Source organism: Macaca mulatta, chromosome 9 (genome assembly GCF_049350105.2).
Source record: "Macaca mulatta isolate MMU2019108-1 chromosome 9, T2T-MMU8v2.0, whole genome shotgun sequence".
Taxonomy (NCBI): Eukaryota; Metazoa; Chordata; class Mammalia; order Primates; family Cercopithecidae; genus Macaca; species Macaca mulatta.
This window is the reverse complement of record NC_133414.1, coordinates 4857814-4929902: the sequence shown is the minus strand read 5'-3', so window position 1 is coordinate 4929902 and position 72089 is coordinate 4857814. Positions and strand designations below refer to the sequence as shown.

Genomic DNA, 72089 nt, shown 5'->3' with positions numbered 1-72089 from the left:
AACAAGGTGATAGTTCCTCCTAATGCCATGCAACTATCCTGTGATTGTGATTTGGGGGGTTTTAGTTGTTCAGGATTTTAGACTTCACGGATTTTGATCTCTTGGGATTGTCTTCAGGGGTTATGATTCAAGCCTGGGCATGTGCTCCATCTGTCCATTCCTTCAGAGTGGTTTTACATGAAATTACGGGAGATGGTGAGGACCATGCCATGCCTGTCCCTCCCTGTGAGGCCCACAGAGGAGCGCCACCCATCGGAGTGGGTGGGGTTCTGCAGTAGAAGGCACCGAAGCCCACGCGCTCAGAGTCACTTTGCTCTCTCCCCTGCGTCACTGAAGAAACGCCCCCAGGCAGCATTAGGTGTCAGGTGCAGTGACACAGCTGTGAGGGCCTGAGTTCCTGCGAGGCGTTCCTAATACAGTTCGCTAAGGAAAATCACAGGGAAGCAGACAGCGCAGAGCTTATCAAGGAGGGTGGTAATAGGGGCAGTGTTGGTGGCTAAACACCAGAATATCAGCCAGTCTGGAAGGTCCGGGGAGCAATTCCTAAAGGACTAGAGAAAGAGGGGCAGAGAGAAGGAGAGAGAGGCAGGGACTAAGAGAGAAGGAGTCAGAGAGAGAAGGAGAGAGAGAGAACAGCAGCAGGACAGGCAGGTCTGCGCTTCTGCTAGGAGCTGTCCTCCAGGAGACAGAGCCTCTACACAACTGTGTGTGGATGCCCAGGCAGGGGAGCAGTGAGTGAGGTCAGCAGTGACCTACGGTAGTGGTCCCCATTTGTCATCTGAAGTTTTTAGGGATGTCTTTTCATCATCATGCTTGCAAGTGGGGAAAGTTTGTACCAAGCAGGAAACTTTCCTAGTTTCATGGTAAAAGTTTGATATATAAAAAGAATGATATTTATCCTACATATAAGCAGGAATTCTTTTCCTCCACTTCCCTCCTGATCAGGCTCTGCTGCACAGATCTCTCTGTGGGCCCTTGAATGCCCTTCTCTCTTACTGGGCTTCTCAGAAAATCTCACGCCTCCGTCCTGCCTGAGCAGACGCACGTCCAGTTTCTGCCCTCTCGCTCCAGCACCCACTGGGTTCCGCTGAGTGCAAGTCCAGTGTTTTGGCAGCAGTCAAAGCCTTTAGTTTCATCCCTCTTTTTGGCCTCATTAAGGAAATAATTTGCCTCACAAGGGAATGTAGTTTAAGAGTCCTAAGGCTGAAATTGCTCCTATCTGGTGAGGATGCAATGTAAAGAACAGCCTGCAGGCCCGTACCCAGTTGTATGTGACTTATTAACCATGAATCCCTCTGTGTTAAAATTCTGGTTTTATCCAGCGGAAGACGTTGGTACTCACTTGAATAATGACATCTTCAGTAAAAAGTCAGCCATGCTAATTTTATGAAATATCTACTGGTAGCTTACGCTGGTTTCACAAACAGTTTTTCGCCTCTTCTACTGAAGAATGGGAGATGATCAACACACTGAATGATTTTCTCTTTAACATGGAGTAATCTATCTGCTTCTGTATAAACTGCGTTCCATTTTTCTTGGCATAATGGCTTCCTCTTTTGATGAAACGAGCCTTTTGCATTTATGAAAAATACGTGTAATGTTGGCTTCTGGCTGAGATAACTTAACAACTTCCTGAATTCAGATATTGGTAGAGTGCATGTAACAGCAACTAGTAATTAAGGCGGTATTGATTGGTTCAGCCTGGTCTAATCATAGACTGTATAATAAATCATAAGGCGTTTTGCAATTAGGAAAATCCATACTAAATAACAAAGTACTGTTATCTTAGTAGCCTTAATAAGTATGGAGTCATGCATTATGGAATAATTGCTACAACACAGTGTACCTGTTTCGAATCACTCTCCATTCATCACACGCAACAAACCTCTTGTTTTCGTGGAAACTGCTGTTCTGGGTAAAAGGCACTGGTGAAATACTCCACTAATATCCCCTGAACGCTTGTTTCTCCTCCAGGAATTTTCCATATCTTCAAATGCTAGGAGAGCCTTCTCCCTCCATCCCCACCCAGGGAGTGATTAAGGGCTCCATTATTTCAGTGGTAGCCACTAGGACCGCAACATTTATAGTGCTTTCAGCATTTCCATTACAGACCCCTAATAAATGACCAGCTATAAAGCAAAATTGAACCAGCTGGGAACAAAGTTGGCATAAAGAGATTTCAGCCTGAGAGTAGGTATTCTTTTTTATGAAGATTTTTCCATTTAGTTTTAAAATATATAGAAGACTTTTATTTACATTTGCCATCTATTTCGCAGAAAAAAGTACAAAAGAGAATTGTATTACTTTAAAAATTCGAGCTTATATTGCTTCTAAAAAAAGACACTGTAAACAACTTTTATCTGGATTCCTGTGTAGTTAATAGAGTCCTTTTTTATTCCATGACATGGTTCAATTTATAGCTATGAAAAGTTAAAAGGCTATGAACTCTGTGGTTATCATCATTTGACTGAACCGTGTTTCGAAAAGACTCTACGTGTTTTAGAGCTGCAAGGGATCATGAGATTATTTAATGCAGTAGTCATTTGTGAGAGGAAGGAGCTGAGGACACACGGAACTTCCCAAGGCTATATAGGCCATGTGAATTACAGAGTTGAGGTTCTAACGCAAGGCCCAGGAGCTAAACCTCCACACCCAGATCTGCATCCAAAGGGCAGCTGCCATCCAGTGTCATCCCCAGTTCCAGGCACCAGGGCCCACGGCTGAACTGAGATCGCCCAGTTCTAATCTCTCATGACCCTTCACTGCTCTGCACTTAGCAGAGCCTTCGCGCTCACTCAGTTGTGATGAGACCTAAAGTCAGACATGTTCTATGGGACTTCCAAAGGCACATGGCAGCCCCAACAATGGGTCAACCCTGCCATCCCCGTCGCCCTCATTACTAATACTGATGGAGCAATGCCACTGCTGAGGACCCCTGGAGACACTGTGCGTGTATCATTTACGCTCACGCCATCAGGAGGGTGCTCTGATTGATGCAAACCACAGACCAGAGAAGGAACCTGGGTGACTGTCCAGATGGCAGTTGATCAAGCGGTGGGCCTTGTCTGGGAATCCAGCCTGGGGCTCAAACCCTAGACACACTAGACCAACTGGGATGAAAGCATTTTGCTTTGAAAATTATGCATTTTGAAAATGGTAAAGTGTTTGTTTACATTAAATTATACAGTTCTCTTAGTGATCTATGGGCTCCAATTTTTTTTTTTTTTTTTTTTTTGAAAATGTGTTCCTTTTGTGATTCTGATTTGTTACAAATGAAGCCACTTTTGCAAGATGATGACAGTGAGAGATGTCTGGCCTGGCCAGCTCCCTCTTGATTCTAGCCTAACAGGCTGGTTGTCTTCCCTCATTCCTGGGCATAGGCCAAGCTAACTGTGGGAGAAATTTAGTTCATAGTTTAATTGTGAAGCAAGAATGATTATAAGTTCCTCCCTAAAACTGGTTCCTTCCTTGTCTGGGGCTGAAACTGACTTTGTAAGACTAATGCAAGGGTACAAGATTAGGATTTTGTGATGGGCCTGGATTCTGCTATAATGTAGGAATAGTTTGTATAATCTCTCCCTGCTCAGGAGTCAAGTGGCCAGAGATCACAAGATTTGTGACTTCCTCAGTTGCTCTTATAGGTAACAAGACTATTGTAGAACCTAAAATTGGTCTTTTGAGATGTTTTTCAAACTTTTTTTTAATTATTATTATACCTTAAGTTCTGAGATACATGTGCAGGACATGCAGGTTTGTTACATAGGTATACACATGCCATGGTGGTTTGCTGCACCCATTAACCCATCACCTACATTAGGTATTTCTCCTAATGCTCTCCCTTCCCTAGGCCTCCACCCCCCAACATGTCCTGGTGTGTGATGTTCCCCTCCCTGTGTCCATGAATTCTCATTGTTCAACTCCCACCTATGAGTGAGAACATGTGGTGTTTGGTTTTCTGTTCCTATGTCAGTTTGCTGAGAATGATGGTTTCCAACTTCATCCATGTCCCTGCAAAGGACATGAACTCATCCTTTTTTATGGCTGCATAGTATTCCATGGTGTATATGCACCACATTTTCTTTATCCAGTCTATCATTGATGGACATTTGGGTTGGTTCCAAACTTTTGCATTCTAGCAACTGACTGAGCCCACCCGGGTTCATGACTGGTGACTCAACCGGTTCCCTGGACCTCACCAAGAGGTGGACTCAGAGCATGAGGACTGCACTCAATGCTCCTGTGATTACATCCCCAACCAACCAGCAGCACCCATTCCCTCGCCCCCTGCCCACCAAACTGTCCTTAAAAAGCCCCAACCTTCAAGCCTTTGAGGAGACTGATTTGAGTAATAACTGTCTTCCATGTGGCCAGCCCCATCTTAGTTAAACTCTTTCTTTACTGCAATCCCACAGTCTCAGTGAACCAGTTTTATCTGTGCAGTGGACAGAGAGAACCCATCTGGCGATGACATGTAGACCCAGTCGTTGACACTGAGGCCGATGGAAGAGCAGGAAGCCCCACATTGTTCATTTATTCACAACACACGTGTATTTTTCCAACTACGACATACAATATAGTAATTGATTTAAGCTCATCTATTAAAAATGCTATACAACATGGTGACTGTAGTTAATAATAATGTATCGTATACTTGAAAATCACTGAGTAGATTTTCAGTGTTCTCACCACACACACAAAAATAAGTATATGAGGTAATGCACGTGTTAATTAGATCAAGTTAGCCGTCTTACAATGTATACATATTTCAGAATACCATGTTGCATGCCATAAATATATAGAATTTTTGTTTGCCAATTAAAAATAAATTAAAAGAGCATGGAAAGTAAGAAAATGCTATGCCCAAGAGGAATCTGAGGAAATTAGACAACTGAGTATAACAGGATCTCCTGGATGGGTTCCTGAAACAGAAAAAGGGCATTATGTAAACACTAAGGAAATGTGAAGAAAGTATGGCAACAGCAATGTACAATATTGGTTAATCAATTGTGAGAAATGTACTTTACTAATAGAAGGTATTAATAATTGGGGAATTGACCATAGGTTGCAGAGGAACTCTTAGTATTATCATTCCAACTTTTCTACGAATCTAAAACTAAAGTAAAAAGTTTGTTAAAAAACAAAAACATTATGCTAAATAAAAGAAGTCAAGCACAAAAGACCACGTCATATGATTCCATTTCTTTGAAATGTCCATAACAGGGAAATCTAAGAGACACAGAAGAGACCAGTGCTTCCTGAGGACTGGCAGTGGGGTGGAGTGGGGGCGGGGTGGTGGAGGGGAGTGTGGTGACAGGTAACAGACATCAGCTTTCTTAGATAATGAGAATACTCATGTTCTACAAGTTGATTGGTGATGGTTGCACATATCTGTGAATATATTTAAAACCATTACATTGTACACTTTCATTGGGCAAATTGTATGGTATGAGAATTATATGTCGATAAAGCTTACTAATTTAAAACATGCTATAAACTAAGAAGTCATAGAGAGCTGTTGAAATTTACAGGGTCAGTAATGAGCTCTTTTCAGACGAGTGCTTTCAAAGGGCCAATAAAATAAACACTAAATATCAGTCTTCATTAGACATCAATACTCAAAGACATAAATTTTATTAAAAATATGGTCATTCAGATCTGTTGAATTAAACTCTGTGTAAATTTAGAAACCTCATAAAAAGGAAATCTATCTTTCTATATATGTATACAGATATATCTTTTAAGTGTAAACGGCTGAATTAAAACACTTTTATTGTGAGGGTTTACAGAAAAATACAGTGCACATAAAAAACATGTATTATTTATTAAACTAAAGAATAGACCCGCTGACTGTTAATATGAAAGGCTTAGCAATAATTGTATTCACAAAGCACAAAGGTTTAACAGTCAGCAGATTCGATCTGTGAATCACGGCTATTGAGCCAACCACTTCTTTTTGTTTTTTAATTTAATTTTATTTTATTGATACAGAGTTTTGCTCTTGTTGCCCAGGCTGGAGTGCAGTGGTGCGATCTCAGCTCACTGCAACCTCCGCCTCCCGGGTTGTCCTGCCTCAGCCTCCTGAGTAGATGGGATTACAGGTGCCTGCCACCAAGCCCGGCTAACTTTTTTGTATTTTTAGTAGAGACGGGCTTTCACCATGTTGGGCAGGCTAGTCTCAAACTGCTGACCTCAGGCAATTCACCTGCCTTGGCCTCCCAAAGTGCTGGGATTACAGGCGTGACCCACTGTGCCCGGCCTGAGCCAACCATTTCTAAAGGCAGGAGATGTGAGAAGGGACAAAGGCTCTCTGGGTGATTCCCCATGAACAAGCTTCCGACTTTGCACCTCGGCTAATCCCAAAGCTCGTGTTTCGCGTTTCCCTAACATTCCAGAGGTTTTCTTGGTTTGCATCCTGGCTTTTCCTTTCTCCACTTAGAGAGGCTTCCTCACCTCCCTGGCCTCTCCAGGCACCCTTGTCTTCATCCCTTCCTTGGCTCTATTCACTTCCTTTTCCAACCTCCCAAATGTCTGCTTTCGTTTTTTTTGTTTTTTTGAGATGGAGTCTTGCTCTGTCGCCCAGGCTGGAGTGTGGTGGCACCATCTCGGCTCACTGCAAGCTCCGCCTCCCGGCTTCACACCATTCTCCTGCCTCAGCCTCCTGAGTAGCTGGGACTACAGGCACCACCATGCCCGGTTAATTTTTTGTATTTTAGTAGAGACGGGGTTTCACCATGTCAGCCAGGATGGTCTCAATCTCCCAACCTCGCAATCCGCCCGCCTCGGCCTCCCGAAGTGCTGGGATTACAGGCTATGGGACATTATTTAGCACCTATCATGTTTATTGGTTAAAATGTGTTCCCCCACCCTGGTTAAAAACAGCTGGGTTGAGTTTCCTGTTTATTTCTACAAGACAGTGCTTCTGAATGTGGGGCCGGGGCTGGCATCACAGGAGAACTCGCGAGAACTGCAAATTCTCAAGCCCCTCAATCCCCCCAGGCCTACGCCTCTGGAAGCTCTGAGATGGGACCCAGAAGCTGGGCCTTAACAAGCCCTCCCAGTGTTTCTGAGGCATGTTCAGGTTTGGGAACCACAGGTCTAAAAGAAACAAAACCCATTCGAGGACATTTGGGTTCTCTCGTTCCCGACCCTCACCGTCTGCTTTGTGTACACTAAAGGACAAACGGCACTGCATTGTGAAATGCATGCTAAGGCGGTGGAGGGAAGGAGGCCCGATGATTCCACTACCTCAAAAGAGCATTCAAACTTGATGTTGCATCAGAATCACCTGGAGAACTTGTTCAAAAACTCCTATTTGGTGGATCTGAAATGGGCCCAGGATCTGCATTTTTGCCAAGCTCCCATGAAAGCTGATGTGACTAATCCAGGAACCACACGGGTGTCAAAGAACACACTGATTTACTCCTTGGTTGATCTGGTTAATTGCTGTAAGGGGAAAGAGTCCCAAATAACACACGGTGGTGCCACTGTGACGATAAATAAAGACAAAGAATAACGTTCCCAGCAAGCTCGTGCTGGAGTCATTCCACTGTGCTTATCTCTAATAACCAGAAGGGAGAAGACATCAGGCCTGAGAGATGCTCTTCCTCTCCAGCCAGCTGACCACGGCTGCTGTCCCCGCCACTTCCCCAGGCTTCCCTTGCCTCTTCGGATTTAACGGAAGTATTGATAAGGCCAACACTCAAATTACCTGTAGTCAGTTCTACATTCTTCCCACCTTGCAGCACTTTTAGAACTTTTCGGAAAGTCACTTCTTATGTGTGTAGCAAGACGGAAAAATAAGCCAGTCCTGTCAACTAGGAAGGCTGATTGATCAAGAAGCTTTCAGATAACATTATTAGCTTGTCACTATTGTGCTAATGAGAATGAACAATGTAACTCCCAATGACATCTTGCCTGATTCAGTGTTGTTTTCATGGTTGAGTGAGATGATACCTGTAAAGACATTTAATAATGTGCTGGATATGTCTTCCCATATGACTCCTGTAAGTTACCCTGTATCGTTTCACAATGGTCTTCATTATCTTTGTGGTAGAGATTGATTTGCTTTGTTTCCTGTATTGCTGTGCTGGTGTGGCCTGTTATTATTTAGTGAACTAATATTTGCAAAGTTTGTTTGTTTATGAAAAGAAATCTAGGAAAACTATTTGACTGTCACTTCCAACCTCTGGATAAGATTTGCAATGTCAGATTTATTCCCTGTAATACAATCAGCAATATAATAGTAACTCTTTATAAAAATAATGATTTTTCGGCTGGGTGCAGTGGCTCACGTCTAAAATTCCAGCACTTTGGCAGGCTGAGGCAGGTGGATCACCTGAGGTCGGGGTTTTGAGAACAGCCTGGCCAACAGAGTGAAACCCATCTCTACTAAAAATACAAAAAAGTAGTCAGGTGTGGTAGCAGATGCCTGTAACCCCAGCTACTCCAGAGGCTGAGGCAGGGTGAGACGCTATCTCAAACTAATAATAATAATAATCATCATCATCATCATCATCATCTTTACAAAAAACATGTGGTCTACATTTAATTTTTGAAAACAGTTTCACTCCTCTTATTTCATCTTCAGGATACCTCCTGAGATAAGTATGTTCCCCTCAATAATAATAATAACTATTATTATTGGGTACTAGAGAATGAGAGAGGAGATAACAGTAGATCCCAATAATAATAAGCATATTAAATGATATAAATATATAATGTAGATATATTATATAATAAATATTATTACTGGGTTTTACTGTGTCCTCCAATAGAACTAATAATAAATTATGATTTATTTATTAAATAAATTAATAAATTATGTATTATTTATAATTATCTGTAATACATAATTTATTACAATAATAAATTATGATCAAGAGAATTTGAGATAACACAAATATTTGTTGTGGGAACTAGAACTAAAACCTGCCTTCCCGGCTCACTGTTTCTTATTCTTCAGTAAGATCATCATCGTTTCTTTTTCCTCCTGAGACCAGAGACCCACTCAACGCCACCATTCGGAAACTCATATATGGATTACTTGCATTTTTTCTAATTAAGAACTTTAGCAAACTTAGTAGATTCTAACCTTTTAAATCTGCTACTCAGAAATGAAATAGTCACCAGGCGCGGTGGCTCACGCCCATAATCCCAGCAGTTTGGGAGGCCGAGATGGGCGGATCACGAGGTCGGGAGATCGAGACCATCCTGGCTAACACAGTGAAACCCCATCTCTACTAAAAATACAAAAAACTAGCCGGGCGAGGTGGCGGCGCCTGTAGTCCCAGCTACTCGGGAGGCTGAGGCAGGAGAATGGCGTGAACTCGGGAGGCGGAGCTTGCAGTGAGCCGAGATCACGCCACTGCACTCCAGCCTGGGCAACTGAGCAAGACTCCGTCTCAAAAAAAAAGAAGGGGGAAAAAAAAAAGAAATGAAATAGTCAATCTGTAAATAGAATTAAACAAAAACCAAGTAGTTATTTTCCCACCACTCATTTTTGTAAGCATGTATCTTGCTAAATTTTGCAATCTGTTTCTTACTATGCTAGACACTGTTGAGGACACAAAAGTGACCACAGAAGGGTTTCTCACTGGAAATGATTGTGATCCGGGTGGATGAGATGAGGACAGGAAAGAGGGGACCAAGCTTACCGTCAAGCTGTGAATCTACGCGCGTTAATGAACGTATCTACAAGCTGCATTATTCATTTAATTAAGAACAAGGTTTACTCTTTTCTCACAGGTTAAAAAGCTTGAAGTTAAATAATATTGCTGATGTGCTATAGGGAGTTGGTATTACAGTTTTATCTCTCTACTCCGGGGTCCATTATACCCTCACACGGTACACATGGCTCCATTTAATGGTAATGGAAGTCACACTTGGGTATTGGAAAGATAATTTTCCCCTCTAGAATTTGCACAAGACAATCCTTGAGGGAATCATATTTTTTACAGCCCAGTCATTGCCCTATCTGGACCCAACAAGTAACTCTGCACAGTAATTAAATAAGCACAACAGGCAAATTCAAATTTCAAGAGTCTGAGTTTTATGGTTACAGATGTTCTTCCCAACATAGTCTATTCAGCAGTTCCTTGGGTCATAAATGTTTAATTTTTAATCTATTTTTTATCGGTTTTGTGCAATGCAGGCTGCTAGTATACCAAAAGAATTTTCACTAGTGCATTTTACTTGCAGGAAGTTTGCAGTAATAAAAGTTTTAACAAAATAAAATCAGGTATGTTCCCTTAAAGGAGTGAACATTGCTTTAGCTGAAAACACAGGTCAATGTCCTTATTCTAGAACAGGGACTCTACAGATCTCACTTACAATATTGTTTGTGAGTAGCAGTCTATTTGCAGACTTAATATCATCCAGGGAATCACACGACTTAACTTGCAGATGTGTTATTGAAAACACATAGAGTTACATCATCTATTTGCATGGCAAATGTCCTTTGAAATGATTCACAGACTTGAAACAATAGTCATTTCAGGATATATTTATCTTTTATGACTCAAACACCTGCCCCACTTTTCAGGGGACCTTATGGTATAGACAATACGTGCAGATGAAAGGTAAATTGTTGTTAAAATACCACAAAAAGGAACTGACAAAAATCATAGCTGACATCGCATGTTTGCATATTTATCGGCAGCTATCAACTTGATTTTTAGTTGCCCTGAACACATATTAATTATTACATTATACTGTGGGTGCAGAAGTGAAATCTTCCGTTGAGTTTGTTTGTTTTTGTAACATACAACACAGCACAGGGCCTGACAATTTACAAATGATCACTGAACCTCCCACTGACTTTGACATACCCAGAACCTTATCTCAATCCCTCCTTCGGGTAGACCTGCCCAATACACCACAAGACAGGGTGAGTTAATCAGCACATTTCGGCAAAGAGACTTACTGAAAGTGAAAGGGGGCAGGCTCTTCAGTCAAAAGGGGCACTGGCAAAGGAACTAATGGGTACCACTGAGACCAAGACATAAAGGCCAAGATGGAAAGGAGACGGGAGCCGAGCTCGTGCTCTCCCACTGCACCTAATTCCATTGTCCTTCCAGCTCAGAACCTCCCTGAACAGCAAACACGCTGCCTGGCTGCCTTCTCTCCTGCACTGGGTCTCCCTGTCAATTCCAGAGTTGCTGTTGTTATAACACACAGAATAATCTTGCTTCATACCAACAACACCCTACTTCCCCCAGTGTTCCTAACACCAAAACATCATCTGTCCTTCCATGACGAATGTTCCTAACACCAAAACATTGTCTGTTCTTCCATGATGAATGTGAATTTTCGACTGCACTTTGCCCTTTCTGATGACAAGGTTACAGCCCCTGGCTCATTTAAGGGAAGGCAAAGCTCCCATGGCTGTAGGACTCTCTGAGAAGCTCACATGCCTAACACCGTGATCTGTTCTCTGCAGAGTCCTTCCAGGGCTGGCTTTTCCTCCTGCCCAGTGGTTCCCAGAGGAGGCTGCTTTTTCAAACCGAGTAGCCTATGGAAATATTAAAGACGCTCTGAATAATGACGCTTGTTCTTCATTATTGTGTTTATTTTCATTTCTAGCACTTCGGTTAGTTTATAACTTTAGTTTACAGTACTTGATCAACTTAAAATTCACAAATAACCCTTTCGACTCTGGAGGGAGGACTGAGGTTCCAAAGATCTCCACCTGAATTCCAGCGATCTATTTGTTGGACAAGAGCAGGTTATTTGCTGGGTCTCTGTTTTTTCCTTTCTTCTCCCACAGTAAAGTGTATATTAATAAAAGTACCTAGAACATAGGCTGGGCACAGTGGCTCATGCCTATAATCCCAGCACTTTGGGAGGCCAAGGTGGGCAGATCACCTGAGGTCAGGAGTTTGAGTCCAGCCTGACCAATATGATGATACCCCATCTCTACTAAAAATAAAAAAATTAGCCGGGTGTGGTGGGTGCCTGTAATCCCATCTACTCGGGAGGCTGAGACAGGAGAATTGCTTGAACCTGGGAGGCAGAGGTTGCAGTGAGCCGTGATTGTGCCATTGCACTCCAGCCTGGGCAACAAGAGCATAACTCCATCTCAAAAAAATAATAATAATAATACCTAGAACAGAGGTCAGTCTCAGAACAAGTGGAATCTGGGGTTTCATCTACTGCCCCCGCTAAGGAATGGTGGTGGTCAGGTAAACCCAAACAGCACCGATAATCTCACCAGTGGCTCTGGGAGGGGGAAAAAATGAAGGTTTATCAACTACAGGAGAGAAAGGTATGAGAGTTGGAGAAGATAAAGATATTGAATTCAAATTACCTTCACTTTACGAACCAGGACGTTAAGTGTTCAATACCCACAGGTTTCCATGGTAGCTGTCGGTCCTGACTCAGATTTCACAGTAACAGAGGTGAGGAATTCGTCTGAGAATCCCCATTGTCACAGAGAAAGAGCGTGTGGGCTCATCAATCTTGTGAGAGTGTACATCAGCCTCTCCAAACAAACACAATTAAAAAATAAAGGGAGGAAAGCTGTCACTTGAGGGCCTTGAGTGTACTTGGTGGATAAAATACTTTGTTCCTCATGGAATAAATCTCTCCACTGACAGATTCAGAGTATCATTCCCTATTATTGCTAACGAGAGTTAAATGCCTATTTCCTGCGCTCTGATTGGAATATTTCCTCTGTGTGCTTCTAGAAAGACTTGTTCTAATCGGATATGTATTTGGGAAAAGGGATACAATTGGAGTTAACTAACTCTTTCACTGACTTGAGTTTTGTAGAGCAACGGCACATTGATCAACTGGAACAAGACATTCGTCAACACCAGCCCCATACACAGTGTTCTTTGTTGTGAATATGTTTTCGATTTGCCTTGCAATGCAGAAGTTCAATGCTAAATTCAGGGTACACCCCTCTATTAGTTTGTTCTTACACTGCTAATAAAGACATACCCAAGACTGGGTAATTTATTTAAAAAAATAAGTTTAATGCACTCACAGTTCCACATGGCTGGTGAGGCCTCACATTCATGGTGGAAGGTGAAGGAGGAGCAAAGGCAGCTCAGACTGTGCCATGGCTCCTATTAGCCACAGCTGGAGTGGTTGGAAGGCAGGGCACCAAGTCCTTTGACTGCATACAGCAAGGGGCCCCTGAGCCTGGCCCAGGAAACCATTTTTTCCTCCTAGGCCTCTGTGCCTGTGATATCAGAGTGCTGCCACAAAGGTCTCTGACATGCCCTGGAGACGTTTTCCCCATTGTCTTGGTGACTAACATTTGGCTCTTTGTTACGTATGCAAATTTCTGCAGCAGGCTGGAATTTCTCCCAAGAAAATGGGTTTTTCTTTTCTGTCACATTGTCAGGCTGAAAATTTTCCAAACTTTTATGCTCTGCTTTCTCTTGAACACTTTGCTGCTTAGAAATGTCTTCTGCCAGATACCCTAAATCATCTCTCTCAAGTTCAAAGTTCTATAGATCTCTAGGGCAAGGGCAAAATGCTGCCAGTCTCTTTGCATAGCAACAGTGACCTTTACTCCAGCTCACAACAAGCTCCTCATCTCCATCTGTGACCACTTCAGCCTGGACTTCATTGTCCATATCACTAGAATTTTGGTCAAACCTATTCAACAAGTTTTTAGGAAGTTTCAAACTTTCTTACATCTTTCTGTCTTCTGAGTTCTCCAAGTCTCTAGGAAGTTCCAAACTTTCCCATATTTTCCTGTCATCTTCTGAGCCCTCCAAACTGTTTCAACCTCTGCTTGTTACCTAGGGTCAAAGTTGCTTCCACATTTTCAGGTATCTTTACAGCATACCCCACTACCTGGTACCAATTTACTGTATGAGTCTATTCTCATACTGCTAATAAATACTTACTCAAAACTGGGTAATTTATAAAGAGAAGGAGGTTTAATGGACACACAGTTTGACATGGCTGGGGAGGCCTCACAATCATGGCGGAAGGTGAATGAGGAGCAAAGTCATGTCTTACATGGTGGCAGGCAAGAGAGAGCTTGTGCAGGGGAACTGTCCTTTATAAAACCATCAGATCCGTGAGACTTATTCACTATCACGAGAACAGCATGGGGAAGACCCACTCCCATGATTCCATTACCTCCCACTGGGCTCCTCCCACAACATATGGAGATTTGGGGAGTTTATGGAGATTTGTGTGGGGACACAACCAAACCATATCAACCCCTAAAACAAACCTGTGAAATAGAAATGTGCATTTCTGTGTGGCCAGCAAAATCAAACTCACTCATTTTAAAATCTTTAGTCGCATTTCAGTATAAAATTTTCTGAAAGCATTTTGTAAAGGTAAAGGAAAGAAGCTAATTTAAGCAGCAACCTTTGAAATAATTCATATTCATTAAACCACAAGTAGAAAGAGGGACCGTGAGCTTGGGAGGCATTCTCATATTAAACTCCTCATCCCCAAAAGGAACTGTCTCTCAGGTAAGAAAAGATAAGGAGTCTAAGCTCTTTCTGAATAGATCCATAGGTAAAAAGTAGAAAATATTAAAACACTGGGAACCCAGAGAAGTCCATACAAGAATCAGGGCTTTAGGAGTAGGACTCTAGCTGAAGCCTGAATTTGGAAAAGCTTTTGGAAACAAGCTCTCCTAGCACAACTTTCTGGGTCAGGGACCTCACCAAAGCAGTTTTCATGACCCGGCCATCAGCCCCCGAGTCCAGTCTGCTACACTGCAGAACATCGGGGCTGCTGCTCTAGGATTAAACCCCTTAGCACGTCTGCTGCACTGCAGCATGTCAGGACTGCTACCCCTTAGCAAGTGCCTGTTTTCCTCAAGTAACTCACACAATTGGCAGCCTGTAGTGTGCCCTGTTGTTTAAAGGATGACTGGGATTTTTTTAATTAGACCATCAAAGCCCTGGACTAATAGACTATTGCCAATCCCATCTCTATTCCTTCTCATCTCTTCTCCTTCCTTTTCCATCCTCTTTTTTTATTGGTCTGGTAATTATTTGATTAAAAAAATGTACCCTGATCAGTCTATCTCCAGCAGTCTGTCACCATCTAAATAGTTTTTGAGGTCCCAATAATTATCCCAACTAATGGCTTCCTTGATCACCTTCATCCCTAAAATCAGGCAGCATTTAGATAAAAATTACACATAATTTAGTACTTCATCATATTTTGGTATTATTTCTGTAATTTCATGTGTTTTAGCGTTGTCTTTCTAACCTGGGTATAAGATCCATGAAACTTTGATCATTCTCCTGCATTCCCCCAAAGAACCTAGAACAGAACACAGCACAGGATCCATTGACTGATGGGCTTATTTACTGATGTGACCCAGAGGTGCTCATAACAAACTATAAATATGAAATCAAGACATTCACAAAATAAAGAGATCGGCCAGGCGTGACGGCTCATGCCTATAATCCCAGCATTTTGTGAGGCCAAAGTGAGACGATTGTTTGACCCCAGGAGTTTCAGACCAGCCTGGGCAACATGAAAAAAACCGTCTCTACAAACAAATAAAATAAAATAAAAATAACTGAGTGTCATGGCACATGCCTGTAGTCCCAACTACTCAGGAGACTGAGGCAGGAGGATCGCTTGAGCCCAGGAGTTCCAGGCTGCAGTGAGCAATGATTACTCCACTGCACTCCAGCCTGGGTGACAGGGTGAGACCCTGCCACTCAAATAAAATAAAAAATGAAAAGATCAACATTACAAGGAGAATAAAGTATTTGGCCCAGCACTGAGGAGATTTTACTTAGGCAGATTTATTTCTTTTAATCAGTAAATATTGCAATCCTTAACAAGGAAGTAGGAGACCCAAAGAGAACCCCAGTTTTATAGACTGGTTAGAAAGAAAGAGTGGACCTAAAGCTTATGGCCAGTAAATATAAATAAATAGCAAAAATTCCAACTGCAATTTTATGATTAGCACAAGATTCAGACAATAGAATGAATGGTATTTGACGTCTACATTAAGAAATTTCTACAAAATCAAATAATTGGATCTGTTATGAGTGAACTAAGGTGAAACTGTGTAAAAAGATAACTCAAGAATGTGACATTTCCAAAAAGATAGTACATTTAGAATGTCTGCCGGAATAAAGAGACATAGCTGTTTTACAACTTAGGGTATTAATAGAAAACTTGAGTTGTGGCGAGGCCAGCCACCTGGGAGTCAGCTACCATGGGAAAGGTGGTTTGCTACTCACAGATCCCAAGAGGAAGAGGTGGGCACAGCCCCAGGGCCATGCAAGGAAGCCCAAGGCCAGAGGCAGAGGGAAGGGAAAGCTGGCAAGAGCCTTTATTATGGCTTCCATAGCAAGGCAGGCTTAGCAGGCTTAGGTCTGGCTAGTTTGAATAAATTCTGGGGGCTCTGGGGCATACGGACTGGCCTCAGTTGTCTCGGATCTGGTTGTGAGGTGATTAGGGCAGATGAATAGGGTAGAGGTCTTGAGTGTGAGAGTATGATAAAAAGGGGGTTGAGATGTGGCCCCCAGATGCATCCTAGTGGAAAGCATGCCTCACAGAACTACTTCCAAGAAGAGGAGGTAGGGAGAAGGAGACCGGAACCATTGCAAGGTGATTCAGGCACATGACAGGGTGGTCCAGAAGATTATGTGTCCAGCATATCCATGTAGAGCAGATGTCAAAGCATCACATTTGCAGAGCTGGAAATGTGATTACTACAGTCGCATGGACACAGCAACTGTTAGGGATATGTAAAAAGTAACAAGGGCACATAACCTATGAATTTAACTATTTCACCTTGAACAGGGTGCTATGGTTTCTGTGTCTCCACCCAAATCTCATGTCAAATTGTAATCCTCGGTGTTGGAGGAGGGGCCTGGTGGGAGGTAATTGGCTCATGGGGGCGGATTTCTCTCTTGTTGTTCTCATGATAGTGAGTTCTCACAAGATCTGGTTGTTGAAGATCTTGTGAGATCTTCAAATCTCACTGTCTTCAAATCTTCAAATCTACTTCCCCCTTCACTCTATTCCTCCTGCTCTAGCCATGCGGGACATGCCGGCTTCTCCTTCGCCTTCCGTCATCACCGTAAGTTTCCTGAGGCCTCCCCAGCCATGCTTCCTGCACAGCCTGCAGAACCACGAGCCAGTTAAACCTTCTTGCCTTATAAATTACCAAGTCTCAGGTAGTTTTTTATAACAATGCTAGAGTGGACTAATACGACGGGTCTGAGAATCAGGTCACTATTCAGATGGCAGAAAGCTACCTACTATTGAAACATGAAATCAAGCCTACTGCCTGTGCCCTGGCCTCTTCTACCTTTGCAGCAGAAAAGGAAGCCAATTTACAAACAAGATAGAGAAAGCTAACAAGTGACCAAAATAGATTTCGATTGTAAGTGAAATAAACTTAACTACAACATTGAGCCCATAACCTTGGTAGTAAAATAAAATGAAGTGAAAGAAGCGATGCTGTAATAACAATTTAATATTCACCAGATTGTAAAGCGAATCTAGGAGGAATCATTGTTCATGCAAGAAGAAAATTACCACCCAATATAATCTGTGGTGAGACATATTCATGGCCACCCAGAGAGCCCCAAAATCTAAATGGTGATTTTCTTTAAAATGATGGCTGGGCGCTGCTGGTGCTTAATTAATTTCTTCATGTCCTCCAGAGTAGGATGAGCTGTACCTGCTTCAAACACGCCTGAGGATGAGGCTATACCACAGGAACTACCTGGATTGCAGGAGAGAGGGGAGTGGGTGGCCTTCACCAATGGCCACTGAGTGATTGCATACTGGAAAGGCATTGGTCTAAAACTCAGAAGGCCTCAGTTCTCACCAGAGCCCTGCCCATAGGCAGCTGTTTGATCCTGAGCAAGGAATGTAGCTCTTTTCATGTGTTGAAATACTGAGGTTTTTCCATATCTCAGAGAAGTGGGTAGGATTAAAGGATTTTTAAATTTTCTTCCAAGGCAGCCATTACACTGACCCACAGCCATCATGCCTGAGCATAAGAATATGCTGCCATTGCCTAGACCATTACCCCTTCTCTTGTGTTGTTGGCCAGAAATGCCCCAGACACTTCATGGTACCTTAAAACTTATTTAGAACATCCACAAGCAACTCTTTAGGGACACCCTTACCATCTCGGAAGGTATATAAATGCAGGCTGTTACCAATAGGAAAGTCTTAGTATTGGATCACCATGAACACACAATGGCATTCAAGGTATTGTGCAAAATTGTTTTTTATTTTACTTGTTAGCCCATTCAGAACTAACCTCATGTGCACCTCCAGGAGTCCCTCTTCTCTCCCGTTACAATCACTCAAAGTTATTCCCTGGATCTCGGACCTTCCTCCAGCATCCTGGCTTCAAATTGGAAAAGCAACACTAAATATTGCATAATACCAGTCTTGTACACTTCTGAAGACTTCAGGTTCTTTAGAATTCCATTCTATTAAAGGTTCCCACCCTGAAAGGGGCTAGAGAACAGGAAGGAAGGAAGGAAGGAAGGAGGGAAGGAAGGAAGGGAGGGAGGGAGGGAGGGAGGGACGGAGGGAGGGACGAAGGGAGGGAGGGAGGGAGAGGAGGGGAGAGGAGGGGAGAGGAGGGGAGGGAAGGAAGGAGGGAAGGAAGGAGAGGAAGGGAGAAAGAAGAGGAAGGGAGAAGGGGTCGCTCTCTAGGTTATTAAGGCAACTTTGTTGAGAAACTATGCTTGCATTTAAATATGAGATTGTCCTAATATTTGGGTTTTCATAACTCAGAGCTTCAGTCAGGTACATCACTGGGCTCAGCCAGATATACGAATCATCTGCTCCTGGGTCTAGTAGGTAATGTACTTGGCCACAATCTTAGTTTTCTCATAAAGAAACTTCATCTTCTAGGCTTCCCCAGTAGGATTCTGTAAAATCTGTTTATCCCTGCCCCTAGTAAACGTGTGAGCATATTATTCCTTCCCCTTCTCATGTCTGCATTAGCACAGCTCATTTCAGTAAGGCCATTCTTTAAATACAGCAAATAAAAGACCACTTGTTCTTCAGCTTTAAAACTCTTTTCTATTATAAGCACATATTGCAGAATTCTATACCTTTTGTGTCCTTGACAAACTACTAGAGAACTTCTGAACATTGGTTCCCACAGAAAGACGGGGCCTCTTCTCCACATAGCAACACCACCCTCCGCCTCCGGCCAGGCCTTCAGCTATACTGACACCCAGGTCCCTCCACCCTGGGCCTCCAGCAATACACACACCCAGGTCCCCCAACCCTGGGCTTTCAGCTATACCCCTCCCAGCTCCCCAAAACCCTGGGCCTTCAGCTATGCCCACACCGGGGTCCCCCCCACCCCACGTGGGCCTTCAGCTATGCCCATACCCGGGTCCCCCCCACCCCACCTGGGCCTTCAGCTATGCCCACACCCAGGTACCCCCACCCCACCTGGACCTTCAGCTATGCCCACACCCAGGTACCCCCACCCCACCTGGACCTTCAGCTATGCCCACACCCAGGTACCCCCACCCCACCTGGACCTTCAGCTATGCTCACACCCGGGTCCCCCCCCACCCCACCTGGGCCTTCAGCTATGCCCATACCTGTGTCCCAGTAAACACCTCTTGGCTCATGTCCTTCAATTTTCGATTCTCATTCTGACGTTGCTGTTACCAAATGATCCTCTTCCTCTGTCCAAAGTAAGCTTAATTATTTTGAATGGTTTGCTGTTTTTCTCCCAGACCACCCCCGTCACTCCCAATGCCACATGCACCAGGGTTCCCCTGAGCCCACGCTCCAATCATGAGACAGCAGCTCTGCCCTCTTCCTACTCCCAAGCGTTTGCAAGCGTCTATGGTTTCATTTCTGTGACTGTGAATATCTATGAGATGAGATCTTTGTTTATTAATATCTATATACTCCGACATACCTGACTCTTGGATGTTTCCAGATAAACGTTTATCGAATTGATGCAAATTACTCCTGAGACTGTGGCAGCATCCCCGGTTGTGAACCTTCTGTGTGCTCAGCGCAGTGTCCTCCTTTCCACTCTGACTCTTAGCACTCCCTGCCTGACTCCATCTCTGACGGCAGTGGGGGTGGCTGGCGTGGAAAACAAAAAAGCTCTGAAGACCTGAGCTGTAGTCCTCGCTCTGTCACTCGCGGGCCATAGTGCCTCAGACACATATTGTGCCTATCTGTAAAATCAGGGCTTGGCCTTGCTGGGTAGTTTCCAGCAGCATTCTCTGAAGGAGACCTGGAGCCCACCCTGGAGGCAGAGGGAGCCAGAGGAAGGTGCAGCCAGTCTCCCCTAGCCCCAGGCCCAGCAGATCACCCACCACTGTGCTGCTTCTACAAAAATCTCACAAGGCTGTAGAAGGCTGTGTATTAGTCTGTTCTCATGCTGCTATGAAGAAATACCCAAGACTGGGTAATTTATAAAGGAAAGAGGTTTAACTGACTCACTGTTCTGCAGGGCTGGGGAGATCTCAGGAAACTCGCAATCATGGCGGAAGGGGAAGCAAATATGTCCTTCTTCACATGACGGCAGCAAGAAGAAGTGCAGGGAGAAGGGGGAAAGCCCCTTATAAAACCATCAGATCTCGTGAGAACTCACTCACTACCAAGAGAACAGCATGGAGGTAACTGCCACCCGGCCCCATGATTCAATTACTTACCACTGGGTCCCTCCCACAACACGTGGGGATTATAGGAGCTACAATTCAAGATGAGATTTGAGTGGGTACACAATCAAACCATATCAGCTGGTCTAGGTGATCCCTCAAGTTTCCCTCAGCTTCCCGGCATGAATATTCCTACTCATGACCACACTTCCTGCTGCAGCAACCGCCATCCAAACCAAAGCAGACACAGAGTTAAAAGCCCAGATGCATGAAAACATGCTGAATCCCACTAGTCATTATGAAAATGCAAATCAAAACCACAATGAGATACCACTTCACAGCCACTAGGCTGACGGCTATAAAGACCAAAAGCAAAAGATAAAGTTTTGTAGGCTGTAGGGAAATTGGAATTCTTGTGCTGGTGGGAATGTGAAATGCTACAGCCACTGAATAAAAATAGCATAGCCATTTCTCAACAAAGTAAACATGGAATTAGCTTACGATCCAGCAATTCCACTTCTGGGTATATGCCCAAAAAAATTGAAAGCAGGAACTCAGATGTCCTAACAGGCATGCTCACGGCAACATTATTCACAATAGTCAAAATGTGGGAACCTCCCCAGTGTCCATCAACAGACAAATAAGCAAAACATCGTGTATCCATTTACAGTGGAATATTATTCTGCTTGAAAAGGAAGCATAGACACGTGCCAGAACATGGATGAAGCTTGCAGATAGCATGCTAAGTGAAACAAGCCAGACACAAAAGGACAAATACTGTATGATTCCACTCCTAGGATGTCCCTCAAGTCATCCCATTTCATGGAGACAGAAAGTGGAAGCGGGGTGGCCAGGGGTTGAGGAAGGGATAATGGGGAGTCAGTGTTTGATGGGGACAGAGTTTCAATTAGGGAAAGATGTACACTTTCCAGAGATGGATGGTGTTGATTTTGTTGCACAACAATGTGAATGTACTTAATGCCCCTGAAGCGCACACCTAACAATGGCTGAAATGGTAAACTTTATGTTATGTTTTCTAGTTACCACACTAGAAAACCCTCTGGATCCCGGTTCCGGGAAGGATAACCTGTCAGATAGGAATGAGAAAACGCATCCTGGAACAACAGCTGGGACTGTCTAGCTGGTGATATTTACTGACCAGACTTGTGCATGTTTCCTCTTTGGCAGCAGAGCCCCCGGCACCGTGGTGGCCAGGCTGTGGAGAATAAAAATAGAGCCTCTGCTTTTAGCAGTGTCTTTCATAAGTTGCAAGCACTGACACTTTCATGCAAAAAGCAACACTTTCTTTTTGTGCCCTCGGAAGGGGAGTCACTCCATATAAAATTGCTCTTGACACGTCGGACTACATGCCTAGTTAGTAGCACTGGGTTCCTGCCACTTCCCTAGAACCTCTGAACATTTCTTTTCCAAAATGCATTTTAACCACAAACCTGCCCCAGGAGCAAACTCCGTGAGTCTGATGCTGCCAGTGCACCTACCTGCGCGCACACAGCTTCAGTGACTTTTCTGACACTGGCTGGAGCTTCGCCTTTCCAGCTGGATTGAGGATTCAACAGGGTTACCTGAATGTCAACCAACTTTTGCTTTTTAGGGGCAAACATGGTTTGCTGGTGTTCTAGAAGTATACCCTATTCATTGCAAAAACCGTGCGTGTATGTGATGTTTTACGAGTCTTCTCAGTCAAACGCACAACCTAGCTACACACCTTTAGATAGAAGTTCCCTGAGGACAGGCCCCTTGTCAGTGTTTTTCAACTCTGTGCCACCAGCACATGGTTCACAAGAGAAGCTCAAGCAGTCAGCACAGTGACATGAAGTCCGTGGCCCCAGGCATGTTTTCTTTGGGACAGAGGGGGGTGGTTCCTCTATATAAATACTAAGAGATATATTTTTAAATGAGTTGATACAAACATGAATATGATCCAAGAGGAATTCATTATTACTATAATCATTTCTCTCTTCTGATTTTCAAAGAAATGAGACCTAGGTGGGCGGATCACAAGGTCAGGTGTTTGAGACCAGCCTGGCCAACATCATGAAACCCTGTCTCTACTAAAAATACAAAAATTAGCAGGGCGTGGTGGCGGGCACCTGTAGTCCCAGCTACTAGTGAGGCTGAGGCAGGAGAAGTGCTTGAACCCGGGAGGTGGAGGTTGCAGTGAGCCGAGATCGCACCACTGCACTCCAGCCTGGGTGACAGAGCGAGACTCCATCTCAAAAACAAAAACAAACAAAAAAAAGAAATGAGAGTTGAATGATTTCCAGGGGTTCCTGGCAGCATCTTGGCCTAGGCCCTGTGCCTCCAGTAGCCCAGGGAGGAGCTGCTCTGCACACAGCTGGATGAGCATGAAGCAGGGGAGAGAGCAACGCCCCCACCCTGCCACCCCCTCCTTGGTGGTTTTGAACCTCAAAGAGACAGTTAGCAGCAGATGGTGACCTGCAGAACCTCGCAGGCGCATGACCGGCCCATCCACCCATTTCCATGCATTTTTTACAGGTAAGAAACCTTAAGGCTGCAGTGGCCAAACTTCTCCAAGGTCACACAACAGGTGAGTGGAAGAACAAGGACCAGAACCAGCAAGTCAGCCCTTCCCACCCCCAGAATCATGTCTTGTGTTCCTGAGGTGAGCCTCAGGGTCTTCTGCCTTCAGCCTAATCTTTAAAACTATTTCCTACCTCTCTAAAATCCTGTACTAGCCAAATTTCCCACCTTTTCAAAACATACCCCTGCACATAGCACCAAATCCTCACACAGTTACTGCTGCAGTCAGGCATCGAGATGAGGAGGAAGAGATGAAAACGCGCAAGACATAGACTCCGGTTTTAAGGAGCTCACAGCCTTCCATGTCTTTGCTCCTGTCCTGCATTTATAACCTCTCAGAAGTTTCTGGAATGTTCCTCAAGACTGTTTCCACCTTTTAAATCCTAGTCTTTCAAAAGTGACTCAAATTATGTCTTCTTTATGAAGCCTTTTCTGAAGCAGACATAATTAGTCTTTCTCTTCTGTCGGCTCCCAGATTATTTATGATAGGGTGGCCATTCTGTTTTGTATAAGAGAAAATTGCAAAGAGTTTATCTTCTCTTTTATATTGCAAATTCCTTGAGACAAAGGCTGAATTTAATTAATTAATTAGAGTACCTCAACATGGGCCTTGCATTCATTCACTTATCCATTTATCCATTCATTCATTTTTTTTTCTCTAATGACATATTTATTAAAGGTCTACAATATTTTCGGTGTACAAAAAACAGAAAAAAAAATAATTAAATTTTCAACTTCCACATCTGACTGCGGTTCACAGAGCAGTAGCTGAAACTAGGGAGGAGAAGCTGCTTTCTGGTGTCTTTCTTTAGAGTCACTGATTCCTTCAGATTTTTCATATGCGGCACTAAACTGTACATAACGTAAATACAAACCATGTAGAAGAGATGAGAGGCAGTGTTTGGACTGGAGTTATCTAAGATGTCAAGAAGACATGATGATTTGCCCAGGCTGAATGGGGAGGATTGAGGAGAGTGTTCACTTCACGGGGTGGGGGTGTGGAGGAGGGGGGTGGAACGGCTGATCAAATGCACCAGCTCGTGGTTGTGAGGAGAGGAACAGGAAACCAGGAAGACAGGAGGATGGGTCCCCGTTGGCAAGATGCCTAAAATGAATTTGTGTAGGAAGAACCGGGACTAGACTGAGAACTTGGAAAGAGGCGGACATGCTGCATTTTCACAGGGAGAAACCCTAAGCTGAGGTATGGACTCTCCAAGGTGGACACTCAGAGAAACCCTAAGCTGAGGCGTTGACTCTCTCAAAGTGGACACTCAGGCCCTGGCTTGGTCATCTCACTCTCTGCACTGGGAGCTGAGACTTGGCGCCAGAGAATTCAATGGCCCCATCTCAGTTCTTTTTATTTTTAAGCCTCCTTCCAGAGCATTGCAAGAAAAAGGGCAAAAGGGAAGCACACGGCTTCGCAAGGGGTATCCCTGCTGCCCCTCAGACCCTTGCACACTCCTGAGCTCAGCATGGGGGTTCAATGTGGAGACACTGGTTTGACGGATCAAACAAGCAAAGAGAAGGAAACCTCAGTCATTTAGTGGTTCTGTCTTCATCCTCCCTTCTTATCCCGTCTCTTTCCCTCTTTCGAGAGCCACACAGCCACCAGGAGGCACCTCAACCCGCCTGGCCTCCCCTGGGAGGAGTGAGTTCCATCCCACACAGGAGGCGGGTGGGGAGCCGAAAGGCAAATGAACCGCAGTGCCCAGGCTCACCCACTGGAGGTGCAAGTCAAGTCCAAGGGGCTTGGCAGCTCCAGCTCTCCGAAACCACGCACCCTGCACGCCCCTCTCCCCATCGCCTATGCAAAGCCCCCTTGCTTTCGCAGCTGCACTTTCTTTTGGAGCCTGTTGAGAGTGTTGGAATCGATGATCTCTAAAGTCACCACCAGCCACATACTTCCTTTTTTTCTTTCTTCTTCTTTGTTATTCCAAAGTACCAGGGCATGTTAGTACAAGGAGGGATCCGTGTGGAACCCTTTTTTTTTTTGAGACAGTCTCTCTCTGTCATCCAGACTGGAGTGCTGTGGCATGATCTCAGCTCACTGAAGCCTCCACCTCCCAGGTTCAAACAATTCTCCTGTCTCAGCCTCCAGAGTAGCTGGGACTGCAGGCTCACACCCCTGTGCCCGGCTGAGTTTTTTGTATTTTTAGTAGAGACAGGGTTTTGCCATGTTGACCAGGCTGGTCTCAAACTCCTCAGCTCAGGCAATCCGCCCGCCTCAGCCTCCCAAAGTGCTGGGATTACAGGTGTGAGCCACCGTGCATGGCCCAGCGTGTGGATTTGGAACAAAAAACAGTTATGACCAATGAAGGTTGGCAGAAGGAAAGATTTTGTGGATTTTTTTTTCTCACATCACTGAAGATAATAAAAGCAGGTAAGAGTTGTGGAATTAAAGGAGCATTGCTTTCCTTTTTTTTTTTTTTTTCCAAACAGTTGACTTATAATGAAAATTCTGAGCTTCAGCCCTAAGAGGAATAAAGTTACAAGACATAAGGTTTAAAATGCCGGTTCCTTACAGTATGACATAGATATTTTTAAAATAATCATAACATTTTCTTTCTGATTAAAAAAACCCACTAATTTATTCTAGTAATCCAGAATCCTTGTGGGTGGTGATATGAAATTCTATTATTGTTCAGTTAATGTACTACTGTTGTTTCCATAATTTAGAAAATTAAATTTCCGTGAAACTTGTTCTAAAGAATTTTCATAAAGTAACAGTGTGATTCTTTTACCATAGCTATAAGGAATATATTTATATATTTTTTCACTTAGATTATTTTTTGGCTTGGTTTTCTGTGACAATTTTCTTGCCTGGCACTGTCTTGAGAAAGCAATTCTCTTCTATTGCTTAAGAAAAAAAAAAAAACTGTTACAGGCAGTGCACAATTATATTTATTTAGATTCTTTACCTAAATCCTATTTTAAAATTTGTATTACTAAAGCAGAACCTACCAGCAAAATGGAAAGCAAAGAGTATAATACTACATTTATAGAATATATTTCTAATTTAGGAAGCATTCTTCTGTGTTCTGAAATCTTAATGTGGATGATTTTATATTTAACTGGGTTCAACTATTAAGAGTAGACTTCCAATATCATATGAAGCTGGGTTCCCCAACTTTAAATCGCAAACAGTCTCCTTTAGAATAGGCATCAATTGGGACCCTCTGAAGCAGTGGTGCCACAGAAGGAGTATGTCACTGTGAGTATAATATGATGAAAAGGTAAACCCAGTTATGGAGTGAAATGCAGGGGGAGATTCGAGTCATCGATGCATGTACTGCTGTGGCTCTGACTCTGCTTGTTTTTATCTTACAGCTTCGTTTGTCTGATGATTACCACTGTTGCCTGTGAATTGCAGGGTTCCCACTTAATGAGACTGAACATCCATCGCAGGCCTCCATTCATATACCTCCAGGAACGTGTTACATCATAAAATGAGCATCCAGCTACATTAGTCGGGATCATGTATCCTTGTTAATATTCATTCACAGGAACGTAAATGTATGTTCTCAATATATAAAATGGACAGTTTTTTTTTCCCCATTGCTGAATTCACATTTGAACCTCCCAGTGGAAAGATTTGAAGACAGGTAGTCTTAGACAGGCGGGGATACTCACTGCTATACTAACTACGGAGACAGGTAAACTTAGAAGCCCATAAACAATCATGCAACTTTAAGAATTAGTAAAAATCAAAACCGTCTAGGGGAAGGGAAGGGTTGCAGACACATCTGAAGATTGTAAATGAATATTTTGTTATGGGCTCGGGGAATTCTTAAGATACATTAGTCGGCTAACATCAGGTACAAGGTTGGCCCCAGACTGAATGAACTTTGCTTATGTTGAATATACCAAAATCCATGGAATTAGCCAAATATCTGCTAATTTGAAGCACCTGGGATCTCTCCTGTTTGTGTGTTTTCACTTAAGGGCCAATTTGCTCTAGAAGAGCTCAAATAAAAGTTCTAAAACATATTGCTACAATGTCACGCTTAACCAATTGGCATGCACTTAAGCTGTACGCAGACATTTCCAGTAATATGTGTACATCCGGTATGAACAGTGTCAGCTGTTAACAAATAAGGCGATTGAGTTCGGGCGGAAAGCAGGCGAACATGCCGCATTGGCTGTGTCTGGGTTAGTGGAGAGGGAAAATGCACAGCGCTCAGGGCTCAGAGCAACAAGAGCTGCACGAAAGCGCCTTGTTTAAATGGCAATCGTGTTCTGGGCACCAAAGCTTCTCAGATTTGATTCCTCTTCTGTAAAGAAGTCATCATACCGATGGAGGATGGCTCCTAGTTGCTTGTAACTTTATCCCTCCTGTCTCTTAGGTGCCCAGATGAGAGGAGGTACTTTGCAGTGTCGTTGCTGGCATTCTACCAGCGGCTCGAGGCCCCTTCAGTCTAAAGAACGCTGGCGACAATAGCTGCATTGTGGCAGTTCCATGCTTACCGTGCAGGGCGGCCTTCACACTTCAAATGAGGGATCAACATGAGCATAACTAATGGAGCCATCAAAGACATGGGTTTAAAGTCCCCATCTGAAAACACCCACAGATTGCACATTCCTCCTCAGGGCTTTTCCCAGGGGAAAAAAATGGCCTGGAAAGGCAAATGGGACACAGCCAAGAAGGTGGTGGGCTTCTCTGTGCCAGGTCGCCCTCTCCGAACTCACATCTCGCTGTGTTGTCCCAGCGGGTCCTGGAGATTCCCGGGACAGGGAAGGAGGCTGCAGAGTTGGGGTTTCTCACATGTCCCACTGCGCACGGTGACAGGGAGCATCCCAGGGCACTGTGCCCGATGAGAGTGGGCCACGAGACTCAGGTTGGCATCCCCGTGGTGCCAAGACAGGGCCGTGGCGTAGAATGGGCCATACAGTGGGAGAATGTGGTCAAGATGAAAAGCAGCTTGCATTCAAAGAGGCAATCGCGTGCACTGTGGGCTTGGGTGCCGGGTTCCCACCCCATGCAAATGTGCGGAATCGGCTCCGGAAGAAAGGAGCAGTAACCATGGTGTTTGCAGGAACTTTAAAAATCTGGGCCAAGAAGCCCAACCCTGGAGAGAGTTCTAGAAAGCGTGCAGGCACATTTATCCAGCAGCATTCACAGAGTCCCTTGTGAGTCCAAGCAAGGGGTAAGAATGGTAAAATCCAATTTTAACAAGAACCCACTGGGTCAGAATGGATCAAGAGACATCTGTCACTTATAGACAAATTGAAATGACATCAAAAGACAGACATGATGCTTTTATGACATTTTTGCAGCTTCTTAAAAAAATAACCCGAGAATTTTGGTAACAGATCAAATCATTAACAAACTGGAGAATTCCTTAGGGATATCCCGCTTGACTGCAAACCTCCTCCAGTGAATTAAATTAAATGAATTTAGCAGAGTTTTCTGCATGAGCTGCAAGTCAGGGATGTCATGTGTTTTGCTAGATGGAAATTCCAGATAACTTAACTCCACTGTGCTATGATGTCTTATCTGTGGTTTCTCTACATAGGTGCCTGCATTTTTTTTTTTTTTTTTTTTTTTTTTTTTTTTTTTTTTTTTTTTTAGACAGAGTTTCTCTCTTCTTGCCCAGGTTGGAGTGCAACGGTGCAACCTCAGCTCACCGCAATCTCTGCCTCCTAGGTACAAGTGATTCTCCTGCCTCAGCCTTCCGAGTAGCTGGGATTACCAGCGCCTGCCACCACACCTGGCTAATTTTTTTGTATTTTTAGTAGAGAAGGGGTTTCACCATATTGGCCAGACTTGTCTCAAACTCCTGACTTCAAGTGATCCGCCCACCTCAGCCTCCCAAAGTGCTGGAATTACAGGTGTGAGCCACTGTGCTTGGCCGCGTGCATTTTTTAAATGCAAAGTGAGAAGAGTCGATGTCGTATTCTCTGGTTTTCCTCCTATTTTCATTTTTTTTGCCATTCGCTGAACAGCTGGGTCATAAGGGAGGGTGCAGTGCTCAAGATACTCTCTCCTTCCACCAGAGAGAGAGAAGCAGCCATGACCTCCAGGACCTAGACTGGACCATCAGGTGAGCCCTGATACTGTCCCCATGGATACAAAGAGTTTCATACACCATCAACCTCAGGCAAGACCATTCTGAGACAAGGATAGATCAAGACAAAGACAAGGCCTTTCTGTAATGATTTCTGAACACAAACAAAATATGCACACGGTGGTGCACACCTGTCATCCCAGCTACTCAGGAGGCAGAGGCAGGAACATTTCTTAAGCCCGGGAGTTTCAGGCTGCAGTGAGCTGTGATCACACCACTGCACTCCAGCGTGGGTGATGGAGTGAGACTCTGTCCCTAAACATATAAAAATGGATTGCTTTATTTAGTCTTTAACTTTTCATATGAAAACTAATATTTTATTTTAATATTTGAAGAAGTAATAAGGTAGAATGTATTGTATTGACACAATGACAATTTCCAGGCCTTAAGTAATTTTGGTTAATAAGTGATTTCCGGGTCTTGCTGATCCTCAACACCCCCGGGAGGAGCTTTCTGTTTCGTTCTGTGTTTTTCATAGGCGGATCCTGCTCCTCACGCCCCAGATCCTCTGAAGAAAAATCATGGGGCTGGAGCACACCATGGTCACAGAGGAGCTGGAAACAGAAACCAAGGGGGAAAAAATAAAATGAAAGAGAAGGAAACTCCGTAAGGGAGTCTGCTGAAAATCGTTTCAGAAGCTATTGGTTTGGATCACAAGGCCATCAGCACATGTGGCTGTTCCCTGGTTGTTAGCCACGGACAGTGTGGGAGGAGAGACCCTCTCCAACGCCAGTGCACAGACTCCGGGAGGCAGAGGACCCTGGGAGGCGGAAATGACCCACCATCCATTAACCGGGCTAATAAGAGGGAGGGACTGCTATTTCTTTACCAATTGTAGCCTGGTCTTGCTATAGTCTGCTCAACTTTGAGATAAAACAGATTAAGACCCCCCAGTCCGGAAGTGAGCCCAGCTTCCCAGCAGCACCCTGTCCACAGAGTCCCCACTTTCTTCATCACCCCCAAACCACCTAACACAAGCCCAATTTCCACCGTCCTTCCTGACAACCCTCTTGCTGTGACGCTTCACACTCCCCAGGGCGTGCGTTCTCCCGGGCTGCGACTTCTTCCACCCCAGGATGTCCTGTAGTCACTGGTGACATGGACACCCACCCTCCCCACAGGCATGCTGGATCATGGCTGGAGCTTCAGTTCTTGTCCTTGGGAAGACAGGTTGCCAATCTGTACCTCTAGCACTAGTCTCTCATTTGGATTAGAAGCCAATTTTCAAATGCCTGCTGAATATTCCTGGATGCTATGCTGCTGGAAACTCAAATTCAATTTGCCCCAAATGAAACTCATCATCTTTCTACTTCCCTGCAGCTCCCATCCACATAATGGCACGGACGAATGTTTAATCTTTCAGGCTTTCAACAGGAAAGAGAACCTATAGAAAGTTAAAAGTTGCTAGGTAAGGTATTAGGAACTCTTTTGATTCTTGACTGGGTGTGAAATGGTACTTGAGTAATGTCAAAGAAAAAATTACTCTGACCCTTGTTAAAGACAGAAAGGAAGGCATTTTGTGAAAGGACTTCCCAATGGGGTTTTGCAGTAGGGAGAGAGAGCTGGGGATCAACAACAGGTAAAACAAGGACAGGTGGCGATTTACAGCCACTGAGCGGGGTGGGGTCAGTGGATGGTGCCTCATGGGGAGGGGAATTTTGGCGAGACCCTCTCAGCAGGATTCATGCTGCAGGCAGCCCAGGGTGGTAAGATATCCAGGACGAGTGATGAGAAATCTGATCAGCTATCAAGAGTCAAGAATTTTTGCTAAACGGACCCAGAAGGATTCTTACTAAAACTGGACCAAGCCGGTCAAGGACAGAGCCCAAGGTCAGGGCCTAGTCCAGGAGAAAGTGCAGAGACCGCCTTGGGTTTGGTCAAGAAGAGGATCTCTGTCCATATCTGTCACTTTATTTACGCTTGACTTTATTTTCTTAAGACTTTCAACAAGAAAAACAAAACAGCCGATGTTAAAAGTTTAAAAATATAACATGGTAAAATGATGATGTTCCTTATATGTGAAGATTGGATTTGGGGGAAAAAGTTGCCCAAAATAGCTATTTTCTTTCAATCTAGCTCTTTTTAAAATCCCGAGATAGCCTAGCTTTGTATAATTTATGCTAGTCTCTCCCCACTACTGGCATTACCCTTACACCAACGTAAATGGAAGAAAGTTGCAATTTACTAAAACGTGAGTCAAAATGCCAGCATGAAAGTTTCCTGCCTACAGCCAGGGTCCTCTGCCTCCGGGTCCTCTGCCTCCCGGGTCCTCTGCCTCCCGGGTCCTCTGCCTCCCGGGGTCCTCTGTCTCCCGGAGTCTGTGCACTGGCATTGGTCTCTCCTCCCACACTGTCCGTGGCTAACAACCAGGGAACAGCCACATGTGCTGGTGGCCTTGTGATCCAAACCAATAGCTTCTGAAACGATTTTCAGCAGACTCCCTTACAGAGTTTCCTTCTCTTTCATTTTATTTTTTCCCCCTTGGTTTCTGTTTCCAGCTCCTCTGTGACCATGGTGTGCTCCAGCCCCATGATTGTTCTTCAGAGGATCTGGGGCGTGAGGAGCAGGATCCGTCTATGAAAAACACAGAACGAAACAGAAAGCTCCTCCCGGGGGTGTTGAGGATCAGCAAGACCCGGAAATCACTTATTAACCAAAATTACTTAAGGCCTGGAAATTGTCATTGTGTCAATACAATACATTCTACCTTATTACTTCTTCAAATATTAAAATAAAATATTAGTTTTTATATAAAAAGTTAAAGACTAAATAAAGCAATCCATTTTTATATGTTTAGGGACAGAGTCTCACTCCATTACCCACGCTGGAGTGCAGTGGTGTGATCACAGCTCACTGCAGCCTGAAACTCCCGGGCTTAAGAAATGTTCCTGCCTCTGCCTCCTGAGTAGCTGGGATGACAGGTGTGCACCACCACGCCTGGCTAATTTTTTATTTTTATTTTTTTGTACAGACGAGGTGTTGCTGTATTGTCTGGGCTAGTCTTGAACTCCTGACTTCAAGCAATCCTCCTACTTTGGCCTCCCAACCTGCTGAGATGACAGGACAGGAGCAACTGCATTTGTCCTAAAGCCAACAGTTTTCAAGCGCTCCCCATAAGTGTTATAAAATAAAGTAAAATTAGTAATATTGAACAAAATTTCTTTTAAATATATTTTTTTTCTTAATGAATCCTTAAAAAACCCTTTCCAAATCCTGTTTCTGTTCCTGGGTGTCATGGCAGCCCTTACGAGCAGTATTTGGGGTTTGGGATTGTGTGTGTGTGTGATTTTGGTTTTTATAAATGGATTAACTCTCTCTGGGCACATCTGTTCTGATTTCCTGACAGCAGCTGGCTTGCTTCCTCTTCCAATTCCTATGTTCAAGTAGCCAGTTAGAAAGGTAGAATTTACTTTTACCAGATTATAAGGTTCTTAAGGGCAAAATTACGCCCATCCCTTTCATTCCTACATCCCAGCCGCATTTAATAGTCAACAGCGTATGTGTTGACTGCTTGTTAAATGGATGCGTAATGAACGAATGGGCAGATCTACATTCCAGTAAGTGAGTCTGAACTTTATGTCAGGAGCCCAGACCTTGCCTGTCTTTTCTAACCAGCATGAAGTCCTTTGCCCTTACAGAAATAAGAAAATGTGCCAAACCCCCTAATAAAAAGCAGGTCTTAATGACATAACTATAATTTGAAAAGCTCATTGATAGCGCTCCGTAAATATGAGATCACATATCAATAAGTACTGGGTCACTGGGAACAGGTGTCTGGCCAGCTTGGAAAAAGCCCTGTAATATAAGGAAACTGTCAGTTTCTGAAAACCTGGATTCTAGACACATGTCTGTCGCTAATTTAATCGTATGAACATTTACTCTGCCTTTCGACTTTATGGGCCTCAGTTTCCCCATGTGCAAAACACTGTAAGGAGTAGGTTACACCACCTTTAGTATCCTTAGCAATCTAGGGAACCTTTTTATTAGAAAATGTAAATCAAATGGCAGAAGCGATAACATAAATCCAGTTATTTTTTGTAACAGGAAAATAATGGGATGTCTATGGTCACCTATTGATTTTACATAAAATGTTTTTCTCTTTCTTCTGTCACTTTTTCTATTCTCATCCCTTTGTTTCTCTATTTTTACCTTTTCAGTATCTTACAAACGCTCCCTCTGTGAACGGCACTGGCTGTGTGATCCTGCGCTAATCTATTCCTGGGATTATTTTCATTTCTAGACTCTAGATTGGGGAGATCAGACCCTGCACTATGTTTATTTCTGGACCTCACGTCTACTGTAGTATCTGCCGCATGACGGGAGCTCAGGACAGTCTTTATGAATGAATGAATTAACGTGTGAATGAAGAGGGAGGCTGCCACTGAGAAAACTCAAAAGAAGCTTCCCACTGCTCAGTACTCTGAAACTGAATGAAACTATAATGAGAAAACTTCATTATACTTTGCGTCATTGTTAAATTGTGGCAAAATATACACAACATAAAAGGTACAAGCTTAACCACCATTAGATGTACAGTTAAGTGGCATTAAGCATATTCACACTGTTGTGCAAACACGAACACCATCTGGCTCCAGAATTTTGTATCATCCCAAATTAGAACTCTGTCCCCATTAAACACTAACTCCCCATTTCCACCACCACAGTCCCGGGCAACCACGGGATCTTGAGTTGGTTCCAGCTCTTGGCTGTTGTGAATAATGCTACTATGAACATAGGTGCGCAAAAGTCTGTTCCTGACCCTGCTTTCTGTGCTGTTGGGTGCATACCCAGAAGTGAGACGACTGGACCATCCAGTAATTCTACATTTAGTTTTTTAACTGCCCTTTGACATGGAGGCTGCACCATTTTACATTCCCACCAATAACACACCTATTTCTCAACATGATTCCAATTTCTCTGCATCCTCACCACCACCTGTTGTTTTGGTGTTTTGTTTTTTTTTTTTTTTTAATAGTAGCCAACCTAGTTCTATAGCCTAATACATGAGAAGTAGTATCTATCTCCCGGTAGTTTCGATATGTATGTTTCTAATGATTAGTGACGTTGAACATATCTTCATGTGCTCGCTGAATATTTGTTATAAGTAATATTTTCCATGAGGCCATTATGGTAGTCAGCCTACAGGCACTCGAACTTCTTGCTCATACAACTCAGGTTCTGCATTGCTGCTCACCATGGTTTGCAGCTGGCATGCATTTGCATGGTTGACCAGTTGTCAGCCTGGTGCTGGTGGTTTGCATCTATCTCACTGGATTCTTGCCAAGTGGAGAGTGGCCATGCTGGTGTTCCCATTTTAGAGATGACACCGAGACACACTCACGGACTTCGGCTAGATAGCACCACTGGTTACTGGCCCAACTGTAGTTCAACCCTGGGTGTCTAACGCTCACATCACCTCTCAGTGTGAATGTGTGTTCACAACGTTGATAAGCCCCACGGACACTGACCATGAAGAAAAAGCAAAACCCCTAAATAATTGCAATATTCTTTAATATTTAGACTCAACTTAAGTAAGAAGGAATCCTGAAAAAGAAATACAGATTGCAGGTAAGCCTTTCATCTCAGGGCAATGTGAATGCTGTTTCTACCTTAGACACTTCATTTTATGCCTATAGACAGCCCGAAAAGTTATTTAAGTTTTAATACAGATGGTCTTTCAGTTTGATTTATGCTATTAAGTAAAATGCTGCTATGCATAAAGGAGAAAAAAATAAAAGAACTAGTTAAGCACATTTTTTATTAGCCTTCAGGCATGTTCATTAACCATGCTGAGACTGTTTTGCGTAATTTATGCATTATGTGCATGTACATATAAAATAGATCATTTACCTAATAAATAGGAGCAGTGTCATCCCTCTCACTTGGCTGAGGAATCTATCAGAGTTTCTCTTATAAATCTAGGCTGCATTCGCTGTGCCTGGGAACGACCTTCCATTAAGATGCATACATCTGGGTTTGGAAAAGGTCGAAGTGCCTTTTTAAGCAGAAAATTACTGAATCAGGATCGTTAGTAGCTCTGAGTAATCTTATTATTCAGCATTCCCCTCCCCGCCTCCCCACACCATCTTAGAAACTGCCTCAGGTCTGAGATCAGTTTCCTCGGCGGCTTCATTCCTCACATCTGCTGGTTGCGCAGCCTCCTTGCCTTCAGTCGACCTCAAGGACTGTGTTTTAAAGGAAACCTCAGATAATTTCCAGAGAGGCCCATCACATGCAGCTTTCTTCCGACACTCTCAGATAGTCTCAGATAGTCAGATAGTCGCCAGTTCTCAGATAGTCTGGATTTGCTTGTGCGGTGAGTCCCTCCCTGATGTTTGTGAGTGAGACTGAGTTAATTCCATTTAGACAGGAGACCGTTGCGTTTTGGGTGTCTCGTGAATCACGAACTGCACAGGGAGCTGAGCGTGCACGTCTCTCCACATCCTCCGCCCAGAGCCCTTGGCTACGGCAAGACCCTGCACCAGGCCTCCCAGCTGCAGAAGCAGCAGCTCGATGTGCTTCGCATGTGGCTTCCTCGCTTCATGGTGAGCACATCCTCTTATGGGCTCAGTCATTCCTATCAGAGAAAGATAAATAAAATATTAAATAGCGTGAGAACAGGGAGACATTCATCTTGTTGTAGGCCATGATCACACAGCCGGTAACTGGGGTGAGCAGCAAGCTCGTTCCCAGACCCCTGGGATGCCTGGAGGCAGCTGTATGGCACCGTTTCTTAGCAAAGTACCTGATGTTTAAAGAGCGAAAGGGCTACACGGGAAGGCACCAGGCAGACTGGAAGATCAGTGTCCACTTCACACGTGTCCCTGACACACAGCGACCTTCCCAAAAATGGATTCCGTGTGTCGTCAGGTCTGGTGAGGTGATGTTCCAAATCAAAACTGCATTTGTGCTGGCCGGGCGTGGTGGCTCACGCCTGTAATCCCAGCACTTTGGGAGGCTGAGGTGGGCCGATCACAAGGTTAGGGGTTTGAGACCAGCCTGGCCAACATGGTGAAACCCCATCTCTACTAAAAATACAAAAATTGACTGGGCGTGGTGGCGGGCGCCTGTAATCCCAGCTACTCAGGAGGCTGAGGCAGGAGAATTGCTTGAACCCGGGAGGTGGAGGTTGCAGTGAGCTGAGATCACACCACTGCCCTCCAGCCTGGGCAACAAGGCGAGACTCCATCTCAAAAAAAAAAAAAAGTATATATGTGTGTGTGTGTATATATATATGTATGTATATGTTTGTGCTGGGAATGGGAGATCTTTCCAAAGTCAGATGCATCTGTGACATGGTGGAGGTTAATGCTATTGAACAGAACTCTTCAAGAAAACTTGTCCCGCCCCACATGTAGCCCTGATGACACGTGGCCACGGAGCCAGGGTGTCTTGTGAATCATGCTGGTCTGAATTAAGATGCTCATAAGGCCGGGGCAGTGGCTTATGCCTGTAATCCCAGCTCTTTGGGTGGCCAAGGCCAGCCTGAGCAACAGAGTGAGAGCCCATCTCTACAAAAACAAATGTTTTTTAAAAATACATGCTCATCAAATGCAAAAACAGACACTGGATTTCTTAGTCTTGACATGAAAAAAGGAGTCGAAAATGCCTCATGGACGTGTTCTTACTGGTTACATAGTAAAGTGATGACATTTTGAATGCACTGAGTTAAATACACCATTAAAATTGATTTTATCTATTCCCTTTTTACTTTTATCAGTGTCGTTATGAGGAGATTTTAGTGGTACTTGTGATTTGCCTTGTGTTTCTACTGGCCGGTGCTCAGACAGGAGTTCTCACAATCTTTAATATGCCAGATTGCCTCGTGTGTCCCTAAGAGATGATGCAGCGGTCAGCACTTTTCCAAACGAACTTGACCCCTACACTCTATCTTATAGAACATTTGTCAATCTCCCTGACACAGCGACTTTCCACAGTAAATGGTTTCCGAAACCTGTCATAGCAACACTTGCATCTGTGGCTGGGTCCGATTCAGACTCAGCTACCTGCCACTTTCCGTCTTCTGACAAATCCACAACAATTTTCTATGCATTTACCTTATTTGTTAACTGAGATTATCGGATACAGCCGAGAGACCAGCACTATTGGTGATACCTTTTTTAAATGTTCAATTCATTCATCTTATAATCTGTTAAACAATTAATATCCTTTCAATATTAAACATCAATATTTCTAAATATTTACACTTTTTTACAGATATTTAAACACTCAGTGCAAATTTGTCCCATTCAACTCTCTAAAACATTATTAAAACCCATTGTTGTATCTGTCCAATAGACACAATTATTTTAAATGTTTCGATCATCTTTAAAAGTGCGTGGAAAAAGGTCAGATGAGGCAGCTCATGCCTGTAATCCCAGCACTTTGAGAGGCGGAGGCAGGTGGATCACCTGAGGTCAGGAGTTCGAGACCAGCCTGGCCAACAGGCTAAGACCCTGTCTCTACTAAAAATACAAAAATTAGCTGGGTATGGTGGCAGGCACCTGTAATCCCAGCTACTCGGGAGGCTGAGGAAGGAGAATCGCTTGAACCCAGGAGGTGGAGGTTGCAGTGAGCCTAGATCACGCCATTGCACTCCAGCCTGGGCTCCATCCTGGGCGACAGAGACTCTGTCCTCCCCCCTGCCCCTCCCGCCAAAAAAAAGTTACAGAAAAAATATTCAAATATCAAGTGAATTATAACAGTCATTGTTAGAAACATGCCACTCAGCTGGTTTCAGAAGTACTCACATTTCAACTCAACTTCAGTTAGGAGGTGGATTTTTGCATATGTTGGATAGTTAAGCCCTGAGTTTGGTTGAACTTGGAAAGTATCTCAGAAAAGTGGAATGAGCAAAGACACAAAAGGAAAGAAAAGCCACAGCCACATTTAGGAAGCCCAGCCACAGGTGGAGGATTAGGGAATGCCGTGGCCTCCTGTACAGCAGGAGACGTGGGCAGGTGTCCTGTCTGCAAGGCCACCATGGAAGACCCGGGGCCTCAAAGCAGCACTGTCATGGGCTCACACCTGAACTCTTCAGCAGAAAGATGCAAAGGAAAGATGTGTACGTAGTTCTCTAAGAAATTTTTTTTAAATGGTACCATGAAATCATTTTTTTTTAAATGTGTGTGTATTTTTTTAGCCAAAAAACTCTAAACCAAGCTTGTCCAACCCACAGCCTGTAGGCTGCATGTAAGCCAGGATGGTTTTGAATGACACCCAGCAAACATTGGTGCACTTTCTTGAAACATTATAAGATTCTTTGCAATTTTTTTAGCTTATCAACTATTGTTAATGTTAGCGTATTTTATGTGTGGCCCGAGACAATTCTTCTGCTTCCAGTGTGGCCCAGGGAAGCCAAAGCATTGGACATCCCTGCTCTAAATATTTACTTGGACATCCACTGACAAACTAATGCACCGATGAGTTAAGTTCAAATGACTCTGGAATTTGTGGGTTACCTTTCATTTTAAACATACACAGTTTTCAGCCTCAGAAGCAAAAAGGCAAACCAAATGCTTTGTTTGAATTCTCCTGATCCTGAGGTATTTGGAAAGGAATTTACTTCCACTTTCTGCTACATTCAGTAATCCCCACCTAAGCTCTGCTTGAGTAAATCATTCTGAGAATGACTCTTCCTGTACTTGGATGTGTTTTCTTCTAAAACACAAGGACATCTTCACAAAGCCAACTGGAATAATTATAAACAAAAGATGTCACCTGTCTCTTCAGCTCACAGGGGATCATTAAGTCGGCCCTGGCAGAGGCCTGCAGGACTTATGAGCTGGCTGGGGCTGCTACTGCTTCCAGGTCAGCTTTTTTCCAACTCCGACATCTTTGCAAAGTCTCTGATCAGTCACTGAGATGAAAAAGCTGGTGTCTCGGCCGGACAACCAGATTCAAATGTGGTGCCTTTTCTTACTAGTCACTTTGACCAAGTCGGTCACCTGAGTGCCTGCATTTCTTTATCTGAAAAGGCATGATGCCTAGCTGAATTTGAATTTCAGATAAAGGGTGGATGGTGACTTCAGTAGAAGTATGTCCTGTGCAATGTTTGTATTTTCATTTGCTAACTCTGCCGCCCTAAGCTAAAGCCCATGCTTCTCAAAACCAGATTCCAGGGGCCAGGGAGTCCCAGAAGCCACAGTCTCATCCCGAGTCAACACAATCTTCTGCCCTGCAAGTACAGCCCACATGATCCAGAGGGCCCAAAGCAAAGAGGAGACAGGAGCTCCTTGTTCAAAAGGCATTAAGAATCTCGAGACACGGGAGGCAGAGCGTTACTCCAAGCCCAGGACTGTGTGCCAAGGCCAGGTCCCTGCCTGAAGCTGGCTCTGCTCCACGCTGCCTATGGCTCTGCGGTGGAAAAGTTTGAGAGGCTCTGGAGTATTTTACCTCCAGTGTCCTCAGAAATAAATGATTATTTGGGGTGTCTTTGATGGCCCGGTGATTTTTCTACTCTGGCTCCACACCTTTGTCCGTATAATTCCATGTTATTCCTTTATGTTCCTGAGCTGTGGAAATTAGAATGGTAATGAAAACAGCTCTGGTTTACTGAACACTTAAAGTCAACAGTGATTCTGCTAGGTCTTCCCTGTAAGCGGGTTTAATCTCTACACTGATGCCGGTGAAGTGGACGTTATTGAGACAGCCCCCAGCACACACACAGACACCTGTGAGACACAAAAGCCAGGCAAGGGGGTCACTGACTCCCTCCGTGAACAGCTGATAGCCCCTCAGCGATAGTTCAGGGGACCTAGACCCAGTTCATCTTAGGTCCATATCCTGTGTTTTATCGGCTGTGCTGTCAAGAAAAGCTGATTGAGAAGCAACCGTCTTAGCCTCAATTCCCTGTCCTGTCACTTTTTAAAGTAATATAGGAACTAACCTTAGAAAATGTTTTATCAACGAGCAAACTGAAGACTGTGGCACCACGCCCCCACCAGGGAAGACGCAGAGTCAACCCCAGTCCAGGCATCTGCAAAGACTGTGTGGCCCCTGGGGCCACCCTCTTCAAATCTGGGTCCCCAGCAGTGCAGGCCTTTCTTGAACAATTCTAGAATCTTCCTTCTTCTTCCAACTTAGCATGCGTCTGTTCTTGTGTTTCCACTGCCCTTGTTAAAATACACGCAGCTTTGTTACCTGCATAATTCTTTCAATTTTCTAAGCTGGGCAGATCCCCGAGAAGCATTCCTTTTAATTATTCATTAGCATGTCTTTTCTTATCAAAAAGTGGTGGTAAGCTTAAGAATTCTGATTTTTTTTTTCCTGAAGCAAATCAGTGGCCCTGACTTTCCAGCCTCTTCCTTCATTTTAGCTGCCTGTGAAGTCCAGTGACTGGGGCTCTCAGGGGACCTACTCCCGACTCCGGAGTCACACTGGAGGTGAATCGGGGACCTGGCACATCTTCCCAAACTTCACATCTATAAAGAGATTTTGGTTGGGCATGGCGACTCACACCTGTAATCGCAGTGAGACCCCATCCCTGTCATAAAATCAAACAAAAACAGAGGTTCTATAGTTATGTTGGCAAAAGTCTCCATGTTCCAATGACCAAATAAATTAATGTGGGGCCAATTTGATTTTTATCAAGTAAAAAGATCCTTTTAGAAAAGGAAGAATTGAGGAGGGGGAGGGGGAAAAAGAAAAAAAAACACAAAGGAAGAATTTTTAACCTAAATTAGGTTGATTTCAGCTGACGAGTTAACTGGCTCATTTTGCTATAACACATTATTTGTGCAGGACGGGCATTTTCACTACACGGCTCTGTGTGCAAAGAAGGAACTTCGGTAAACAGAGACCATTTCTGATCAGTGCCTAAGTCTATCCTTTACCCAGAGAGCAATGTAGGTCTACCCTCTTCCTTACATAATTAATCTGTATAATAAATCTTGTTCTTAACCACATTGCCACATATTGCATCTCCACCGGAGTCAGCGTTTGTACCAAGACACGGTACACACCCACTTCAGCGACAGAATCTCAGGTCTGCTCTGCAGGCCCTTCTCATACAGACTGACAGACATGCCATGTGCCTTCTCCCTACTGACCTAAGTAAGGGTTTGTATTTTTTATTTTTATCTCTAGGACTGTCCGCTAATAATGTAGTTGCTCCAATGACAGGCACTACCTAAAAAGACAACCACATGGCTGAACATCTCATTCAGGACGGCCAAGCACCCTGTTACCTTGACAAGAGCTCTGTAAAGCAAGAAGTTAGAAGAGAGAGGGGAGGCTGGACACGGTGGCCCACACCTGTAATCCCAGCATTTTGGGAGGCCAAGGTGGGTGGATCACCTGAGACCAGGAGTTCGAGACCAGCCTGACCAACATGGTGAAACCCCGTCTCTACTAAAATTACAAAAATTAGCCAGATGTGGGAGCTCACACCTGTAATGCCACCTACTCGGGAGGCTGAGGCACCAGAATCACTTGAACCCAGGAGGCAGAGGTTGCAGTGAGCTGAGATCGTGCCACCACACTCCGATCTGAGCAACAGAGATAAACTCCATCTCAAAAAAAAAAAAAAAAAAAAAAAAAGGAAAAGAAAAAAGAGGGGAAACCATGGCCAAGAATGAAATGACGCTGCCTAAGGCTGCTTTTTGCCAGAGTTTTCTCACTGTCAACTTAGGAATTAACTTCCAGATTTCAGGAAATAAACAGAGGCCAAAATTAAAACAGACTAAGACCTGTCAGGGAAGGAGGGAGACGCTGGAAAGGTGTGGAGCCAGAGCCTCCTGTGTTTACGGAGAAGTGGATGAAGCCACCTGACTGCAGCTTCCAGGAAGAGGCTGAACACCAGGCAGGCGCGGAGAGATGAGTGTGGGAGTCAGACAGATGGTCCCGGCTGCCCACCTTGCAGGAGTTAAACAATGGCTGGGACTCAGAGAACAAAGCCCAAATCCGGTGCTCAGAGAAGGAGAACAAAGCCCAAACCCGGTGCTTTGACTTGGGTCTCTCTGCCCTCCCGCCAGCTCCTGCCTCTCAGGCCTCAGTCTCTCCTTATGCACAGGAAGTGGCCGTTCTCGGAAGCTTCCTTATCTACCTAGATACCAGACCCCCAGAGGGGAACACAATTGCCTTCAGTCCTTTCCCAGAAATTTAATTAACCAGAGAAGATTATCTCTCATGTGACAGAGGAAGAGACTGAAACTTAAACACCACACCTGGAGCTCAGCTCAACTTTCTTCCAAACCAGTGTTCATCGTCTGGTCCCATTCAGCCTCCAAAGAGAATCGTTCAGTGTCTGAGCACTGGGTCCAGCCATTCCTTCTGAAAACTACTTACTACCCCTCAAAAATTATCATGGTTTCCCCATCTTCTCTTCCCCTATACTATATCCCAAGAGTACAGAAGTGTGTGGGCCTGGCTGGGTTACCAGGTAATCATTCTCCTGGGATTCCTCTGTGCTTACGCACATTAAGTAAACGTGTATGCTCTTCCTCCTCTTAATCTGCCTATTGTTAGTTCATTTTCAGTGAAGCTTTAGAGCTCAGAGGGGGAACTTCCTCTTGGATCCTGGCAAACTCTCAGGACTTTTTCCCCATTTATGAATAGGAACAAAAATAGCCCCCTCTCTTAGAGCCCGGCTGCAAACATTAAATGGGTTATTGTGTGTAGAGCGTACTGTATGCTCCTCTGCACGGAGACAGTGCTAGTAAAGTTCGTGTCTCCCCGCAGCCTCCTCTGCTGCCACCTCAAGCAGCACAGCTGGTGGTGCTGCGCTTCCGATATTCCAGAAGAAACTCTCTCCAATTAATCAACAGAAACGAATGTCTCTTTTGGACGTAGAGTCATATTAAGAATTTTAAAACACACATCTTTGCCTTCCTTCCTGTAGGAAGATTGTAGACTCAAGATCTGAGACAGGACAGGGGAGGAGTCAAGGGTAGGAGGGTTTCATGACAAGGTGCTGAATTCTGAGAAACAAGGTGTAGATGAAATAGGACTAAAAATAGTCTATAAAGCCAACATCACAGGAAAAGAGAAAACCAGTGAGTGAGAGCGTTGATTGTGCTAAATTTACAGGAACAAATGGTGCATGAGCAATTATCTACGCTGGAACGTGGAACTGACATCTCCAGGGAGAAGGAATGTATGGGGATTGAGGTCGTATAAGAAGGGCTTCCCTTAGCAGGGCGTGGTGGCAGGTGCTTGTAGTCCTGGCTACTCCGGAGGCTGAGGCAGGAGAATGGACTGAATTTGGGAGGCGGAGGTTGCAGTGAGCCGAGACGGCGCCACTGCACTCCAGCCTGGGCAATAGAGCCGGACTCTGTCTCAATAATAAAAAATATAAAAAATAAAAAATGAAATAAAATAAAATAAAAGAAAGGCTTCCCTTGGCGTAGCTGCAGCTTCCAGGCGAGGGTCGGCTGGATAGGGTTTGTCCATGTTTTGCTGCCCAGCTGTGTTAAGATTCCCGGGACCCACCTGTGAACGAGAAAACAGACCAGAAAACAACACCACGGGATGGAGGAGCTGGGTTAGGACGCAAAAAGAAGGTCGACGCCGACTCCAGAAAGGACCTAACCTGGGGAAAACCAGAGAGCTGACACTGAAGGGTCGGGACAGGCCTGCCATGCCGCGTTGGAGAGCGAGACCTGCTGACTCCCCACTGAATTCGGTGGCACTCTCACACGGACCATTTGTTCTCCCATCTAGCCGGGTTTCCCAAGAAAGAGCAGGCAAGAGGGGGAAGTTCAGGGCTGCGTGCTAAACTCTCTTATGTCAGGAAGAACTCAAATACGTGGGAAGAGGGATATCATCCCCCATACAGAGGTGCAAGAAAAATTCATTCGAAAATAGAATGATTTTAGTATTTATCAAAATGAAAATGCATCTTTTTTTTTTTTTTTTTTTTTGCAAGTACCAGCTATAGCTCCAGTTTTTATTTTCTGAAAACAAGAACCCTGCAGGGGTTAGGCCTATGATGGGACCCGCCCCTCCGTGTGGTGTGGGGCATGGGGGCTTTGGTTACCCATGGCTTCTTCCACGACTTCTGACCCAGGGGTGCTGCATCCGCCCCTGACGGTTGTGCTGTGTGCTGTCATTATTCTCATCTGTGCCCTTCAGTGCCCTCTCCAGCCACGATGCCCATTTCCCAGCCCTGGCGATGCCATCCGTGCTCTGCAATTGTAGGTGTCATTCGGCTCCATCCACACCGGGGGGATCGCAGTTTCCATGGCAACTAATGTATTTCAACCAGGGGGAAATGGAAGGTTCTCAACTATAAATAGAGTGAAAATTGAAGAAAATGAGGAGCAAAAACCAGACGCAGGTGACGGGCTGTGCCTGTGGGAGAGAGAGGTTTCGTATTTAGCACAAGGGCCACTGTTCAGGGCAGCACACCGGCCTCATCCTGGTGCCGTTGTCAAATCCAGGTCAGCCCTCATGCAGCCCCACTCCCGTTCATCGAGTGCACGCAAGTGCTGGGCTGCCTCCGGAGAACAGACTTCTCTCCAGATATATAGATATCTTATTTTTCACTAGATTAAGACAATAGTTACAGAAGTCTGCAACATTTTAATACTGGTATATGCAAATTACCAAGGATAATACAACTTAGGGCTGAAATAAATGTCCTGTTAAATGGCCCATTGTTGCTTAAGAAAAAGAGAAAAAAGGAACAAGAGGGACTCTATGATTAGTAGGCAGTAGTCTGATGTGGGTGTCCCGTAGGATGTGACCTGAAGCAAAGTTGCTTAAGCACATGCAGCTGACCTCACAGCAGAGCAAGCAGAGACGGCCCAGCATCTAAATGACTCACTGGGGCGTCTGCGGCACGCTTTTCTTTACAACCGCCTTCATGCATACTGTCTGCCCTGGAGCGGGGAGTAACTACAGTTCACATCATCAATTATTCAGACAAATCACTGAATCACAGATTTGGTGGAGGCCTTGAAAGATGACCTAGTTCTCTCTCCCGTTCCAGGCAGAATTGTTCTGGAATCTCCAAGACAGACTGGTTTCTGTCATAATCAATTATCTATCCTAACAAACACTTCCAAAGATGCCGTACCCTCCTAGTTTCTCAGAAGCTGTTTAGTATCCTCTCGCTTTTAAGGATTTTAATCCAGATATTTGTTGTGTGTTAAACATAATCCCAGCCTCCTCAGTGAATTCTTTACCAAAATCTTGTGATCACCTTTTCTACGACGTTTTAACTCAGCTCTTGTTATTTTATTCTCAGAAATGTGGATAGCAGGCGTTCATTGTTTTTTGCCCATCACTTCACATATTTGCAACTATTACCGAATCTCCCAGGATTCACAGAAACATGATTTTATGACAAATAAAAATATTCACAACAGGAAGTTAACTGAAAAATATAAGCTCATATTTCTGGGGAAAACGGTAATAAAGGAGAAAACAAGGCCGTTAAATAATTATATCCTGGCATGGAAAGAGAAGACTGGAGGATTTCACACTCAAACATGGAGAGTCGCTATCTCTGAGTGCTTGAAGGAAGGGTTCAGTGTATTCTATTGATCTTTTCCAATGTTTTAAAAGCTGTCAACATACTTTGGAATAATAGCCTCATTGTCATACTACTAAAAAGTAGCTTAATAAAACAGAATAGAGAGACTTATTGAGGTCAAAGACCGGGCGAGCATCAGAGCCTGGGTTCAAATGCAGGTGGACTGATCCCAAATTATGGGGTTCCCGGCCTAGTGAGTCCTGTTGGCCCCACGTGCTCCAGCCCAGGGAGCCAGGAGAGTGGCTTAACTTCTCTCCCTGAACAAGGGAATCTTTCCAGTGAGACCTTCTCCATTGCCACACTCCCTACTGGAATAAAAATGTACAGCCTAAATTACCACATAGCTCAACATAGGTTAATACACAAAGATCTCATTTTAGCCAACAGGATCACATCTGGCCAGCTGTAGGGCTATGGTTAAGGTTGTATTTGAAGAGGGAGAGGATGGGTAATCATGGCTACAGCTTTACTAGAAACCGATTTGTCCTTTTTCAAATTGTAATTGTTGTTTTATTTTTTCTTTTTTAACCAATTGCCACTTGCAATGCAAATATAAGACAAATACAAGAAATCTCGACTTAATACTGGCTAAATGCTTAGGCAGACTGCTTGATTTAAACTAATCCATCATGTGAATCTCACATGATTTTCCACCAAAGGGATATGCCTAAATTCAGCCTCTTACACATCCCTTATTTTTGGTTGGTTGGTGGGTTTGGGACTTTTTTTTTTCCCCTCTTTTGCACTCCAAGCCACGTTTTTATTCTGACAAATGGGTAGATACATCATTCAGTGCTAGATAAGAAAGCAAATGTGATGACCAGGAAGATGGGTGTTGACAACGGGAACACCAGCTCTAGAAACAACCAGGGCACAGACATAAGGGATCGTTCTTATTTATCCTTTGCTAATTTTTTATATTGATACATAATAGATGCACATATTTGCAGGGCATATACATTCATATGATATGAAAAGATGAAATCAGTGTAATTAATATCCAACAGCTTAAACATTTGTGTTTTATGTTAGAAGCATTGAAATGATTATCTTCTAACAATTTCGAAGTGTACAATAGATGATTGTAAACTATAGTCACCCTACTGATCTGGGGACACTAGGTGTTAGCCCTTCCTTAGCTGCATATATTTATGCCCATGAATCAACCTCTCTTCATTCTGCCCCGCACCATGGGCTCACTCTTCGGCTTCATAGGAGAGCCATGAATTAGATATAGTCAGGGGTATGCAGGTGGGTGTTTAACAATCCCCTTCAAAGAAAGAGAGGAGAAGGGTGAGAGACGGAAGGAAGGAAGGAAGGAAGGAAGGAAGGAAGGAAGGAAGGAAGGAAGGAAGGAAGGAAAGAAGGAAGGAAAGGGGGAAGGGAGGGGAGGGGAAGGGGAAGGGCAGGAAGGAAGGAAGACAGTCTGCTTTATGGAGTGTGTCCATTTGTATGGTGGGCTTTGGCATTTGTCCACCATTTGTCCACTATTGCCAATTTCCCCTGCCAAGGTGCCGTCGCTGAACTCAGAGCGGGGAGGAGATGCACGCAGTTGGCCCTCGTGAGTCTGTGTGAGCTGCCATCAACACATCACTGGACAAAATTTCAATTTTTTTTTTTTTTGTCTCTTGCTGAGGATTTCCTGAATTTCAGCCTATCCTTACAAAAACAAACAGACAAAAAGCTGTGTATAATCTTAGAAAGCACATTATTATAAGTCAAAGAATACCTAAATGAATTCAAAAATCCATGTCGTGTTCAGGACTGGAAGGTTTAATGTGGGAAAGATGCCATTTCTCCCCAGATTGATCCCCCCAATTCTCATAAAAATTCCAGCACAAGGCTTCATAGACAATGCCAAGTTTATATGAAAATTTACACGGGAAGATGAAAAACTGGAACAATTCAAATAATTTTTGGGGAAAAAAAATGGAAGAATGCACTTTGCTTGACCTCAAGACTTATTCTGCAGTGGCCATAATCGAGACTATGATATGGATGGAGGGACAGACACATGGCCCAAGGGAACAGAGCAGAACCCCAGAAATAGAACAACACAAATATACCAAATGGATTTTTGTCAAAAGAGCAAAAGCAATTTAGTGGAGGGAGGATAGTTTTTCCAAAAACAAAAAGTGATAGCAGACATTGGGATGGCTTTCACCTCTTGGCCACTGTGAATGACACTGCCATGAACATGGGTGTGCAAACATTTCTTCAAGGGCTTGCTTTCAGTTTTGTTTTGTTTTGTTTTGTTTGCATAAACAAAATGTGGTCTACATGTACAAGGAATTACTATTCAGCCTTAAAAATGAAATAAATTCTGACGCGTTATACAACATGGGTGAATCTTGAGGACATTATGCTAAATGAAATAAACCAGTCACAAAAGGAACAATATGACATGATTCTATTCACATGAAGCATCTAGATTTGTCAAATTCACAGCAACAGAAAGTGGAGATGTGTTTACCAAAGAATGGGGGGATGGGAAATTGGGAATCATTGTTTAGTGGGTACCAAGTTTCAGTTTGGAAAGATGAAAAAGTTCTGGAGGTGGATGGTGGTGCTGGTTGCACAACAATGTAAATGTACTTAATGCCCCTGAACTATACACTTGAAAATGCTTAATGTGGTAAATTTTATAGTATGTGTCTTTTAACACAAATGGTGCTGGAGCTATTACATATATAATATAAAAGCAAAAAAAAAAAAAAAAAAAAAAAAAAAACCTTGACCTGAAACTTGTACTGTAAAAACATTAATTAAAAATAGATTACAAATATAAATATAAAATAAAAAATGTAGAACTTTTAGAAGAAAAAACAGAAGGCAATCTTCAGGAACTAAGTCCGGGCAAAGAGTTCAGAGACATGACGCCAGACACATGAACCAAAAGAAAAAAAAAGATAGTGAGTTTCATCAAAGTGTAAAATTCTGTGTTCTCAAATTCCCTGTTAACAGGATGAAAAGACAAGCTACGGGTTGGAAGATATCATTTGCAGACCTCATATCTGACAAAGAAGTAGTATCTAGAATCTAAAAAGAGCTCACAAATCTCAACAGTAAAAAAACAAGCAACCCACTTAGGGAACATTTCACTGAAAGGGAGACACAGATGGTAAATAGCCCCATGGAAAGATGTCCAACAGCATTAGCCATTGGAGTGTGCAAATAAAAAGCACAATGGAGTACCATGACACTCCTATCGGGACATTTAAAATAAAAGATAGTCGTAACACCCAGTGCTTGTGAGGATGTGGAGAAATGAACTCACTCATGCATGGCTGCTGGGAATGAAAATGGTGCCGCTATTCTGGAAAACAGGTTGGCAGTTGCTTGCAACTCCAGGCACATGCCTGCCATGTAACCCAGCAAGTGTATTCCAGGGCATTGATCCCAGAGAAATGAAAACTAACCCACACAGAAAAGCTGTGCCTGAATACTTAAGGCAGCTTTCTTTGTAACAGCAGAAAAAAACCAGAACTGGAACAACATAAACTTCCTGCAGTGAGCGAGAGGTTCTGCAAACCATGGTTCATCCACAGAACAAACTGCTATTTGAGCAACAAAGAGGAACGGACTCGTGACCCACACTGCAACCCAGATGGATCACCAGGGCATCAGGCCTGGTGAAAAATGGCAACCTCAAAAGGTTCCATATTGTGTGATTCCATTTATAAACATTCTCTAAATGACAGTAGAGATGGAGAACAGATTCGTAGTTGCTCAGGGACAGGGACTGGGGCTTGGGAGGCAGACATGAAAGGCCAGCTCAAGGGGTTTCTCGTGGGGCTGGAACAGGTGTGCACTTTGATTGTGATGGTGGTTATGGAAATCCAGCATGGGGTAAGACTCTGCCAGACATCTCACACACACACACACACACACACACACACACACACACACACGCAGTCGTATGCATGTAAAAACTAGTAAACACTGAATTAGGTCTGTGTGATCCAGCTAACATTGATGTACCAATGACCACATCCTGGCTTTGAGCTTGTACTTTGACCTTGAACTTTGACCTTGTGACAAAAGATGACATCATGGGGGAGGTGGATGAAGGGGCTCTATTAATTATTTTTACAACTTCCTGTTACTCTGCAATTATTCCAAAATGCAAAGTATTTTTTCCTTTTATTTTTAGTTGACATATAATAAGGATGCATATTGATGGGTTACAGAGCAATATACAATGCATAACTATCAAACCAGGGTAATTAACATATTTATCACCTAGAACATTTACCATTTCTTTGTGATAAGATTCAAAATCTTCTCTTCTAGTTTCTCAGAAATATATATTTTTGTTGACCATGTTCACCCTGCAGTGTTATAGTACACTAGAACTTATTCCCCCCATGTAGCTACAGTTTCAAAATACAAAGTATGTTTTTTAATTACATTAAAAAGCAGTAGATGCAAACAGCCAAATGAATGATAGTGACAGCATCTATCAAAGTTAATTGGACCAAAGATAATTATTCCTCTTCTTCCCCCACCCCTGTCATTTTGCAATCTTAAAGTTTTTTAATGATTAAAAATGTTGAGAAACAAATACGTTTATTTAAAACACATATATAGGGTCCCGGCAAGGTGGCCCATGCCTATAATGCCAGCACTTTAGGAGGTTGAGGCAGGAGTGTCTCTTGAGCCCAGGAGTTGAAGACCAACCAGGGTAACACAGGGAGACTCCATCTCTTAAAAAAAAAAATTAGACAGGCAAGGTGGCACATGCTCATAGTCCCAGCTACTCTGGAGGCTGAGGTGGCAGGATCCCTTGAGTCTGGGAGGTCGAAGCTGCAGTGAGCTGTGATTGCACCCTGAACTTCAGCCTGGGTGATAGAGTGAGAATCTGTCTCAGAAAAATTAAAATAAAAATTGATAAATAAATAAATGTGTGTGTAAATGTAGGGTTTGTAGAGCAGGTGCAGGGGCCCCAAAGCCCACCTGCAGATTTAGCTGGATTCCAGGAGCAGGAGATGAAATGAGATTTTCCAGAGAGCAGCCGCTGAGGCACACACACCTCCTTTCTATCTGCGGGTTAGTTGTTCTTTCCAGTCCCTTCTTTGGCTCTTCTTGGAGGCGGTCTCAGGCTTACACCCCGGGGCCTGGCGCTGCTTTCTCAGCTGTGGGACTGTCACAGCATCTCCCACCCTCCCTCCCGCTGTCTTAGCCATATGACGACCCCTGGCAGCATGGCCCCATCCTGCTGGCAGCCCCGTGCTACAAAATCGGATGAATAAATAACCTTCTGATTCAGAACTGTGACTCTCTTGCAAGAAGCAAGTGGCACATTCTTCAGTAAGTGTTAAAATATGGTCAGCGCTACAGATATTTTTTGAGTGGAGACAGGTTGCAGAAAAGGCATTCAAATGACACCAAGAGACCCTCTTGTGAAATGCATTCTGCAAGCCAACTCTCTCTTCCTGTTATGTTTGCATGTGGCTTTTAGATGAATAGTATTGTCATGATTTCCATTACTTACTCAAGTCACCTGCAGAGCAGCCAGGAGGATGTCCCACCTCAGTAAACCTGCCCAGAGAAGCCAAGGGAATGGAAGCTCCTACTCTTATGGGGACGCTCTAATTATGGAAGGAAAAGGGGATACAGAGGCAATGTCTTAGGGCTCAATGGTTATCTTTCAAGCCGTGGCTTTCAGAAGCTATGCATCTAAAATCTTTCAATGGATAACGAAACAGATTTCCTCTGACCTACCGGGAAGATCCACCGTCAGTAGCTCACACACATTCTCCACCCAGCTCTTCCCTGCACGACGTGCAATGATATAATTACCGTCTGTGCCAGTCAGTCCTCGGAGATGCAGTTGGCACCAAGCACAGAGCGCCACTAGACAGCCACATGGCCCTCCCTCTCCCACTGGGATATTTTTATTCAGAAATTTCAGTGCAGGCTTCGGTTTTTGGCTGCTGGATTCCTGAATCTGTCTTGCGGGGCCTCCTGCCCACAGCAAATCTTCAGCGCTGCCTTTGGATAAGGGAAAATGATTCATAATAGAACCAAAGAGATTCTTTTAATGAACTTGCCCCAGGGGATACCAAGCTCTTTTTATGATCAAATTTAATGAATCCTAATGAATTTCATCATATGAAAATGATGTGTCTGCGCCGTAAAGGAGCCACAAAGCTCACTGGCCCAGACTCAGGCGGGAAGAACAACAGGGAAACTATTTGTAAGGAGCATAGAGGGGCACAAAGTAAAATAGTTTGAATGGATTTTAAATATTACTAATGAGGTGTATAAATATAGCACACAGGATCTCCAAAGTAATTTGCAGCAAAAATACTAATAATATGTACAAGTTACAGTAGCTTTCTATAAGGGCTCTTAAAGCCTTTTTTCTCAACTTTGATTTTTAGAGTAAAGGATTTCTTCCCTTTAAGTCATGATTCAAATGCCTACTGCCTGACAAAGCCTTCTCCAGCTCCCGCACCTAGTCCTCAAATATCTGGGCTTCTGTAGCCCTGATTCCCAGGTCTACAGGAGCCTGAGCCCAGTGTTGTGTCTCTGCCCTCAAACCCTTGAGTCTCTACATGCAGAACATGTGAATTGTAGCAAGAGCGGGCGGGATCTTCCTACCAGCCCCCTGCAGTGTCGGGCATGGTGCTTCCCTGACCTGTGGGTTACCCAGCCCCGTCTACACTGGGATGCGGTGCGGCTGTGAAACATCCCTTAGACACACAATGTTGGTGGTTACCTGTTCTACACGGTGGGCAAGACACAAGCACAACTCATCCAAGACAAATCAGGGAAACGGGCAAGCCAGGCAGCAGAAAGAGCTCAAGGAGAGAGAGCCTGTCTTCCCCTCCTCCTCCTCCTCCTTCTCTTCCTCCTCGTCCTCCTCCTCCTCCTTCCTTTTCCAGGGAGTCTCGCTCTGTTACCCAGGCTGGAGTGCAACATTTCAGCTCACTGCAGTCTCTGCCACCCAGGTTCAAGTGATTCTCCTCCTGCCTCAGCCTCCCAAGTACCTGGGCTTACAGGCGTGAGCCATCACAGCTGACTAATTTTTATATTTTTAGTAGAGACGGAGTTTCACCATGTTGGTCAGGCTGGTCTTGAACTCCTGACCTCAAGCGATCCACCTGCCTCAGCCTCCCAAAGTGCTGGGATTACAGGTGTGAACCACCGCGCCCAGCTGAGTCCAGCTACTTCTGAGGTTCAAGTGATTCCACTTGACTCAGGCACGGAGCAAAACGGAGGAGGGAAGAGGCATGAAGAGTGGGAGAAAGGAACCAGTGAGATGCATGTGGGCCCACTGGTTGGGAACCCGTGTGCCAGGCTGCTGAACTGGAGTTCATCCCAGCACAAGGCATGGACTGCAGGGTGCACCGGGGGGCAGGTGCTCCCAGTCACAACCTTGGGGAAAAGCTGGAGCTATGGGAGGAGATTTGGGGTCTCTGCTATTTCACCACTTACAGAACTGGAGAAGTGGGTATTGGTGCAGCAGCTCAGGAAGCAGACAGTGTCCTTGAGTGGAAAACTGGTTTCAGGAACCTCAGCTGACCCACTCTGCCAGTGTAAATCTTTATTGGTTTTGCTGTGGCATCTTTACAATGCCCTGTTCTGCTAGTTCAGTACCACTTCAGGGCACGCGAACGATGCAGCTGGTTTTAAAACAGGAGAAACTAGGGAAAGGTGGCACAGTCTGTTGGGTCTGTGAGTGCAGCAAAATGAAGACAATTCCATACAAGAGAAGAGCTTTCAAAATATTCATTGCATGTAGTATACCCCCTTTTATACAGAAGAGATAATAATATTCACTGAAAACAACAGTTTCTTACTCTCCTCTTTAAATAAATGTTGAGAAAATTTCAAAAAAAAATAGACTTAAGGGGTTGCCAAACTACAAGCTTAAGGGGAGCATTTGTACATCTTGAGTAAATGCTGCTAAAAGAAAAAGGATTTTTTTTTTTTTTTTTTTTTTGAGATGGAGTCTTGCCCTTTCACCCAGGCTGGAGTGCAATGGTGTGATCTCCACTCACTGCAACCTCTGCCTCCTGGGTTCAAGCGATTCTCCTGCCTCAGCTTCGGGAGTAGCTGGGATTACAGGCATCTGCCACCAAACCCAGCTGACTTTTGCATTTTTGGTAGAGACAGGGTTTTGTCATGTTGGCCAGGCTGGTCTAGAACTCCTGACCTCAGGTGTTCCACCTGATTCAGCGTGAGCCACCATGCCCGGCAGATAAAGGAATGCAATGGGATGTTCTAAGACGTGGGATTGACAAGGTCAAATCTCAAGTTTAGGAAGATGGATATGGAAGGACCACGGAAGCAGTTGGAGGATCCAAGGCAGGGAATGAATGGAACCAATGGTGCCCAGCTGGAGAATTGCAGGGTCGCTCCAACAGCCACCTGAGCCGCTGCGGGTGTTACTGCCATCCCCTGAGGCAGAGGCCATGCAGGGCCAGAGCTCTTGGACACCCAGCATGGTTGGAGCTATTGGAAACTCAGCTGTCTGGGTGGAAAACTGACGGTGGAATATTTCCCACTTTCTTATATATGTTTCAACCACAAACATTTTGCTCATCAGTATGTGTTATTTCTATCTGAACACTTGATAAATGTAAGGTTATTTTTACGTTCTATCTGCATTCTCATATCTTTTTGTTTGTTTGTTTTTTGAGATGGAGTCTTGCTCCTTTGCCCAGGCTGGAGTGCAATGGCTTGATCTCGGCTCACTGCAAGCTCCACCTCCCTGGTTCAAGCGATTCTCCTGCCTCAGCCTCCTGAGTAGCTGGAATTACAGGTGTGCACCACAATGCCCAGCTATTTTTTTTTTTATTTTGTATTTTCAGTACAGACAGCGTTTCACTATGTTGACCAGGCTGGTCTTGAACTCCTGACCTCAGGTGATTCACCCACCTCAGTCTCCCGAAGTGCTGAGATTACAGGCGTGAGCCACCACGCCCAGCCTTAGAAAATCTTTTTGAAATCACTTTCATAAGGAAATGCCAGCTTGACCACCTTACTCAGGTGTCCCTTCCTAGCAGGTACAGAAAGGAAAATAAAGCACGTGCATTTCCTGTGGCTGCCCAACAAATCACCGCGAACTGTGTGGCCAAGTGCTCTCACAGTCCTGGAGGCCAGGTGTCCGAAGTCAAAGTGCGGCAGGGCCACACGCGCTCTGAGGTCTCCAGAGAAGAATCCCTGCCTCTGTCAGCTCTGGGCAGATGCAGCCACTCCCGGCATCCCCGACTGGCCTCTGCCTCTCTCTGTTCCCTGCCTATGCTCACACGGCCTCCCCCGTTTCTCTGTGTCTTCACATGATATTCTCACAAGGATACCCAGCATTGGATTAAGAGCCACCCTAATCCAGTGTGACCTCATCTTAATTTAACTAATGGGATCGACAAAGACCCTGTTTCCAAACAAGGTCATACTCCGAGGTCCCAGGCGGGCATGGGTTTGGGAAGGACAGTGTGAAAAAATTACGAGTCTTTCAGGTCTTTGCCTGGATTCTCCCTTCTTGACTTTCCTTTTCTTTTCTTTTCTTTTTTTTTTTTTTTTTTTTTTTTGAGACAGAGTCTTGCTCTGTCGCCCAGGCTGGAGTGCGGTGGTGCAATCTTGGTTCACTGCAACCTCCGCCTCCTGGGTTCAAGCCATTCTCCTGCCTCAGCCATAGGAGTAGCTGGAATTACAGGTATCCACCACCACGCCCAGTTAATTTTCTGTATTTTTAGTAGAGATGGGGTTTCACTCTGTTGGCCAGGCTGGTCTACAAACTCCTGACCTCAGGTGATCTGCCTGCCTCAGCCTCCCAAAGCGCTGGGATTACAGGCATGAACCACAGTGTCTAGCCCGCTTCTAATACTTTTAAACTCCTTTGTGGGATCCAATCATGTCAATTCCCCACTTGCTTCTTGTTTACCTCTCTTACTGAACTGTCTCCTGTGGTTTAAAACAAATCAGATTCCTCCCCTGGGGCTCACTCCTACCACTGACACCACTCTGTCCTACCCCATCTCCAATTATTCCTGGGGCATGTGAGAGCTCCTTCCAAAGGTCATATCCAACTCGCACGTGAATTTACCACATATCATCCTTCAATCCTTGACCTTGGAAATAAACTTGGAATTAACTTGGATCTCATTTCCACTTAAATTAAAATAGCCCAGGTGCAGTAGCTCGTGCCTGTGATTCCAGCACTTTGGGAGACCAAGGCAGGAGGATTATTTGAGCCCAGGAGTTCGAACCACGCTAAGCAACATAGTGAAACCCTGTCTCTAAAAAAAAATAACAATAAAAAAATTAGCCAAGCAAGGGGGCATGCACCTCTAGACCCAGCTACTTGAGAGGCTGAGGTGAGAGGATCACCTGAGCCCAGGAAGTCGAAGCTTCAGCCAGCTCTGTTCACACCACTGTACTCCAGGCAGGGCAACACAGTGAGACCCTGTCTCAAAAACAAACAAAAAAATTCAAAATATGCTAAACCTTTTGCCATGAAATCCTAGCAGTAAACTTATTCTAAAAAATATATTAGAAAAAATTAATTAAATGCAAATGAAATTATTATTATATTTTAAAATATAAGACAAATAAAGGGAAGACATTGAAGACCAGGTCAAGCCTCCATAAAATAATCAAAAGTCAACTGTGTTTCCTATGTCATAGAAAAACCTCTCTTAAAAGTTAATAACTGAAAATCGAAGACATGAAGGGTTCTGTCAGTGTGGAAAAAAGTAAATGATTTCAAGAATTGGCCCTAATAATAAACACAGAAAAAGAGACCTTATAAAGCCATTAGGAACACCAGTAAGTACAATATAGTCATAAGTAAGCCGCGTTAAGTCTGTATTTGCATAAGTCAAACTGATAAGAAAATGGAATTATTTGGAAAATTTTATGTATGAAAAAGGAGCCAATGAGAAAAAACCAGATTATCATTTGTATCATCTGGCTGGTCACCTATATTCACTGTACTAATTGAATATTTTATTTTACTTCACTTGAGTAGATAAACCCTAGATGAACTTAATAAACCAAGTGAAAGAAAAAAGAATGATGTATTTGATATAGATCTTTAACAGAAATTATAGCTTTAAAATTATTTAAATGTCTCTTTCTTCTACCTAAGTTTTCGTTATCTCTTTTGGCTAATATACCCATATAATTAACTGCATATTTTGGTTTTCATTTACACACAGAAATATGGAGAGAGAAGAAATTATTCTTTTATGTACTTAATGCTTTGTATATTTTCTCATTTAATCTTTACAGTAATCTTTAATAAAATTACTTTATCTTACATATGAGGTATTTTAGTTTAGGAGTTAAATAACTTGCCCAAATTTTCATTACAAAGAATTATTCTAATAAGAATTCAAATCCAACTCTCTCTGATACCTGGCTGGGGTCTTTCAGGTATCCCAGAAAATCATAAACTAGACTTTATTAAATACAGATGTTCTATGAGGACACAGCAGCAGTTCTACTACTGTTTGCTTCTAAATCATTTCTAAATCTTTTCATTTTGAAATAATTTTAGGCATAGAGAAGAGTTAAAAATAATAGGACAGAGTTGCTCATGCTGATACCCCAGGATTCCCTGATATTAACAATGACGTAAGCAGGGTCTCTTTATCAAACCTGAGAAATTGACATTTTCACAGGCCCCAAACTGCAGACTTTAAGATTTTATCCTTTTTTCCACTAACGTCCTTCTTATGTCTCAGAGGCCAATCAAGTATCCCACATCCAAATCCGTCATCCCATCTCTTCTGTGCTGTTTAATCTGGGACAATTTCTCATCAGACGTCCTTGTCTTTTCTGACCTTGACCACTGTGAGGAGTACTGGTCATCGCTTTTGGAAAATGTCTCACTCACTCTGCTGAGTCACCCTCCCTTCCCTCACTCTGTAAGTCACCCTGCCTTCCCTCAATCTCCTGAGTCACCCTCCCTTCCCTCACTCTGCTGAGTCACCCTCCCTTCCCTCACTCTGTGAGTCACCCTCCCTTCCCTCACTCTGCTGAGTCACCGTCCCTTCCCTCCCCCTGCTGAGTCACCCTCCCTTCCCTCACTCTGTGAGTCACCCTCCCTTCCCTCACTCTGTGAGTCACCCTCCCTTCCCTCCCCCTGCTGAGTCACCCTCCCTTCCCTCACTCTGCTGAGTCACCGTCCCTTCCCTCACTCTGTGAGTCACCCTCCCTTCCCTCACTCTGCTGAGTCACCCTCCCTTCCCTCACTCTGTAAGTCACCCTCCCTTCCCTCCCCCTGCTGAGTCACCCTCCCTTCCCTCACTCTGTGAGTCACCCTCCCTTCCCTCCCCCTGCTGAGTCACCCTCCCTTCCCTCACTCTGCTGAGTCACCGTCCCTTCCCTCACTCTGTAAGTCACCCTGCCTTCCCTCAATCTCCTGAGTCACGCTCCCGTCCCTCACTCTCCTGAGTCACCCTCCCTTCCCTCACTCTGCTGAGTCACCCTCCCTTCCCTCACTCTGTGAGTCACCTCCCTTCCTCCCCCTGCTGAGTCACCCTCCCTTCCCTCACTCTGTAAGTCACCCTGCCTTCCCTCACTCTCCTGAGTCACCCTCCCTTCCCTCACTCTCCTGAGTCACCCTCCCTTCCCTCACTCTGCTGAGTCACCGTCCCTTCCCTCACTCTGCTGAGTCACCCTCCCTTCCCTCACTTTGCTGAGTCACCCTTCCTTCCCTCACTCTGCTGAGTCACCCTCCCTTCCCTCACTCTGCGAGTCAACTCCCTTCCCTCCCCCTGCTAACTCACCCTCCCTTCCCTCACTCTGCTGAGTCACCCTCCCTTCCCTCACTCTGCTGAGTCACCCTCCCTTCCCTCACTCTGTGTGTCACCCTCCCCTTCCCACACTCTGCGAGTCACCCTCACCTTCCCTGCCCCTGCTGAGTCACCCTCCCTTCCCTCACTCTCCTGAGTCACCCTCCCTTCCCACACTCTGCTGAGTCACCCTCCCTTCCCTCACTTTGCTGAGTCACCCTCCCTTCCCTCACTCTGCTGACTCACCCTCCCTTCCCTCACTCTGCGAGTCAACTCCCTTCCCTCCCCCTGCTGACTCACCCTCCCTTCCCTCACTCTGCTGAGTCACCCTCCCTTCCCTCACTCTGCTGAGTCACCCTCCCTTCCCTCACTCTGTGTGTCACCCTCCCCTTCCCACACTCTGCGAGTCACCCTCACCTTCCCTGCCCCTGCTGAGTCACCCTCCCTTCCCTCACTCTCCTGAGTCACCCTCCCTTCCCACACTCTGCTGAGTCACTCTCCCTTCCCTCACTCTGTGTGTCACCCTCCCTTCCCTCACTCTGCTGAGTCACCCTCCCTTCCCTCACTCTGTGTGTCACCCTCCCCTTCCCACACTCTGTGAGTCACCCTCACCTTCCCTGCCCCTGCTGAGTCACCCTCCCTTCCCTCACTCTTTCAGTCACCCTCCGTTCCCTCATTCTATGAGTCACCCTCCCTTCCCTCACTCTGTGAGTCACGCTCCCTTCCCTCAATCTGTGCGTCACCTTCCCCTTCCCTCCCCCTGCTGAGTCACCCTTCCTTCCCTCACTCTGTGAGTCACCCTATCTTCCCTCACTCTGTGAGTCACCCTTCCTTCCCTCACTCTGTGAGTCATCCTCCCATCCCCTCACTCTGTGAGTCACCTCCCATCCCTCACTCTGTGAGTCACCCTCCCTTCCCTCACTCTGCGAGTCAACTCCCTTCCCTCCCCCTGCTGACTCACCCTCCCTTCACTCACTCTGCTGAGTCACCCTCCCTTCCCTCACTCTGCTGAGTCACCCTCCCTTCCCTCACTCTGTGAGTCACCCTCCCTTCCCTCACTCTGCGAGTCAACTCCCTTCCCTCCCCCTGCTGACTCACCCTCCCTTCACTCACTCTGTGAGTCACCCTCCCTTCCCTCACTCTGTGACTCACCCTCCCTTCCCTCACTCTGTGACTCACCCTCCCGTCCCTCACTCTGCTGAGTCACCCTCCCTTCCCTCACTCTGCGAGTCAACTCCCTTCCCTCCCCCTGCTGACTCACCCTCCCTTCACTCACTCTGCTGAGTCACCCTCCCTTCCCTCACTCTGTGACTCACCCTCCCTTCCCTCACTCTGTGACTCACCCTCCCGTCCCTCACTCTGCTGAGTCACCCTCCCTTCCCTCACTCTGCTGAGTCACCCTCCCGTCCCTCACTCTGCTGAGTCACCCTCCCTTCCCTCACTCTGTGAGTCACCCTCCCTTCCCTCACTCTGTGACTCACCCTCCCTTCCCTCACTCTGTGACTCACCCTCCCTTCCCTCACTCTGTGACTCACCCTCCCGTCCCTCACTCTGTGAGTCACCCTCCCTTCCCTCACTCTGTGAGTCATCCTCCCTTCCCTCACTCTGCTGAGTCACCCTCCCTTCCCTCACTTTGCTGAGTCACCCTCCCTTCCCTCACTCTGCGAGTCAACTCCCTTCCCTCCCCCTGCTGACTCACCCTCCCTTCCCTCACTCTGCTGACTCACCCTCCCTTCCCTCACTCTGTGTGTCACCCTCCCCTTCCCACACTCTGTGAGTCACCCTCACCTTCCCTGCCCCTGCTGAGTCACCCTCCCTTCCCTCACTCTTTCAATCACCCTCCCTTCCCTCATTCTATGAGTCACCCTCCCTTCCCTCACTCTGTGAGTCACGCTCCCTTCCCTCAATCTGTGCGTCACCTTCCCCTTCCCTCCCCCTGCTGAGTCACCCTTCCTTCCCTCACTCTGTGAGTCACCCTATCTTCCCTCACTCTGTGAGTCACCCTTCCTTCCCTCACTCTGTGAGTCACCCTATCTTCCCTCACTCTGTGAGTCATCCTCCCATCCCCTCACTCTGTGAGTCACCCTCCCTTCCCTCGCTCCGTGACTCACTCCTTTCCCTCACTCTGTGAGTCACCCTCTCTTCCCTCATTCTGTGAGTCACCCTCCCTTCCCTCACTCTGCGAGTCACCCTCCCTTCCCTCACTCTGCGAGTCACCCTCCCTTCCCTCACTCTGCGAGTCACCCTCCCTTCCCTCACTCTGTGACTCACTCCTTTCCCTCACTCTGTGAGTCACCCTCTCTTCCCTCATTCTGTGAGTCACCCTCCCTTCCCTCACTCTGCGAGTCACCCTCCCTTCCCTCACTCTGTGAGTCACCCTCCCTCCCCTCCCCCTGCTGAGTCACCCTCCCTTCCCTCCCCCTGCTGAGTCACCCTCCCTTCCCTCACTCTCCTGAGTCACCCTCCCATCCCTCACTCTGCTGAGTCACCCTCCCTTCCCTCCCCCTGCTGAGTCACCCTCCCTTCCCTCCCCCTGCTGAGTCACCCTCCCTTCCCTCACTCTCCTGAGTCACCCTCCCATCCCTCACTCTGTGAGTCACCCTCCCTTCCCTCACTCTGCGAGTCACCTCCCCTTCCCTCACTCTGAGAGTTACATCCCCTTCCCTCACTCTGGGAGTCACCTCCCCTTCCCTCACCCTGCGAGAAACTCCCCTTCCCTCCCCCTGCTGATTCACCCTCCCTTCCCTCACTCTGCTGAGTCACCCTCCCTTCCCTCACTCTGTGAGTCACCCTCCCTCCCCTCCCCCTGCTGAGTCACCCTCCCTTCCCTCCCCCTGCTGAGTCACCCTCCCTTCCCTCACTCTGTGAGTCACCCTCCCTTCCCTCACTCTGTGAGTCACCCTCCCTTCCCTCACTCTGTGAGTCACCCTCCCTTCCCTCACTCTGTGAGTCACCCTCACCTTCCCTTACTCTGTGAGTCACCCTCCCTTCCCTCACTCTGTGAGTCACCCTCACCTTCCCTTACTCTGTGAGTCACCCTCCCTTCCCTCACTCTGTGAGTCACCCTCCCTTCCCTCCCCCTGCTGAGTCACCCTCCCTTCCCTCACTCTGTGAGTCACCCTCCCTTCCCTCACTCTGTGAGTCACCCTCCCTTCCCTCACTCTGTGAGTCACCCTCCCTTCCCTCACTCTGTGAGTCACCCTCCCTTCCCTCACTCTGTGAGTCACCCTCACCTTCCCTTACTCTGTGAGTCACCCTCCTGTTCCCTCCCCCTGCTGAGTCACCCTCTCTTCCCTCACTCTGCGAGTCACCCTCCCTTCCCTCACTCTGTGAGTCACCCTCCCTTCCCTCACTCTGTGAGTCACCCTCCCTTCCCTTACTCTGTGAGTCACCCTCCTGTTCCCTCCCCCTGCTGAGTCACCCTCTCTTCCCTCACTCTGCGAGTCACCCTCCCCTTCCCTCACTCTGCGCATCATCCTCCCCTTCCCTCCCTCTGCGAGTCACCCTCCCTTCCCTCACTCTGCTGAGTCACCATTCTCCTTTCTTCATTCTGGGAATTCACCTTCCACAGAGTCACCAGGTGCAGCTGAGGCTCAGGACTTAGGATGGAGAGACTGAGCTCCACCTCCTCATGGAAGGCATAGCAGGAGTGTGGCGCCCTGTGGAAACCATTCCAGTACTCTGCAAGTATTTGGAGGAGATGCTTGGGGCTATGTAAGTACCCTGCTCTTTGTTAAATTTTGCCATGAATTTGTTATTCTTCAGGGTTTCTGTCCCGTGACATCATTACTGTGCAGGTCTGAAGGTGATTTTCCCATTTCCTTCATTCCTTCCACATTTGTTATTTGGAATTCTTATTTGGAAGAAATTGGAATTGTTATTTGGAAGGAAGTTTTGTCTACTCTCCTGATTTATTTATTCAATCACTTATTGATATATTTACAAGATATTTTAACTTGTTAATGGTAAACTAACCTACAGACACACTTGAGTTGCAAGCTGGAACGTATTATGTCCTGTGCTCACACACTGGGGAATGCCAAGTGCATTTCTGCTCTCATATCACCATATTAATTTATTTTTGGTTGAACTACAGGTGTTTTCTTTCTACCTCTATCTCCACTCTGAACTCTTGAGACAGAGCATTGGTTTGGGATGTTTGCAACTCTTCTCTGGGGGTACATGGATGTGGGTGCTGTGTGCTGACTTAAGCTGAGGGGGGCCACCATATGATGGCGCATGTAAGTAACTGCTTACCTATGTGAATCAGGACTTTCTTGATATAGTGCAAACAGAATACACTGCAGACAGAATCTGGAGGCTGATATAACACTATGTTCATCTTCCATAAGTCCTGTTATCAGTGGATGGCAAATAACAAGGTAATTTTTGAAGCCTGAGTATATAAAATACCTTATTCTAGAAGGAAAAAGGGGGAAGGAAAGAAAAAGCAAAGACAGACAAAACAAAGAAAAAAATGGAAAGAAGAAAGGAAGGGAAGGAGAGGGAGATGAAGCCAGGGAGAGAGAAAGGAAGAGAAGGAGAAATGAAACAATTTTTCACCGTGTCTCTGCTTCACATGTTGTAATGCCAAATCAGAGCCTGCAGAAGGAAAGGTTCCATGACAAACACATAGCCGAGTGCCATGAAACCACACCTTCCTATCTCCCCAGCAGGACATTTGTTCACTTATTTTTGCATCTCCTTGTTGAGATGCCAACATTTCGTTCTACTTTAATTGCTTCTCAGTATGTTACTCTTCAGAACCGCCCTTCTCAGAGTTGTCTGAATCTCTATTGTTATGCTTAAACCAGCCAATTCCCAAGTTTGCAGACCTATTTAGTTTGCCGACCTGAACATTTCAGGGGAAGATAATTGAGACTCGACTTCAGCAAAGCGCGCTGGCTTTAAGTGAGCAGCCTTTGGGTTTGCACCTGGTGCTGTCCCTCTGTGCTGCTGAAAAGGTCATCCGTGTGTTCAAGAGTATTTTCCAGAGGCTGTAAGCCATTGTAAAACAAACAACCTAGGTTATTTTTAACAATTTACAAGAGTTAAACTTAGGTGTAAACTGTTTCTTTGAAGAATACAAAACGTAGACATTGTCCAAACAAACTTTACCTTTAGGTAATTTATTAGAAAATGCATTTGGTAGGAGCCTTTCAGAAGATGCAAAAATTACTAAAACTAAATCTACAATAAACTATGCAAAGATCTATTTGACATTTGGTAATTACTTAATTTCCATAAAGGCAGAATTATTTTAAAAAAGACTAAAACTAGTCCATTATTTATGGATTCCCTCAATACAGTGTGAATATTTCTTTTGGCTTAATTTTTGAACATGGGCCTTCATATTTCCTTTGTTTGTTGGAGAGAACAGATAATATTCTGAAGAGCAGGTTGACTTCACCAAGTGAGGGAAAGAGCCTCTGATCTAGAATATGTATAAAAAAGCTTTGAATCTGAAATAGAAACATCAGAATTCTAGCAGCAACAGAATTAAAAACTCAGTGTAGGCCATGGATTTTTATTAGCTACCAGAACTTGCTTCCTTTTTCTCATATTTAAACTCAATAAATTAGACACGTTCAAACTAACAAAAATGTCCTAATTAAGTGGTTTCAAACTCACTTTTTGAAAACACAAAGATAAGAGTTTAACTCTAAGCTCTAACATTTATATCAGCTTGTTTGGGGGCAAGCACTTACGTGACCTCAGACTCTGTTTCCTAATCTGCAAAACTGAGTTCATAGAAACCATCCCACAGAGCTGCTGTGAAAATTAAAATCTATTAAAATAGTTTTCTTGCCAGGCACGGTGGCTCAAGCCTGTAATCCCAGCACTTTGGGAAGCCGAGACGGGCAGATCACGAGGTCAAGAGATCGAGACCATCCTGGCTAACACGGTGAAACCTCGTCTCTACTAAAAAAAAAAAAAATACAAAAAACTAGCTGGGCGAGGTGGCGGACGCCTGTAGTCCTAGCTACTAGGGAGGCTGAGGTAGGAGAATGGCGTAAACCCGGGAGGTGGAGCTTGCAGTGAGCTGAGATCCGGCCACTGCACTCTAGCCTGGGCGACAGAGCAAGACTCCATCTCAAGAAAAAAATATATATATATAGTTTTCTTATCAATATAGATATAGATGCATTCATTTGTTCATTCATTTATTCAACAGGTGTTCATTGGGGCCTACATTGTCCTGGGCACTGTTCTAGATGTGTGAGACACACCAATAAACAGAAGAGAGAAAATCTCCTGTCTCATGGAGCTTGCATTTCTGAGGGGGGAGATAGTCAATAAATGATAGATATAATAAGTAAATTATGTCGTATGGTCTAAAACCATACTTAGACTTATGGTCTAAGTAACACGGAAATGAGACTGGAGGGATGAAGCTGGTGCTGGAGCATAAGTTGTAACTTTAAACGTTAGATAAGGTGACCTTTAAACAAAAGTCTGAAGGAGCAAAGAGAGTGAATCCTAAAGACATCTGGGGTAAGGACGTTTCCAGCAGAAGAATCTGCTCCAGCGCAGCTCGAAGGCTGTAGTGAAACAGTGGAAGGTCGAAGGTAATGGAAACCGAATAGCCAAGAGCACTGCAGGATGCGCACCCTGCCAGTTCAAGCTGCAGGCCCTGCAGGGCCCCAGAGTTTTATGACATGGTCCTTCACCTAAAGATAATCAAAATATAAATGAAGGGAACTTGCAATCATGTGTGCGTGATTTCCTCAAATATACTGCACACTCCTTGAAGGCAAAAACTCCGTCTTCTCTATGGAATGGAGTTCCTTCCTAAAGCTCCTCAGGGCCAGTGGAGTGAGAGAAATTTAGAAAGACTCGTCAGCCAAACTGCTGTCTTCTCAGGTAAAGATGAGCAATTTACCAGCCACCTGCTGGAGGGAAGGTCTCATTCAAAGCATCCCCAGATCACGGCAGATGGAAAGGAATATTTTTGCAGAAGGCCTTCTTCAGATCCCGACTGCTAATGATGGTTGGCTTCATGTCTGCCTAGGGCTTTACCTGAGCAGCTGCGGGACATACCAGTTAAGCTGCTTTAAGTTTTCCCCAAAAATCAGCACCAGCAGTGTTCCGGGGGAAAAGCCCGAGGGAAAGAAGAGAGCAGTCGTTTTGAAAGGCTTGGTGCTTTTTCTCTGCCCCCTCCTCAGACAGGGAGAAGAGAGCCTTCAAATGAGTGTCTCACAGACAGCCGCACAGAGCTCCAGCTATCTGTGCATCTTGCAAAAATAGAACAGCATCTTGTGGCTCAGGGATTTATTTCCAGAGTCTGCCTATTCCACTCTGGAGGTATAAATTGGGTTCTTTTCAATCATGTTAAGAGGAACTTAATTGCATAATTTATCCCACGCAGACTTTTCTACCTTTAACAATTCTGGCCTTGTTGAAAGCAAAAACCAATTTTACCATGATTGAGCTAATATCGTTTTTGTGCAAACACAACCCTTTTATCAGGGAAGAGCAAAGTCATTATTTCTAATATACTTTCACAATGACCTGCAAAGTAGGTGGGTGGTGAGTATTACTTTTCATAACAGATGGGACACAGTGCACCTGAGACTGGAGCTAGGTGTCCGACTCCACGATAATTATTTTTTTCCCTTTCCTCTCCTAATTGCTCTTCTTCCCTCCTTCTTTCCACCTTGCTATTTATAGAACAGAATTAGTGCACCAAAGAGTATGTAACTTGACAGGTAACTGGTGGGCGCGGCACACTCAACATGAACATAACCTAAGAATCCAGGGTTCCCTCCTCCTTCTCAGGGGCCCTGTAGCATTATGAAACAACTGAGCTATCAATTAAGATTCTGCAAATAATTGTCTTGGAGATGCTGCAATACAAAGCTCATGCACTGTATCAGCCAGATCGAACCATCATAGCAAAATAAGCTGAGTGGCTAAACAACAGGCATAAACTGAGTGACTTCAACAACAGATACTTATTTTCTCAAAGCCATGAAGGCCGGAAGTCCAACATCAATCAAGGTTCCCACCCATTTGGTTAAAGTTCTCTGGTGTCTCTTTTTGTTTTGTTTTGTTTTTTGTAGACAGAGTCTCGCTCTGTCACCAGGCTAGAGTGCAGTGGCGTGATCTCAGCTCACTGCAACCTCCACCTCCCCGGTTCAAGTGATTCTTTTGCCACAGCCTCCCAAATAGCTGGAACTACAGGCATGTGCCACCATGCCCAGCTGATTTTTTGTATTTTTGGTAGAGGCGGGGTTTCACCATGTTGGCCAGGATGGTCTTGAACTCCTGACCTCAGGTGATTCACCCGCCTCGGCCTCCCAAAGTGCTGGGATTACAGGCATGAGCCGCCGTGCCTGGCCCTGGTGTCTCTTCTTTTAAGGGAGCTAATTCCATCATGGAAGCCCAGCCTCATGGCCTCATGTAAACCTAGCTATCTCCCAAAGGATCCTAGAAGCAGAAATACACCAGGTCCTAGGAGGGACTCACTGTCCACCAGGTACGAATCCCAGGGGAGGACTCAAAACACCTTTCCAGGTTCTGCTAAGGCTTCTAGATCTAGCAGGACTCTAAACACCTTTTCAGATCCTCAGATCTGCCAAGACTCTAAATGCCTCACCAGATCTGGGAGAAGGCTGTGCATAAACCCATTGCCCAGAGTCTGAGTCGGGAGGACAGAATATTCATGTAGCTCATCAGGCAAAGCACATTTATCATTCACACACAGGCAGCAAGAATAATAGCAGCCTACAATCCATGGCTAGCTGTGCCCCCAAGCCTCAGGGAAGCCTCCCAGGGTGGATGCAGTTAACGCTTGCCTGTGCCCCACTTGGACGGCAGCTGGGGGACCTGGCAGCAGATATCCACTTCTCATCCTGGGTTTTATACCCTGGGCAACTGGACTCACTGAGCCAAAGCAGTGCAGGACACCCTGTTCTAGGAGAAAGAAAAGAGCCCAGGCTGTTTCAGACAGTTCCTCCTCAACTCAGATGCTCATTCTCAGCACATTCCACAGTTATCCTGAGAACTACGAGCAGGGTCAGGGAGGGCTGGATTAGCAAAGGCCAACCAGGGGCCCGTCCTCCTGCAGACCCATCTCCAAATACCATCACATTATGGGTCAAGGTTTCAATGTATGAATGAGGGAGACTCAATTCAGTCTACAGCACCCACCTACTTACTTCAGGAAGAAAACGTGGAGTTGTTGACTTTATTCGGTAGTGTCATCTCTAGACATGTCTTCTCTGCCCTCCTGGGAACACTCTGCTCCTCTGGCAACATGGTGCATGGCTCAATCCACCTCCTTCTCACCACTGCATCCCTGCTGCTCAGTCCCTCCGTTTCATGAGTGGTTGGCCTGGACTTCTCTTTCACAGACACATTCGCTACTGCAAGTCCAGCCACAAGGTTGAACGAGCTGAATTTCCATGCTGATAACTCCTCCAACAGCTTGACCTGAGTTCCTTGTTCTCTTCACCCCATTTACATTTCCTTGACCTCAGTTCCTTGTTCTCTTCACCCCATTTACATTTCCTTGCTCTTGAACATGACTTCATCCACCGACTCTCATAGTCAAACACCAGATCAAAATTCACCTTTGCTGAAATGCCATGCTCTGGCCACACTTACCTGTCCTTCCAGCTTTGTGACGACCACACAGCTATTCATTTCTCCTGGAGGTGCCAGTCCATTTTCCACTGCGTCCCTTTCTTTTAGTCCCCTTTAACTGAGCTCACTTTCCCAATCTAAGCAGGATTATGTGACTTTTCAATTAGACACTCTTGCCAATATTCTAAATTCCCTTGGCCTATTATCATTTCAGTGTATTTATCGGTCTTTTCAATGTATTGATTCAGTCATCTCCAGCTTCAACTCTCTTTACTCCTATTCTTATCGGAGAGTCTGCTTCCCTGAGAAAAAGTCAGTCATTGTATGGACAGTCTTTCAGTTTCTGTCCTGCCCTCTATCAGCCAGACTTTGTACTCATAATCATTCTAGTCTGTTATCCTATTTATCACAGAAATAATTTTAAGACATTGATATTGGGCCTGTTGCAGTGGCTCATGCCTGTAATCCCAGCACTTTGGGAGACCGAGGTGAGTGTATTGCATGAGTCCAGGAGTTCAGGACCAGCCCAGGCAACATGGCAAAGCCCCATCTCTACAAAAAAATACAAAAAAAAAAAATAGTTGGATGTGGTGGGTGTGCCTGTGGTCCCAACTACTCAGGAAGCTGAGTGGAAGGATCACTTGAACCCAAGAGGCAGAGTTTGCAGTGAGCTATGATTGTTCCACTGCACTCCAGCCTGGGCAACAGAGTGAGACCCTGTCTCAGGAAAAAAAAAAAAAAAAAAAATCAACATTACCCACACACCTTTCAATCCATGCCTCACTCTACCCTAAATCTCTACATTTTACCAAGTTTCTTATTGCATAGGAAACATAGAGATAGGAGGTAAAATCTACACATGTGCCCTGTTTCCTCATTTCTAACAGTTTAAATGAGCTCTAATTTCTCCCACTTCACAATAAATAAAACCCCTCCTGACCTCGTGCTTTTTATTGCCACTACCCAAGCTCCCTTCTTCTGCCCTTATCCAAATGTAGTCCGAGCATCTTGCAAACTCACTTTCTCTGTTTTCTCACCGTGTGCTCACATGTCCATGCAGACAATGTGTGTGTCGTGGCTGTCTTGACCACGACATGCAAACTGCTCTCGCCAGAGTCAGCACCAAAGACCTCTGCATTGCTAAATCATCACCTTGGTGCCAGCTTGTAGCATTGTGTCTTGTGCTTAGTAAGCGTTTGCTAAACATGGTGTCTTGTGCTTAGTAAGCTTTTGATAACCTTTGCTAAATGAATGCACATACATTGTGGAAGAGGTCCAAGTATTAAGAACAGGATATCTTTTGTGAGTAAATTCAAATACTTTTCCTTAGAAAAAGATAGATTCATATACTTATTCAGCATACGTTTATTGAATCACTTATTCAACACGGACTGACTGCATGCTACGTGTCCATCTCTCGTTAGATACTAGAATCATAAAATTAATAAACAGCCCCTGCTCACAAAGACAATGTACTGGGAGAGAGAAGCATGACAGTGGATAATATAGCAACAGTGTACTTAATGCAGTAATGGATAGACACAGAAAGTGTCGTGTATAACAGACACACACACGAAGATGCCGGGGGATAGATAAATAGAATGTAAGTGGTGAGAAGGGCTTCTAAAACAGGAAACGTCTAAGGAACCAAGTTTCTTGAGATAGTTACTCTACCTTCCCTCAAAATATAGAAGATTTGAGGGTCCCTGGTCATATCTCAAATTGCTCGAGGGATTAGAGAACAAGCCCTCACAGACATCAAACTCTATCACTCCTTGTATGTTCTGAACTAGTCAAGTCAAATTCATTTTTTATTTATTCTTTAGGTAAAGCAGGATAAAGGGGCCATTAACATTGGCCATTGAAAATGGAACCTATCCTCAAAGCAGAGATGCAGCACAGTATAGACCCCAAACTCTCTACATAGCCTTTTAGTTCCTTCCAATCAGCCATAATGTAACTGTGCTATATTCTGCAGTGATTTTCTTTTCCTTAAATTAAAAAAAAAAAAATGCTGTGAAAATAAGAAAAATTCACCAAGGATGCCAACATTCATCATGATTGGGTTTGGCAACCAGTGTAAAGCTTGAAATATATTGGTTTAGCAATTTAATTACATCTAAATAAGCCATAAGGATTATTTTTGACATCTCAAATTTTCTTTTTTGTCATTCACACTTTGAATCGGATCTTCATCTTTCTCCTGAGTTTTGCAATGGATCATAGTATCTGAAATCTCGCAGGGAACACAAAAGTTACAGCAATCTTCACACAAATCATTTAATTTTAATTTTAAAAATAGACACTGCTCTCAGGAAAAAAAAAAAAAAAGAGGTGCCATGGAATCAAATAGCACCAGGGCATCCCCACTGTTCCCGGGTGGGCACCTGTGACTTAGGGACAATGTTCAGCACTCATGTGAGCGACCCCGGTGCACCTTTTCTGTCCATAACAGAGAACCTCCCGTCCGTGAGCGTTCTGTGTTCCAAAGTAAAGGGTTTAATATGAAGTGAGCTGTTAGTTCTTCTTCAATCTCACAGCTTTCACTCGAGCGGGCATCAGAGCTTCAGTTGAAGCTGCGACCATAGCTGGGAAATGCACTAGGACGTTGGTGGGCAGGTGCCCAGAAGCCCAGATACAAGAAGGACTGCAGTCTTCAGGGGCGCTTGTCTCTGGACAAGCAGCTGTGCCAGGAACCAAGCATTCAGTGGTCAGTGAGGAGGGGCCCAGTTGATGTCAACTGGTTTTTCAAATGAGCATTAAATGTGACAATACATATAAAATATGCACATGTTAAACTCAGTAAGTGTTAGCGATCTTGCTGCTTTGATACTTACTAACAATGTATAACTTACAAACACAGGGAAGTTGGAGGCCCCTCTTCGTCATAGGATTAGGGGCATCCCTGGTCTCCTGGTGGCTGTGGACATGCAAATACCAAATTGCCCACGGGCTCGCCAGCAAATGGATGCCCAGAGCAAGGCAGATATGCCTGGTGGGAAGGAGGAGTCCCATGAAGAATAGAGCCAGCTAAACACAGCAAAGAAGCAACAGATGACAAAAAGCAACTGTCCAGACGGCTGGCAGAACTGGGTTTGGGCCCATGCTACACCATCCAGACATGCCTGGAGCGTCCTTTGAAGGGAGCCAAGTCTGTAGGCGAAAGTGTGAGTCTAGGAGCCGGTGAATTTGCATCCAGAGAGGGTGGGAACTTGGGAAACATGGAGACACCCCCATTTCTACACATTTCAGTGTAGTTAATTCAAGATTGAAAAAGTAAGAATGAAGTATATCTGATTTTTCCAGTAAAAAACCATCAAAGCATGGCATCTGAAACTGCTGCTACTACAGAGAGATTAGCAGGATCTCAAAATTGGTGGAGGGTCTCTTTACTGAAGACCACAAAGCTATTTAAATGCATGTGTTCGTGACATACAGAAAGGTTATTTGGAACTGGTTTCAGTTGAAGGACGGCTTTTTACCTACCAGTGTAGACTCAATATTATCACCTCGCTCCCTTTTCTCTCTCTTCCTCAGTCTTCCTCCATCTCTTTTCCCATTTTCTCTGTATTTTTCTTTCTTTCTCACTACTCTCTCTCATAAAATTGTTCAATACTTTTCCTGGATTATTTAAGAAGTTAATAAAAACTCTCTGTCTTCCCTTTATTTATTCAAAGCCTTTTATTAAATTGTTGAAGGAAATAAAAAGAAAACTGACAATAATAAAAATTGAACATGGTAAAGTTTGCTCTTGGCTAAAAACAAGCAGAAGAATCAAATTTCAAAACAATTTTAAAGCTTCCCAGGTTACCTGAAGGAAAATAGGGCTGCCTCTTCCAAAATTATGGTTGCACAGAGCGTCCATGATGCAGAAGCTCTCATCAGTAAAACTCGATGTGGGCAAAAAGTGAATCAATGAATTCAACCTTTGACAAATATTTAAATGGAAAAAATCAAATAGAATAATTTCATAAAAACATGTTTTCTAAATTGGTACACAAAGTTTAGAAATGAATTAAATTGCCTTGATGGAATTTATTTTCTCCATGCAAATTTGTCAATCTTGCCAAAATTTGACTAAAATGCG

General features: G+C 44.7%; 2 long non-coding RNA genes across 8 annotated transcripts in view; both read right to left on the bottom strand.

The window, feature by feature from the left end:
- The window catches only part of LOC107000010 (uncharacterized), a 22928-nt gene extending 2326 nt beyond the window's left edge, over positions 1-20602 (bottom strand). Inside the window, exons 1-5 of one of the 7 annotated variants that reach the window (XR_013397887.1) lie at positions 20401-20602; positions 19865-20037; positions 19539-19625; positions 18227-18316; positions 1-4919 (exon numbers count right to left, since the gene is read on the bottom strand). The exon at positions 1-4919 is cut by the window's left edge and continues 2326 nt beyond it. This is a non-coding gene — a long non-coding RNA (uncharacterized LOC107000010). Of the gene's footprint in view, positions 4920-17390; positions 17681-18226; positions 18317-19538; positions 20038-20400 lie in introns of those variants that run through there. The other 6 variants (XR_013397890.1, XR_013397889.1, XR_013397886.1 and 3 more) reach the window with 6 other exon arrangements.
- A 21162-nt stretch (positions 20603-41764) lies between these two features.
- Positions 41765-67822, bottom strand: LOC144331056 (uncharacterized). Its single transcript, XR_013397883.1, has 3 exons — positions 67576-67822; positions 44163-44411; positions 41765-43615 (listed from the first exon to the last, which is right to left on the bottom strand). It is a non-coding gene; the product is annotated as an uncharacterized LOC144331056 (long non-coding RNA).
- Positions 67823-72089: the final 4267 nt, after the last annotated feature.